General features: G+C 46.4%; 1 protein-coding gene across 1 annotated transcript; it reads right to left on the bottom strand.

The window, feature by feature from the left end:
- Nucleotides 1–2629: 2629 nt before the first annotated feature.
- On the bottom strand, nucleotides 2630–45742 carry TBX20 (T-box transcription factor 20). The gene is made up of 8 exons (XM_066353873.1): nucleotides 45147–45742; nucleotides 41606–41861; nucleotides 40502–40666; nucleotides 35679–35787; nucleotides 30893–31051; nucleotides 21904–21980; nucleotides 3888–3997; nucleotides 2630–3039 (listed from the first exon to the last, which is right to left on the bottom strand). Exons 1-8 carry the CDS (start codon nucleotides 45271–45273, stop codon nucleotides 2699–2701), a joined length of 1344 nt encoding a protein of 447 aa, XP_066209970.1. The 5' UTR covers nucleotides 45274–45742; the 3' UTR covers nucleotides 2630–2698.
- Nucleotides 45743–62616: the final 16874 nt, after the last annotated feature.

Genomic DNA, 62616 nt, shown 5'->3' with positions numbered 1-62616 from the left:
ATAGACTGAACAGTTTTAAATCTTAAATACCCAAGGACTTAATTAAGAAACAACCACCAGAATAGCTCAGAAGGACTCAGGTCGGGACACGGCTACCCCCGGTTCCCATGGCAACAAGGACTCTGAGCAGGCTGAGTTCCATTCTCTTGTGCTTTTTCTTTCTGGTCCAAATAAAACCAAACACTTTCAACTATATAAAATTTAGAATTGTAGGTGTGATTTCCCGCTAGCATGCTTTGCTACCTTAGTCTTTTCTGTCAAGCAATCTCCTTATGTTTAGTCTTATTGCTTAATTACAACACAAAGGTATGAAGTCAGGAAATAAAGGCGTAAAATCATGTTTAACCAAAAACACACACCTTACTTTGAGACACACCAATTGGGAAAAACATCAAAAGTGTGTCAAAAGGATCTCTTCGTTCTCATTGAAAAGAAAACGCAGCTACGATTTCCTTTCGTAGACCAGTCATCTGCCCGGATACTGAGCACTAAAAAGCATCTGCTTTTGTTGCTCCTGCTTTAAGCAGCCGCGCTCCATCTTTAAAAGGAGCCTTGGCAACAGGCCACCTATTAAATATTAAATCCCTATCCTAAGCTCCATGGATGTTTAAACATTACTCATAACTGCTTTTTAAAGGAAACGCACATCCGTGCTGTGTTTAAAAAATAATCTAGCTGTGCATACGATAGCACAACACAGCAGAGACTATAAATTAGCCCAACATGCCTGCCGCGGGGCTTTGAGCTGCTTGGTTCACACGGCACACGCTTCCTCCTATGCGAACGCAGGGGCGCAGCGGAGAACGGCGGTTGTACGGTCCCACGACAGCAACCCATCCACACGCTACACCGTTTTGGCTTGTTTCATAAGCTGGAAATGCCCAAGGAAGGCATCTGACAGGGGAGAGCCTGACATTTAAACAACTCAGTCCAAGCCAAGCGGAGTCTGATGTGATGAGTATATTGCTTTTACTCGGCCAGGCACGTCCACTCTCAGCAGCAGTACCGCCCCTCTCTCTGAACAGATTCCATACCTCTGCAGTCAGACACAGTGAAATGAATATTACACAGAACACATAAAGTAGACTGAACAGAGTTTGGGGGAGCTCTGTGAGGAGGACAGGTTATACCCTGTAGCTGGACTGCGTTATATCTAATGTTGAAGGAATATAAACTTACTAAATTTCTGTTATTAGGGTAATGAACTGTTGAAAAGTTATCAAATATACTACCCTGACTATAAATGTTCAGATATACTATGTTGCCCCAAAATAATAGAAATTCTATATAACTAAAATATAATTAATTACTATACAACATTAAAGGAAGGATTAAGAAGACAGTGAGAACTGAAAACGGAGCAGATACATGTCTGGATTGACTTATAAGCCATGTGTCAGCCAGGGAGTCGCTGGGTTCATGTGTCATTTCATAAAACAGGCTGGGAAGATGGTAAAGGTGTCACCAAGCGTAACAGTAAGAAAAAAAGGACGAATCAGATAGGTGGACACGTAACTCCTTCTGAGCACAGGTTAAGCGGAGGCATCTAGAAGGGACATTCACAAATCCTTGTCAATCAGCAGTAGCAGGGAATCTAACAATAAAGCAGATTTGCCGGAAGTGAGAATTGGGCCCCTGGGAATTTGGGCAATCCAGAGGGTCTCCCAGAGCTCAAGTGAAAACGAAGGGCCTCGGGCAGCGGCGGCAGAAAACGCCTGTCAGGCGAGGGCAGCCACCTGTCCGCTGCGCCCACAGGGGGCCTTCGCTTCGGCTGGGGAGCGTTCCTCCGTGGGAGAGTGGGAGGGGCGGGGGGGTAGAATGTGGCCGGGAAAAAGAAACCCTCCGTTTTACGACGCCACGCATCCAGTCTCGTGCTTCAAAACTGCGTTTAGGGGGTTGTTCTTACATAAAGGGCAAGTAATTTCAAGAAAGAGAATTAGGAGGAAAGAAGACAAGACCGTGAAAAAAAAAGAGTCTCTCGGGTACCGGCCCTTCAACGTTACAAAAAGAATCCTGTGTCGCCGTGACCAACTGTCCATCCACAACCCAAGACGCAGCCGCATTGTCTCAGCTCCTTCCTTCCCAGCAAACGAGCGAACGCGAAGGCAAACTGAGCATGCTCCAGCTACGGCTCTACAAACACGTCCCTACCGGCTCTCCTTCTCTACAGGGAGAAATGGGCTTTGCGTTAGTGACTGCGCGCCATGGGCGCTTTGCGGGACAGCATTGCCCCTCTGAAGATTCTCTGTAACCTGTGGAAGGCAGAAAGAAACCCTATACATGCCGATTTCATACTTGATGGCATCGTCACAGCCTTGTTAGCCACGAGGAATAATAATGCATGGTAAGATTCATCTGCCTTATAGGATGAAACTTTCCGAGTAAGTTGATACCCTCCTCGTTGCCGGATGTGGGCTGGCTGAGAGCTTTACGCTGATTCTTTCTCGAAACAACAGCCGCCCCACAGCTCCCGATGAGTCCGGGTGCGCAGTGCATTCCCTCAGCAGCAGGCGTCCTGGTGAGTCCAGCGCGCCTCGTTCCCAGAGCCCACGTCTCCTGGAGAGCCCACGTCTCCTGGAGAGCCCCGGCTCCGGCACCCCGCAGCCCGCCCACCCACCCGGCCCTGCCCTGTCCTGTCCTGTATATTTCCATACCCATTTGCACATTCTGGATTGGCGTTCTCCTGTTTTCAGCAGAGTCATACGAATGGCGTCATGACGGCGGAGGAATGGCGCAGTCCCTGGATAGCAGCATAGGGCCCCTGCTGGAAGTAGTGATGGTACCGGGGCATGTGGAAGGAGGGGAACGTCGGGCCGCTCCCCTGCATGGAGCTGGCGATGGCTGAGGGGGTCAGAGGCATCCCAAGCCGGCTGTACGGCGGCAGAGAACCCTGGATGGGGTGGGGAATGGGTGTTGCTATGGACGCTGTGCTGGTGCCAAGAGCGGTCAGGGACTGGGGGTGCTGAAACCCAGGAAAGCTGGACGAGGAGGATACCCAGGAGCTGAGGGACAGGTTATCGGATGTCGTGAAGGCTGACCCTGCAAGAAGAAACAGCGCATTAGGCTGGACACTCTATTGCACTGTGCAAATCGAGAAGTGTATTACCTGTGAGGATCAACTTATTTTAAGAAACACCTCAAGGCCCTGGCCAGTTGGCTCAGTGGTAGAGCATCAACCTGGTGTGTGGATGTCCCAGGTTCAAATCCCGGTCAGGGCACACAGGAAAAGCGACCATCTGCTTCTCCATCCTCCTCCTCCTCTCTCTGTCTCTCTCTCTTTTCCCCTCTAGCAACCATGGCTCAATTGGAGCAAGTTGGCCCTGGGTGCTGAGGATGGTTCCATGGCTTTGCCTCAGGTGGTAAAATAGCTCAGTTGCTGAGCAATGGAGCAGCAGCCCCAGATGGTCAGAGCATCACCTGGTAGGGGGCTTGCTGGGTAGACCCCAGTTGGGGCACATGCAGGAGACTGCCTGCCTCCCCACCTCTCACTTAATAAATGTGTGTGTGTGTGTGTGTGTGTGTGTGTGTGTGTGTGTGTGAGAGAGAGAGAGAGAGAGAGAGAGAGAAAGAGAGAGATCTACAATTCACAAAGACAAACATGTCAACCATGAGGCAGATCTACCTTTCCAGATAAGAAATTATTTACACCATAGAGGGAAGAAAGAATTTACTAACTAGAAATAGACTTAACTCATTAAATGACCTGCATAGTCCCAGAGATTGGCCAAAACACTAGTACCCTGAGGCCTCAGGGGCTGTCCCTTCCTGAAGAGGCTCCAGAAATACTCTGGGGGCCATGTGCACCCCGGGGTCAAGGTCTCATCCACCTGCCTTCATTCCCCTGGGCGCAGGGCCCCCAGCAGCCGCCCAGCCCGGTGGCGACTTACCTCGGTTCTGCGCCGTCTGCACCTCGTCCGCCAGCACGTCCTCGTCCCCGTATGTACGGATGGGTGAGCGGGCGTAGGAATGCTTTTGAATCAGGCTCTCCACACTCTCCCTGGTTAGAGTGCAACACATCCCGAGTAAACTACGAGTCGGGTACTCGGAGAGGGGGTCTTACAGGTAACTCACTCGTCAGGAAAAACAGTGTCTCAGCCAAAATAACACCCCTTCAGGGAAGGATGACATTCAAAACATTAACAATTCATCCACTGTAGACTTTTCAGAAACATGACTCCAGGCATGCAGATCCAAGCAAACCTAACTGGACTGAGCAGGTGGTGGTACAGTGGATAGAGCGTTGGACTGGGATGTGGAGGACCCAGGTTCGAGACCCCAAGGTCGCCAGCTTGAGCGCGGGCTCATCTGATTTGAGCAAAGCTCACCAGCTTGGACCTAAAGTCGCTGGCTTGAGCAAGGGGTTCCTCGGTCTGCTGTAGCCCCATGGTCAAGGCACATATGAGAAAGCAATCAATGAACAACTAAGGTGTCGCAATGGAAAACTAATGATTGATGCTTCTCATCTCTCTCCATTTCTGTCTGTCTGTCCTTATCTATCCCTCTCTCTGATTCTCTCTCTGTCTCTAAAAAAACAAACAAACAAAAAACAAAAAAAACAAAAAACCTAACTGGATAGGGAGGGACAATCCCCGAAACTCTACAAAATAAGGAACAATGAGGTGAACAGGGTACTATGAAACCTGGTCACAGGAAAATGGAGTTTAATTATGTGAAAAGCGAGTGAGTGAATTTACTATGAGGACCTACGAGGGCTCTTCTCACCGACCTCAGCTAATGAGTCTAAAACCAACACTGAACTGATGAGAACTGCACTGATTACACGGTGGATGAAATGTCAGCAAGTTCAAAATATCATTAGAAGACTCAGTGTTCAACTAAGAAAACGAGGAAGTCCATGGAGTTTATGACAATGCGGGTAGTCTGGGTAATGGACATTGAAATCCTTGTTGCTTTAAGACCGGAAATTACAGACAAGCTGTGAAGGACACATGTACAGCCATTAGTGAATTGAGCTCCCCAAATAAACTGGTCCATCATCTTCGGAGATGGTTTTTTTCTTTCAACATAAGTCTATAAACTAAAGAGTGCATTAACTTAAAAAAGAAAAAAAAAAGCCGGCATGAGTTTAGTTTAATGTCTTTGCCAAAACGTGCAAACAGGGAACAGGTTAGTTTTAGACAGTGTACATCTCTGGGCTAGCTGTGGCCTAGAGGCCGATTCCAAATTAGCTGCCAAACAACAAAGGAAACTCCCATGTGGGTCCAGAGAGCAGGTTAGTTCAGGAGCAAATGGAAAGGGGGTGACAGACACTTTTCACCATAGACTCCTCTATACCCTTTGAATGTCGGTCATATGCATTGCTTATTCAAAACCAATAAGTTGCCTGACCTGTGGTGGCGCAGTGGATAAAGCGTCGACCTGGAAATGCTGAGGTCGCCGGTTCAAAACCCTGGGCTTGCCTGGTCAAGGCACATATGGGAGTTGATGCTTCCAGCTCCTCCCCACCTTCTCTCTCTGTCTCTCTCTCCCTCTCTGTGTCTCTCTCTCCCTTTCTCTCTCCTCTCTAAAATGAATAAATAAAATTTAAAAAAAAAACCAATAAGTTATAAAGTACCATGAGAAATAATAACCCACCAATGAACAAAGAGAAAAAAGACACTTGGCTAAAAAACACACACACAAGAAAACAAAAGAAAACCTGCCTCACCAGGCCATTCATGCATCCAAAAAATTACATGAGTGAGCACCTGTTCTGCACTATTCTAGGAATCGTGGAGATAGCAGTAAACAAAACTTAATAATCTATGCCTAATGAGGGAGGAGGCTGGAGGGAAGAGAGCGACAAAAGAGTGGCATATTAGATGACGATGACAGCGCTATAGAAAAATAAACTAAAGCAGGAACAGGGACCCAGACTGTAACTGTGAGAATGAAACGAGATAAGGCACCTGCATTGCCCAGAATAGTGTCTAGCGCTTAAGAGAACACTCACTAAATACTAGGGACCTAGGAGAGTATATCTAAAGCAGGTAAAAATGTTTCATTGTCTTGGATTATATTTCCTCCAATTTAATGCTACCCATCTAAATAATCCTAATTCAGAATAATGTGATCCAAACAAGAGGACTGTTCTCAGTGATTTTGGAAGCTAAAGTCAGCATAAAACTTGATGAAATGTTATTTGCAGTTCTATCATAAAAGATAAAGTGTTAGGCTTCAGTGAGTTTGTATCATTTGTTTATAAGTGTAACTTATTTTTTTTTAATCCCTTAAACAGACTTGTTGAATCCCTTGAGTTAGGCTTGTTGAAACAAAAAATTGTTTTATCATTTACTAAGAGGCACCAGTAAATATATTAAATGGGATAATACACATTAGTAAATATATTAATGGAAAGGGTAATTTGGCATGACATGGACCCTAAGTAATCAGTTTCCAACAGCATATATTTTAATGTTTATATGCCCACACTCTGGTGATGTTGGACACTCTCAACTTTAACAGCTGATGTCACTTACCCAAGGACTTAATTTTCTACAACATTAGAGAGTGACTGTCTTTTTGGGTAGCCTGGGTCATTAAGAAAAAAATCAAGTGAGCTAAGCAACACTTAATAAAATGACAACCCTTAATAATGGGACATTCAAGCTGATGTCCTTTTAGTCTGAGCCACGTGTCATACTGTTAATATAGAAGATGGACTCAGAAAAGAACTCAGTGGTTATTGCCACATCAGAAAGGAACTTGCTTCAAATACCCTAGCAGGTATTTTCTCTTTGCAGAGTCATAAAGAAATGACCACCAATGGGCCCAAATTATGGATGAGTGAGTGTATCACTAAGGTGTTTACCTTTTCCCATCTTGGGCACATACATGCTCAATCCAAGCATCGAAGTTCAAAAGCAGAGTGTAATATCTGCTCTAAAAGTGCCCTTCTATAAAATCACTTAAACAGCTTTCACACACACACACACGAGAAGAATGATTTTCCAAACACCACAATGCATCACTGCCTTGTGGAAGATTTTGCTTTTCTGTAAGAAGTACATTACATTCTGTTTTGTTCTTGCTAGATCTCCGGTACCATTACTTACTCGTCTCTAGGAGGGAAGAAAAAAAAAAGGGATTTTATCGAAGTGATTTAGTTGTGTCAGGCCTGGGAGTGAGTGAACTGGAAGCAATGGCAGTTCTTATATAAAGGAGGGCGTAATTGAATTATTGCCTTTTAAGTGATTGAAAACAGTGGTGCATATCAGGGCCATCTCTGCGAAGATGCTACAAAGAGAAGACAGCCCTCACCATTTATGTCGAATCCGGGTTCCCAGCAAAATGAAAAGTGCAAAGAATTTGGTTAGCCTGGAAGCCTACTGGGAGGATTTCTAAAAGATTGTCCCCTGAAAAATAAGGGATGACTCCCCCCTAATGGGTTAAGTGATTTAGGAATTAGAACCTATTGCAGCGCCTTGTAACACTCGGTGCGGTTAGGTCCCAAAGCTAGAGGGAGTAGTTTTAGTAGACTTCCTTCGGCTTTCCTACTCAAAGGAAATGGGTGCTATTGGCGAAAGGCAGCCTTTCTAATATCTAAGAGTAAATTACGTTTGTAGGCAAGAAAATAAATGAATAATAATAAGGAAAAAGAATATCCTGCCTCGAGTATTTAAAAAAGGGTTCACTGACTACTTTGTAGCCATCAATGCCCATAATAACACACTTCCTGTGAGAGGCCCAACCACAGCTGACGGCGGGCACGGCAGAGCGAGCTACGTGCTTCTGTTGCTCCTGCCAAAATATTCAGAACCATTTGGAGTCATGTGAACTATTTGTTCAGACTCCAGATAAGCAGAACCAACAGACCCTATCAGTTCTGGCACCGGGGCTGCCCTCCCTCTCTCTCTGACACCAGAGCGCACACCTCCCGCTGCTCAGAGAGCAGAACCTTCCTTTCCCCTCACGTCTCCTTGGCAACGGCGCGGTACCCAATGCATTCTCTTTCCGGTGCCCGACTTGCCGGTTGATGGTGAAGGTGCGTGTCTGCGTGGCGGGCGCCTGTATTGCCACACTGCTGGCCTCTGGACCAGGCAGAGAACCACCGTTCTCTCTCTGGGCACTGGTCCTCACGCTTTACTGTGTGTCACAGACGGAATGTTTGTGCCCTCCCCCCAACTCAGTGCTGCCATCCCAACCCTTCGTGGGATGGAAGCAGGGGGTTGGCCTGGGGAGACAATTAGGTTTCAAGGGCAGAACACTCATAAAGGGGATGAATGGTCTCCTCAGAAGAGACAGGGGGGCTCAGCTTGGCTTCCTTCTTCCCGACCACGGGAGGACACAGCGCGAAGGTGGCTGTCCCTGAACCAGGAAGCAGGTCCTCACCAGACACGGAACCTGCTGGCACCTTGACTTGGGATTTCCCAGATTCCAGAGCTGTGAGAAATAAATGTCTGGGGTTTAGGCCACTCATACTATGGCGTACTATTTGTTACAGCAGCCCAAACGGACAAAGACAGTGTGCATTAGAATTGCCCGGAGGGCCTGTCCAAACCCAGGCTGTCCGCCCCCTAGAGTTTCTGACCGGTAGGTGTGAGGGTCGGCCTGAGAATGGGACTCCGGGTACATTTCCTGCTGACACTGCTGACCTAGAGGCCACACAGGGTACACCCTGCCCTCACTTAGCAGGGGGAAGCCCGTTTGCTGGAACCCACTTAGCTCAAACCCTTGCTCTGACACTTCCCACTGTGTGCCTGTGGGCAAATTACTTCACTTTTCTCATCTGTAAAATGGGGGCATTAATATGATTTACCTCTTAGGCATATTATTAAGATTTAATGACTCAATATACATAGAGAGCTTATATATTGGTACCTAGAATGGAATAAGTGCCCGGTAAGTGTTTATGGGTAACAAAATTAAGTTATATAATTGTTATTACTGGGTATCAAGATCATGTGTTTCTAAAGCTGGTCACACAACCATCGTCATTTTAGATGAAGTTGAGACTTCCAGTCGCTTTAAGTTCCCATGCTGAATGAATTCAAACCATCCTATAATATATACATGTCAGAGAGGAAATTAGATAAAAAGTAAATGTTAGTTCAATTTACATTTTAACTTTCTCTCCTAAATATAGACCTGGGGGGGGGGGGGCTATGCCCAGGGAGAAAATGTCAAATCCATTAAAATCAAATCTAACTTATAGGAAACAAAATATTTAAAGTTGTTTCTGCCCGTCAATCTGCTCATGTTTACATCACGTCTTGCTGGGCCTTTGTAAATAACTCCTTGTCACAATATTTTTTCTAAAGATTTATGCAGATAATTTTATAAATTACTGGAAGACAATATATCAATATTTATAGCTTCCACAAAAGTACTTAATAAATGAAAACTTTAGATAATACAATTTGAAATGTATTATAAACCATTAATTTTAATTTGAAAACTGAAATATATTATGCAATCCATTTTGGGAAAACAAAATAACTCTAAATTAATCTTTTAAAAAGCTTTTAGACTTTCGTTTATTTTCATTTATCTGACTTAGGCCTGCTGGTTCTTCTTTTTCAGTAGCAATAGACATTTCGGATTTTATATTATCATTAGCAACTTAAATAAATAAACTGTCCCACCGAATAAAGCAAAAGCTGTTAGGTTTAGTTTCCTAAGTCTCACGGCTGTGATGACGACAAGAAAGGGCTCATGCAAAGTCCAGGTTTCCTCAGCTTCTACATAAACTTTACTCAAGTGTGAGGCAGGGGACACATGCCCTTCAGACACAGAAAGACAGACCCAAGCACAGAAAAAAAAAAGGATAATTTACAATCCTAAGTTAATTGTGACTAACTCGGCTATTCTACCTGTCAGACTCACTGGCTTGATTGACACGTTTATAAACTAAGTGCTTCCTCTTAGAAACTGCCGATACATGACTAACATTTTAAGTGCAGAAATACAGCTTGCTGGTTAAAAGAATTTGGTAGTGAGTACTTCTGTAATTGGGGGGGAAGGAGGGAATTAGTTCTGTTAAAAGCTATCCTTTCCTTTTTGTGGTGCTTGTCAACAGATTATTTTAATTTAGTCCATTAATAGATTTTATTTAATTGGTTACCTAACAAAGCTGCTTTCATTTTGTGCGTGTAGGCTCTTATACTTAAAGTTTACCTTCATTGGAGATGATTTTTTTTTTAAGTTTCTTTCCTAAAAAACTGTGTGAGCAGAGTCCTTATCTGTGTCTGGGGTTTGGCTTTCTTCTCTCCAGTGAGGGTGCAGTGGGGGACTGGTGGGCTGCATTAGATGATCTCTAAGATTCGCTATGGCTCTAACAACTTATGAATCTACAAATACATAAACCAAAGTAAAAATTGTAAAGAGCTATATTGAAAAGAATTCAGTACCAGCTGCATAGAACCCTGCGTTGTAATTGCAAATCTGCTAACCAGTGGTGTCACTTGAGCAATTCACTTGCACTCTTTGGACTCTCATTGCCTCGTGGGTGTAAGGACAGAGATAAACTGGCAGGCTCCCCATATCATTTCAGCCTCCAAATAAATACTTCCTAGAAAGGCCCTGGCTGGTGGCTCAGTGGTGAGAGTGTCAGCCTGGTATATGGATGTCCTGGGTTCAATTTCCGGTCCGGGCACACAAGAGAAACGATGGCCTGCTTTTCTCCCTCTTCTCTTACTCCTCCCCACCCACAGCCAGTGGCTTGATTGGTTCAAGTGCTGGTCCAGGTGCTAAGGATAGCTCAGTTGGTCTGAGCGCCTGAGCCTCAGGTACTAAATATAGTTTGGTTGATTCAAGCATTGGCCCCAGATGGGGGTTGCTGGGTGGGTCCTAACTGGGGCTCATGCAGGAGTCTATCTCCCCTCCACTCACTTTAAAAAAATAAATAAATAAATATATATATATATATATATATATATATATATATATATATATGTGTGTGTGTGTGTGTGTGTGTGTGTGTAAAAACATGGTGAAATGTGTAGAGAATATTAAAGTTTAATAAAAAAGCAGAAGAAGATATAACATGTTTCTGCTTATATTAGAAAGCCCAGTGGAAGGATAAACAATACATTTTTTTAGTGGAGAAAGAAAAATAGGTAGAGGGAATGAGGTAGACTTTTATGCCTTTGAATAAGCCATATTTTGTAGATTTGTCTTGAAATCATGTAAATCACTCATTAAATTAATCATTTAAGAAAAAAACCCCAATATTTTTAAAATCTGAAACATAGAAACTACGATGAAACAAATGAATCTAAACAGGTGCCACTGGGTCAGTGGCATAAATCCACAGAGGCATGATTCCACGCGACTTTAAAACACTCTCGTACTAAAATAAGAAGGGGGAAATAAAAATAAACCCTCCAGCTGAATCTCGGGTGGCAGCTACACTGAAGATAAGAGGAACCACAGAAAGATTTCTAACTGTTCTCAGTGGCCAACTTTTCGGAGGTATGTCGACTATGCACATTCTGAGATCACTGTGCGCCTGCGCCCGTGAGATACGGCAACCCCGGAAGGACACCATGAGATACGGCAACCCCGGAAGGACACCACACCGTGAGATACGGCAACCCCGGAAGGACACCACATCGTGAGATACGGCAACTCCGGAAGGACACCACACCGTGAGATACGGCAACCCCGGAAGGACACCACACTGTGAGATACGGCAACCCCGGAAGGACGCAGTATTCTGTCATTTCCGGTGGTAGTGAGCACCAGGCTCCCAGCGTGAGAGGAAAGAGGCACAGGTGTGAGGTCAAAGAATTTAGGAGCACTCGCCTCTTACACATTTCAAACATCATACTATTTCGCCATTTTAAAATGCAAGTCTGGAGGACAGCCGAAAACAAGTATTTTCTAAGACCTGAACAATATGCCAGAGGACATTTGGGGGGCCCTGCTCACACCTACTTCCCCACACGCCCTTGACACTGCTCTCCAAAGGCCTGTGGGGTTTCCAGTGACCTCAGAGAGAAAACAGGTCCACACGGTTGTCTGCTACTTCATCATAGATTAGAATGACAAAAATAACATAGATCATTGAAATCTGCAGAGAACCTTTAAAAAGTGTGCCTCCCCAAGTTGTTACTTGTTATCCTATTCAGTCATCTTTTCTTCTGGCTGGAACTACAGGTGCTAAGATGACCCTGAGAGCATGTCTCAAGTCCCAATGCGAAGACAGGAAGGATCGAGTGTTGGCAGAGAGCCAATCCCGCAAACGTTGTCAAGGAGCATCGCCACGTGGCCTCAAAATGAAATTCTATGTCTCTTCACTGTAACCCGGGAGGAGGAAGAATCATGCTAAGCAGGTGAAATGTCCGGGCAGGAGTTCTCCTGGCAGCCAACATGCCCATCGCCCCCTAAAGCACTAAGCCAGCGATCAGTCAAGTTTTCCTGCAAAGGCCCAATAGTAACTATCCTAAGCTGATCTCCTGATCTCTGTCAGATCAGATCCACTGAGCTCCGTCTTTGTAGCAGGAAGGCAGCCACAGACAATAAAATATTACCTGACAATCGTAACTGTGCTTTAATAAAACGTTATTTATGGACAGTAACGTTTAATTTTATATTATTTTTGCATGTCACATAGTTTATAATACTTTTAATAAAAATTACTTTTATTGCCCTGGCCGGATAGCTCAGTTGGTTAGAGCATCATTCCGAAGTACAGAGGTTGCCGGTTCGATCCCCGGTCAGGGCACATACAGGAACAGATGTTCCTGTCTCTTTCCTGCTTTCTCCCTTCCCCTCTCCAAAATCAATAAAATAAACATTTTAAAAATAAATAAATACATACATACATACATAAAGATAAAAATCACTTTTACAATTTTTTCAGCCATTTATAAATGTAAAAACCATTCTTAGCTCACGGGAGGTACCAGATGGCAGACAGTGGTGCACTAACTCTAAGCCATTTCCCTTCTTAGAGATGGGCCCCACCGACCCCACCCTGCTCCTAAAACATTACTAAGGCCTCAGACACTCTGCAGGCCAGCTTAGAGCTGTGTCAGAACCAAACACTACTGTCTTTCTAGCACCCTAAGTCCTTACGGAAGAGCTAGGAATTATCCATAAACTGAACCTCTTGAGCGAATCTGCCGGAAGGCTCGCAGCTCCATAGTCGGCTGGATATAAAACGTCTATCATTTCCCAGACTTTTAGATTGGCAACTTTTGTTCTTGACGCTTCCTTCCTCATCTCAACTAAGAGAGGCGAGCTCTGAGCAAAAAGGCCCGGTTCCCACTGGGCGTGTGTCCAACTTTCACGTGTTTGGAAGTTTTATTTTAATGCCAGGGCGTTTTAAATATATTTTGTAAGGACTCCCAGTATGAATTCTGAACCGACATGGTGAGATAAGCCTATGAATTTAATTCTCTGCCCCACTGAGATGACTAAGAAAACAAGGGGGATTCAGGAAATCTGGGAGAGTGCCAACCACTTATTTGGATACTTTGGCCATAAGCAGGCACGGAGTGAGGGAAGCATCACCAGCATGCATCCATGGACGAGGAGGAGAGCTACCCCGAGGGACGCGATGAAAAGCAGCAGAGGTTACGACAAAGGCAGGTCCTGGAGCAGCTGATGGGAGCGGACTCACACCCTGCTGGAGGCCAGGGGGGAGGAACCCCACAGCAGTGCTTCCTGCGGGCACCTGGTATCTAGGCTGCACTGGACAGTGAGGGGCCAGGACTGGAACTGCCCCTGGAGGAGGGCCCTGGAGTTGCTTTGTTGGGTGTGGGGAGGGAGCAGCTCATTGCTAGCTGCTGAGGCAGTCAGGCAGGGTAGCCCAATCAATGCAAAGTCAGAACCTCTTTCCCAAGGTTATGTCCAGCCACCACCACGACTCCCTATACCAAACAGAACAACTCTATTTCCACACTGCAAAATTATAAATGATCAACAGAGATCCACATGCTTTTATTAAAAGTTCATCTCAGCTTGCCCTGGCAGGATAGCTCAGCTGGTTAGAGTATCGTCCCAAAGCACAGAGGATGCCGGTTCGATCCCCGGTCAGAGCACGTACAGGAACAGATCTACGTTCTTGTCTCTGTCTGTCTGTCTGTCTCTCTCTCTCTCCCCCTTCCTCTCTCTCAAAAACCAATAAACATTAGAGAAAAAGATTTTAAAAGTTAATCTCAGCTTCTAATACTACACAGACAGACATCTCATTCTACAGATGAGAAAAACAAAGAACAATAACTGGACATTACAAAACGTTCAGCAATGCAAAAGGAGAGAACTAATTTTAAACAGCAGAACAAGCACCCTTCTTTGAAACAGACTTATTGCAAGAAACAGGATGAAATATTAGAATTTCTATTTTCCAGTTTTCTGTGAGAATTAAGAAGGCCTTGTGTGGTGAAAGCAGGGATGAGCAGTCATGCACAGGAACCAGTGTGGAAACGGAGAAGTAGAGTTCGTGGTGACAAAATGGTAATGACTACGTGTAAGAGCACTCAGGAAAGGCAGTAAACAGTACGGGACGCTGCAGAGGACAAAATTAAAAAAACTAAAGAGATGAAAATTATTAAACAATAAGTTAGAAAAACAGAAAATAGATTCAAGAGATATAACACATTTATCATTGGAGTTTTAGAAGATCTAAGTAGAGAGGACCCATTAGAAGCAAGGAAAAAAAAGAAGAGAAAAAGAAAAATTTCCTGAGTTCAACAATGACTCTGAGTTTTCAATTCAAAGGGCTTGATCATATTGTAATTACTAAGGAAAAAAATTAAAAATGATGATGATACATAAATAAAAATCTAGATCGAAACTCCCAGATTATTTAAACCAAAACTATGGGTTCAGGAAGAGGTAGTGCAAGGGGGAATCATATACTAAATATCTCCTGTTTTACAAGAAAAGAAAATGTATACTTTTAGTCCTGACAGTAACAGAACCATCAATTTTACAATTATGGTCTTTTCGAATTTAAAAGCATAATTATTAAAAAGAAATATATAAACAAAACTGGGTGTGAGGCTCAGTTCTTACAAAACATGTGAATTTGAATAATGTATTCATCTCCCTACACTTCAGCTATCTCATCTAAATGGGGATGATAATGGTTATTTAGGATTATTTTGGAGAATAACTGAAATACAGCATGTTAAGTAAATAGTCCACTCCCTGACAAGAGTAACTGTGGAATGTTAGCCATAATAAAAAGGGGGAAGGGGACCCTGATAAATCTCACAAAAGACAGCAAGAGAAAATAAAAAGGCAAAACCAATCGCTGAATTAAACAGGAAGCAGAAACAAAAAGAACAATATCAAACATGTCAGTTCCCATAATATTTGGAGATGAATTAAATTTTTCTATTCAAACACAGAGAACTTCAGAAAAAGACTTTTTAAAATATTAAATAGTACCCCTGTCCAGTTGGCTCAGTGGTAGAGCATTGGCCCAGTGTGTGAGTGTCCTGGGTTTGATTCCCAGTCAGGGCACACAAGAGAAGTAACCATCTGCTTCCTTCTCCACTCCTGCCCTTCACCCTTTTCTCTCTGGTCCCCTTCTGTAGCCATGGCTCAATTGGTTCGAGTGTATCAGCCCTGGGCACTGAGGATGGCTCCATGGAGCCTCTGCCTCAGGCACTAAAAATAGCTGGGTTGTGAGCATGGCCCCAGATGGGCAGAACATTGGCCCTAGACAGGGGTTGCTGGGTGGATCCCAGTTGGGGCACATGCGGTAATCTGTTTCTCTATCTCCCCTCCTCTCACTTGGAAAAGAAATAAATATATTAAATAGTAAAACATTATAAATAATTCTGTAAATAAGGCACATAATTATTTACTCAATAAACACTTGAGAGTTTTCTGTGTTCCGGGCACTATTCTAGGTTCTGGGGATATAATAGGAAACAAAAGACAAAGCCTCGGACCATTCAGAGATGGGCCAGCACATACCAGGCAGAGGGCAAGTACGTGTAAAGGCATGAAAGCTGAGACTGGCTCAAAGAAAAATGAACAAGAGCATGGTAGACGAATTCAGAGAGATAACTGGGAGGGCTGAGGTCAGATTCTGTAGGACCATTTAGGCCTTGTCTGGCCTTTCCATCTTATTGTCAATTAAAAGGTGACTTATTGAAGAGTTCCAACTTCCTTACTCTGACAAGATCATTTTGATTGGTGTTCTAAAAATGGACTTAAGGCCTGACCAGGTGGTGGCACAGTGGATAGAGTGTCGGACTGGGATGCGGAGGACACAGGTTCGAGACCCTGAGGTCGCCAGCTTGAGCGCGGGCTCATCTGGCTTGAGCAAAAAGCTCACCAGCGTGGACCCAAGGTTGCTGGCTCAAGCAAGGGGTCACTCGGTCTGCTGAAGGCCTGCAGTCAAGGCACATATGAAAAAGCAATTAATCGAGAAACTAATGATTGATGCTTCTCATCTCTCTCTGTTCCTGTCTGTCCCTATCTATCTCTCTCTCTGTCCCTGTAAATAAATAAATAAATAAATAAAAATGGACTTAAGGGCAGAAAGAGTGAAGGTAGAAGGGTCAATTAGAAAACTGATGTCGGAATCTAGGAATGAGACGACAGTGTCCTAGAAAAGGGCGGTGGTGGCAGTGGGGATGGTAAGGGGCAATGGACTCTTCTGGATATAGTCTGAAGGATTAGCTGCCTGCTGGGATGGGGGCAGTGAGGGGAAAAGGGGACACGAAAATGACTCCCAGTCTCTGGGCCACCGCAATGGGAAGGTGCCGCTGTCAGCAGCTGCGATGGGAACCGTAGGGAAGACGGGTGTGGAAGCACGCAAGTGGGCATGTGTTAGGTGTGTGAGATCTGAGGCCCCTGTGCGGGGAGAGGGAGAAGCAAAGCAGCAGCCAGTCATACCTCTGACTCCGGTGAGGCCAGAGCAGAGGTGCAGACGCCACAGCAGTCGGCCTGGAATGGGAGTTAAAGGCCTGCGACTGGGTCAGATCGCCAAGAGGCCACGCAGGCTGAGAGGAGGAGTGGCCCAAGGACCGAGGTCTGGAACGCGTCCCTGTTAAAAGATGGAGAACGAGAGGAAGAGCGAACAAGGGGAAGAGAGAAAGAACGGCCAATGAGACAGAATCAAAACCAGAAGAGTGGGGGGGGGGGGTCTTGGAAGCCAAGAGAAAAGAGGGAGGGAATGAACAACTGTGTCAAACCCTGCTGATCGATCAAGAAAGATGAGGGGGAACTGACCGTCGGATTTCGCAATGGGGGAGCCATGGTGACCTGAACAAGGGTGACAAGGGTGGGTTGGTGGAGTAGTAGGGGTAAACATCTAAAAGACAGGGTGCAGGTAGAAGAGATAATGGGGAGAGAGGAATTGGGGAACACACAACTCTTTTTTAAGCAGTTTTACTATAATAAGGAGCAAACTCAGGAAGACACACGGGATCAAAAGAAGGTTGTTCTTTCTTTAATGAAAGAAATGTCAGGATAGTTGATGATGGAAGAAAGAAGGGAGCATAGACAAAAGGTATTAAGTAGGATAGGAGTTAGATAATATTTGATAAACTATGGAACAAACTAAAAAAGTAAAGAAGTATTCCTGAAAAGAAGACTGAACCCGGATGAATTTATAGGCAAGATTGTAAAATCTTCAGGTAAAGGGTCACGTCTTTGCTATTTAAGCTGATCCAGACGAGAAAAAGAAGGAAAATATTTCAGTTCATTTGAACAAATTAGCAGAAACCAGATACCAAAACAAACAGAGAAAGCAGGAAGAACCAAGTCAAATATCTGTTATGAAGATTGATGCACTGCCCTGGCCGGGTAGCTCGGTTGGTTAGAGTGTCATCCCAAAGCCCAGAGGTTGCCGGTTCAATCCCCAGTCAGTACCCGTATGGGAACAGACCGATGTTCCTCTCTCTGTCCCTCTCTTGCAAATCAATAAAATAAACATTAAAAAAATATATATTGATACAAAAAATTTTAAACAAATGAGTAAATTAAAGCTAGCAATGTATTACAAAGAAGAGCAGAAACAATCCAGACAAGATCTGTCCCAGGAATACAAGGATGGCTCAACCTAGACAACATGACTATAATTAATCATATTGTTATTTGAAAGTACAAACGTAATTAAAATTGTCTCATTGCATATTAAAGGGGCATTTTATCTAGATTCAAATAACATTCAGGATAACAAAAAGTTCTTAATTTAGGCACAGAAGGGTATTACCTCAATATAAAGATATTCATCTGAAACCATCAGCCAATGAAAGCCATATACTGGGATAAAACACATGAACTCTATTTGTTTAAAAAAAAAACAAAGCTAACGAAAGAAACTTAATTATTAAGAAAACATTTTAAAAACCTTCTTGTTGCCCTGGCCGGTTGGCTCAGCGGTAGAGCGTCGGCCTAGCGTGCGGAGGACCCGGGTTCGATTCCCGGCCAGGGCACACAGGAGAAGCACCCATTTGCTTCTCCACCCCTCCGCCACGCTTTCCTCTCTGTCTCTCTCTTCCCCTCCCGCAGCCAAGGCTCCATTGGAGCAAAGATGGCCCGGGCGCTGGGGATGGCTCTGTGGCCTCTGCCTCAGGCGCTAGAGTGGCTCTGGTCGCAACATGGCGACGCCAGGATGGGCAGAGCATCACCCCCTGGTGGGCAGAGCGTCGCCCCATGGTGGGCGTGCCGGGTGGATCCCGGTCGGGCGCATGCGGGAGTCTGTCTGACTGTCTCTCCCCGTTTCCAGCTTCAGAAAAATGAAAAAACAAACAAACAGACAAACAAACAAAAACCTTCTTGTTATTTTGCCTTTCTATTGAGTAACCGTCTGTCTTTGCTTATGGTACAAAGTGTCCTTTACCACCCTACTCCCTCACCCCCCCAAAAAGGAAAGAAAACGGAAATGCTGACAGACTGTCCATAGGTTATTTGTCATATGGGATCATCAAGTACTTCTTTCCCTTAACTAAATAACTTTAAATTAAATTATATTATAAAAATCTCTTTGGGCTTTTGGTTTCGTCTTAGCTGTCTATCTAAAACTTGTGCAGTTGGAGAGGGACTGGGCCCAGAGTGGAGAGTGTGGAGGGATGAGGCAAACAATCGCAAAGGCGTTCTGTCTGGGTCCCACCATCATTGTGAAAATCTAGAACAGTACACTTGACATCATTGGAGCCCCCTATTTATAGCATCGTATTCAATTAGGTAAGAAAAGTGCCAATTCTGTCATCATGTCATAAAAAAAGTGTGCTTCTTCTCTCAGATCCCTTCTAAAGAAAAGTTCCCTGTATTGTTACAGATAGGGCTGTTTTCAATCAATTACAAAGAGCAATTCAATTACCAGATGGTTTAGTGCAGTAACTGACTCCAGACTAATTTAATTTCTTTAGGTCTCTAAAGATCAATTGATCTGATTTGTCCCATCCCCAAAGGCTGTTTAGGAAGAATTCAGACTTAAATATCTGGAAATGAGATCCAAAACCTTGGCCGATTTCACACGACTTGGGTCATCTTGCAAACTTCCAGCTAAGTCACATACAATGCTCTCGTGGCCCTCAGACCACTGACAGCTATTTAGCAGCATGTGCGGGTGAGTGTCCTTGAAATCAGGGTGCTCATTCAAGTAAGTGGAAATGGTGTCGCACACATCGTCAAACCTGTCCCTCTGGAGGGCAGTCCATCTGAGCACTCCTACCTCGTGAGCACACGTGCAAGCCCGGGGGCTATTTTTACTCCAGGAGTCATTTATGAAGACTCTGGGAAGTAGACTTGGAGGGGGGCAAAAACTGCTTTTCTAACAAGCAAAGGCTCACCTACAATTATTTTACATGTGTAAGCTGCTTTCAGATATGACCTCGTCCTTGGTTCTCATTATAAACCTGCGAAGCGAGCAGGGGTATTGTCTCTATTTTCCAGATGAGGACAACAGACTCAGAGGTGAGGTGACTTCTCCTGGACCCCTTGGCCAGCAAAAGGCAGAGCTGCGATTCAAACCCATGACTTTGCCTCCCGATACAACACGTTCACCCTTGATCTGCGACAGAAGGCATGACGTACACTATGAAAACACACCATTACCACCACCGGCTTCACTCTTGTTTGATACCTACCACTGGGAAAGCTTCGCTGATTACCGTGTTTCCCCATGTATAAGAGGCTCCCGCGTATAAGACGCACCTTCATTTGGGGGCCAGGATTTTGAAAAAAAAAAAAATGAATTACATAAAGTTATTGAATTCAAGTTTTAGTCATCATAAAATTCATATCACTCCTCATCACTGTCAAAACTCCCATCCATTAGCTTGTCCTCATCTGTGTCTGATGATGAATCACTGTCTTCAACCACGAGTGCAGAAACAAGCACGAAAGAGTGGGAAATGCAAGTAAACAAATCTACAACCACTGTATAAGACACACCCAGTTTTTAGGCCCCAAATTTTTCAAAAAAGGATGCATCTTATACATGGGGAAATATGGTGTAATTCCACCTGCATAACCCAGTCTGAATCAGTGCCTGGGGCATGCTGGAAACACATAGAAGAGAAAGGGCATGCCTCTTGAAAGTAGCCACTGCACAGGGACTCATTTGTTAACCTGCACTACTGATATCGCCTTCACACCGAGTTGGGTCTCAAGGGCTGTTTGCCCGCACACGGCCCAGCTAACCAGAGAGCTACCCCATTTGCCTTTTCTGTTTTTGCAATGGATCCTCAACCCCAAGCTCGTGTTTCTTTCCCTGATCTCAACACCCCTAGCCGCTCATCAAGCTCTCCAACTAATGAATCCTTTTTTTTTCTACTCAAATCTCGTAATTCCCGCCCAACTTCCAGTCTCTCCTGCTGGCTTCATCGTATCTCCACCAAGCCTCTTTCTCTGTTCCCCCCAATTAAAACCACCCCTCTAAGCTCTACCATTTGGGGAGGCTTAGGAAAGGATCAGACAAGTGGCGCTAAAACAGGTAATTACCGCTTAATTACCCAAGACGGCTAGTGAAGAAGTGCTAAGATCAGGCGATGTGACCGCGTGGTAGGTGGTGGAGAGCGTGGCGAAGTGTAGCACTTGGTAGGAAAATCACACAAAGATTTGGAGGTAAGATAAAACAGAGGGCTGGTGCCAGGGGACCCCCATCTGTCACTAAAGACTTCAGGCCACATAAAAGAATAAGGACAGACGGTGAACAGGGTCTGAGGGTCAAAGGTCTAACACAGTAACTACTGGGTGACTGAGATTTGCTAATAGAGTCGAGTTTAAGTGTTCATACAGACATACAAAAATAAGTACGGAAAGTCACACAGTATGTGTAAGAGATCCAAATAAACAGGTTAAAAGATCTTCTTTCTGGAAAGCACATTTACTGACATTCCTGTTGGGCAGACCGTGGATCTCAACATAGTCATTATACAGATAGTCTCACACGGTGTGAACCAGTTCAACTAAACGGAAAGTGGGGTAAGTTCCAGGCCTATGGTTGGCACCTGTCTTCTTAAAGGTCCTGAGATCTGACATCTCTCCTATTAAATAGAAGCAGCCTAAACTATAGGTCAAATATGGGCCTGAAATTAAATCACATCTCCTTGTTTTCAACATTCCACACCACCCCTGAATTCTTCATGTGAGCAAATATATCCAGTTGAGAGGCCAAGGCTATTGAGATTCCATTTCTTTACAGATTGCCACTTGAAACATGGAGCTTAATATCACCAAGAGGACTGAGCCTTTGATAGCAAAGAAGCCCCCCCCCCTTTTTTTTTTACAGTTAAATACAGGCCCTGACCAAAGCAACCACTTCACTCAGAAATTGAGCCCAGAACAGATCGGCTGCAGCAGCGGTCAGAGCTTAAGCCCTGGCGTGCCCACAGGGTTCCGAACTGGACGAGAGGTGGGCGGAGGCGCGGAGATAACATGCAGGGAGGTCATGGCGCTTTGGCGTTGAAAGGAGTGTGTTCTTACAAACTCGCTCTCCTCTTTATCTTATCTGGACAAAGGAAGCAAACAGAAAATTCTCATTACCTCTCCATGTCGGTGAGCCTGGAGGAGTCCCGAAATCCTTTGGCAAAGGGGTTGCTGTCTATTTTCAGCTTGGTTATCTGTAAGGGGAAGAACGGGTGGCAAGAACAACATCATTTCTGAGGTCCGGGCAATCAAAGCAGAAGAAAAGAGCGCGTGCGTTTTCCCTCACGGCACCCCGGAAATTTCTAGTAGTCTCTCAGTATCGTGAGAAAGGTCGACATTGCTAGAGAAGGTCACAGGCGGGGTGGACGGGGCGGGACAGTTGGGGGAGCCTCAGAGAGGAGAAGGTATTGGAGAACAGGTCAGTGGACAGAGGCAATAGGGCAGGGACCCTCCATGCACAGGGTGACTGCAGAGCGATGTATCTGAGAGGGTCGTGACAGGCTAGGGCTCCACTGGGGTGGGGGGTGGGGGAGCTGTCCGGAAGGCCAGCATCGGTGGGGATATGGAGAAATAAAACAAGAACTTGCCTTGTGCTGACTTGGCAACATCAGCTGTTTATACCATGTGCACATATATGCACTATAATGGATAAAAAAAAAATTACGTGGCCAATTATTGCTTGATGTTCAAGACTATATTGAAATCCATGATATAAATACATGACATAAAGCTTTTGGAATATATATTGACTCCTAGATCCTCTTTCATCTTATTAAACTCACACGAGTTGGTCTTTTGTTATCCACCCGTGCGATGTTATTTATAGACTCTATGCCCATATGGAAAGAAAATCATTTGCTAATAAGAATCATGGTCTAAACTCTTTGTTTGTGCTGTGCTAGTCGTAATCCTTACAGTATTTAATATGAATGTGATAACATCCATGAAATCGTACGCACCGCATCTCCAAAAAAGAAAAAAAAAATAGGTTACAAAGCAAAAAAATAAAGAAATAAATAAAGGAAACGCCGATGAAAAGACACTTGGCTTGTACCCTTGCCGAGCATTAGAGCCAGAAGGAACTAGGAGAGCTGACGGGGCTGTTCGGTATGCGAAAAAGAGCCACAGGTCCCTTTAAAGAGTCGTGGCTCATTCCGGCCAATATGAGAACCCACATTAATCCTTAAAGAGACACACACAAAATAGTCTTCACCTGGGAAAAAGCAGTAGGGTGAGGCATGTCCCCCTCTTTCACAGTAAGGAGCACACACAGTGAAAAAGTCTGAAAGGCTGTTTTGCCAAAAGCAACTTTTCCTCTGATCAGAGTGTTATCTGCTGTCCCCTTTAAGCCATTACCACCCAAGGAATTGCTTTTATTTATTACAAAACACAGGTTTTTTTTCTTCTTTTCAAGTTTTCAAGTGAGCTAGTCAACGTACAAGCTGCAAAGACACTACATATTTACCTCGCTCAGGGTAGAAATTCCCACACTGCCCTCACCAGAGAGACGGTGTGTCTGTCACTCACGCCGGTGCGGATGCTTTGACGACATTCATTTGAAGGGCACGTGACAATGCCTGAGAAATGCTCGTCTCTTAGCCCATGAGCATTCACTCCACAGCAGCCCAAATAAAATTTGCTAATTTCCTTGCCAGCTTAGTAAATGGAAAATGGAAAACAGGGAGGAGGTAAGCTAGATAAGCAAGAAGTCTGTTCTTAATGGACAGGCAAGAGCCATTCAGAGGACGGGTATATAGACACACACACACAGGGACCCCCGAGGCTGCCCGAGGTGTGACCATTAAGGGTCAGCAGAGAACCTTCTCTCACACACACGCCACCGCCCCAACAGCCACGGGTCCGGGAAGATGGCAAAAGTCTCTGTGAGCCATTCTCTCGGAGTAGGATTTACTCTGAAGGTCAATTTTCAGGACAAAGGAAAATTCTTTTTTCTTTGAAATCAATTTAGAAACATCTAAAGCCCCAGCATTCAGTATGTTTGCAAGATTACAGACTAATCAACAAGATTTCAAATTCAACAACAGGAGCTGTGTCTCTTTCTCCTGGATAATCATGTCAAAAAATTCTTTATAGTTCTCAGTGCTTTATGAGTTCACGAAACATGAAACTGCTTTCATAGTAACTCACCCACAAATAGCTAACGAAGATGGATTACTTATCAAAACATGCAAAACACTGGATGGTGCAAACAATAAACGAACAGCTGGTCCCGGCTCTGACAGAACTTAAAAATTCCACGGAGCAGGCAGAGGGACCCACAGCTGGCCAGAACGGAGGGGACGTAAGTGCCAGTAAAGAGGGTGGCATGCCACCCACTGCGACGCTGGCGATGGCCTGGCTGAGCCGGACCCAGATGGAAATTTCAAACTGGAACCGTGCGATAGAGCAATTACGTTAGGGCTTCTTTGACTCACCACAAGCTCATTTTCAAAGTTAAAAAGGTAAATGGATTTACCAATGGATAAAATTTTCTGGAGACAATGGCAGATAATAGATCTGCTGGGAAAACGAAGGGCCCTGCAGTCAGAGAGAGACAAATACCATATGATTTCACCGACATGCGGAATCTAAAGAACAAAATCAACAAAACTGAAACGGACTCAGAGAGACAGAGAGAGAGAGAGAGAGAGATGCTGGTTGCAGGATGGGGCGGGGCTTGGGGGCGCTGGGTCAAAGATGAAAGGACTAGAAAGCACAAATTGGGAGTTACAGAATAGTCACAGGGAAGTAAGTACGCCATAGGGAATGTAGTGAATAATATTGTGATAGCCCCGTACGGTGCCCAGGTGGGTATGGAATGGATGGAGGGACCACTACGTACAGTATATGATTGTCTAACCGCTAAGCTGTTAGACACCCCGAACCAATACATAACAAAATTTTAAAATAAAATAAAGAGAAACTAAGGACTTTGAAAGAAGTCCTTGGGCACCATCCCTCTAAAATATGAACCATAGTAAGCTTCGTTTGAGTATTTACAAACGGAAAGGTTAGAATGGATTATCTATCTGTTATGGAAGGACTTGTGATCAACTCGGTCCCTGAAAAGAATTTTGAAAATTATCTTTGTTGGTCTTCATTCTTTCAAAAGGTCAAGACTACTAGCTCAGAGTGGGAGGCTCGTAGAGCTGTCATGGCGAATGAATCCTCTCAACACCTGTGCCGTTCATCGGCCGGGTCACCACATTTAGTGCCTTAACCTTAAATGTGGGAGGGAATTAAATTCAACAGCAGTTTTCAGATTTCCTTTCTTTATGAGAATTTTCTACTTTCAGTGTCTTTTAAATCCCTCCTTCCATCATAAGCCCCAGGGATATCAATAGTAACTTTTTTTCCTTACATTTTGATACAATTTCAAACTACAGGAACATTTAGAGCAGGGGTCCCCAAACTTTTTACACAGGAGGCCAGTTCACTGTCCCTCAGACCATTGGAGGGCCGGACTATAAAAAAAAAACTATGAACAAATCCCTATGCACACTGCACTTATCTTATTTTAAAGTAAAAAAAACAAAACGGGAACAAATACAATATTTAAAATAAAGAACAAGTAAATTTAAATCAACAAACTGACCAGTATTTCAATGGGAACTATGGGCCTGCTTTTGGCTAATGAGATGGTCAATGTGCTCCTCTCACTGACCACCAATGAAAGAAGTGCCCCTTCCTGAAGTGTGGTGGGGGCCGGATAAATGGCCTCAGGGGGCCACATGAGGCCCGCGGGCCGTAGTTTGGGGACCCCTGATTTAGAGAATACTGCAAGGTGCTCTCATGCCCCTGGACTTACCAGTGGGTTCCAGCAACGATTTCAGTTCAGTGCACTAAGTGGAGAAGGGGCTCAAGACGATAACCAGGTCTTTCTTTTCTCTATGGACCATTCTCTCTAATTCCAGGGACAACAATTGCTTTTGGAAGTTAGAGGAAAAAAGCTGAAGGGAGCGCTTATCACTAAAATCGTGTGGGGGCCCTGGACAAACACTACAATCTTAAACAGCTTTTATGGAGAAGTGATTAGCAGCAGAGGGACCAGGGGTTCAAGTTCTTAATGAATTTACTGGGATGTCAACAATAATCACACAGAAACGTGTTGAACTTGGCTTCCAGAGAAGGCAGTCATAGAGATGATTTCATCATTTTACCAGCTGTAGACTAAATGAAACTCTTCTTCAGTTTACATACAAAGCATTTTATTTGGTTTTCTAGCGTAAGGTAAAGTAATTTTTGATAGCAAAATTTTAACATTCTAGGTCATCATGCATTTTTAAAGGTCGTACCTAGGTTTTATTCCACGGATATATATTTACCTTGCTCAGGGTAGAAATTCCCACACTGCCCTCACCAGAGGGGCAGTTTATTTTATTTAAAAAATAAACATCAGTGGTTAGATAGAAATCCATTTCTGAAGATATAGTTGCACATCCCTTTATGAAATCTGGGCAAACTAAAGAAGAGGTATATTTGAGAACTGATGAGAGAAGAAACCTCAAGCCTAGACAGTGATTCTGTCGGACATCGTTTAGCTTGTCCCTTCTATAGAATCACCTGCAGCTTGTAACTGCTGAACAGTATCACCGTGTCCGAGGTGAGGATCCAAAAACAGTCAACCACCAAACACACTATGTAGAGTCCTGATCAGCCAAACCACAGGTATGGCATAGAGTTCAAAAACAAATTTTAAAAGCTGCAAAGTTTTTCACTAGGTCAGGAGAAAGCATTAGCAGGTGATGATACCACTGTGTGCTTAAGAAACCCTGTAGTTTATTCAGTGTCTATCATGTACATGCAAACCACTAAAACAGGCCAAAACATCCTCCTTTGTTCCTGTATCATCTTTCCACTGTGGAACACAATGCATGTCCTAACCAAAACCTCCCTTTTCAGCATCTCTTTTATCTATAGATAAAAGTGTGCATCTCTGAGGGGGGAGGGCAGAGTTTACCCAAAAAAGGAGGGGGGCTTCCCAGTGGTTGATGTGCTGTGACGTCACTGGTCTCTGGATACAGAGGAGGTTCCCAGCCGCAAGGTGAAACTGGTCCTCAGAGGCCATTTCTCCAGTTATCAGGAGCAGGTCTGTCCGAAGGCATTTAGAAATGAGAACTGACCTGCGCTTCAACTCTGCAGCAGGGGTCCGCTGGCCCGAAAACAACATATGACCTTTAAATCTTAAATTATAAAAGAGTTTGTTGAAAGTATAATGTCTTTAGCTTTTATCTAATAGTGTAGACAAATGCAATCATTTCCTCGCCAAAACCAGAGGGGGGAAAAATAGTAAAAAAAAAAAAAAGTTCCAATTTCATTATTTAAAATAAAACTATAAGACACACACTCACACACAGAGAGAAGCTGTTTTTCACAAATGCTACTGGAAACTCTGATTTGGCTTTTAATAGATAGAAGAGTACCAGTTGTATCTAAAGTTTAAGAGATACAAAGGTGATCTTGAATGTGAACTTCTAGATTTTCTTCCTCTCTCTTTTCTTTGTGTATAGAAAAATTCTAATATTTCTACTATGCTTAGTACATATATTATATATATATATATGTTATATATATATATATGGCATTGTGCTAGTTATTACGGTTTTAAAGGTAGATGCATAGAAATAAACTAGTTTTATTTGGCAACATTTTAAAATTCAGTTTCCAAACCTTGACACGGCCAGTGGTGACCTCCCTGGCCCCACGACCTAGCAGGATGCCACCAAAAGGGGGAATTAAGACCCAGAAGGTGGTTCTACCACTTAACCAGACTTGTGGCCTCGGACAAGTGTATTAACCACTGTTTCTTCATCTACAATCTAGGACTCGAGGGGGCCTCCTTCAGGGGATGAGCGTCAGAATTAAAGGAGATATTGAGGGAAAAAAAAATGTACACAGATTTTCTCATTTAAAAGTAAGAAATCCAAACCAGGAACTTTAGTTGGATCCTGGTTAAGAAAGGGGAACGAGGGTTATAAAAGACACTTATTGGTCCATCCTGAAAAATTTAATATTGACTGAATTTGAGATGATATTAAGAAATAATTATTATCAACTTTCTTAGCTGTGATTAAGATATTATAGTTACAAAAACAATATCCTTACTGTCACTCGATGCTTGTAGAAGTATTTATAGGTCAAGTATCAATCTGCATGCAGCTTAGTATCAAATGCTTAAAAGGAAGGGGAAGGTATAGGCCTACACAGATATAGCAATGAGACAGGGAAGGTTAAGTGACAAATGTTCATTTCTGAATCTGACTGGAGTACACGGGATTTATTTCACTATTCGTTTAGCTTTTACATATTTGAAATTTTTCTAAATAAAAAGTTGAGGAGGGGAAAAGAATTTAATGAGATAATGTCATTAAAACATATGGCTGCTAGGAGACATTCTGACCCCTGTTTAGGACAACTGCCATCTCGTTAGACCGGCAGGTAAGCAATGAGCACTTGTTGAAAAGAAAATAATGAACATAAAGAGTTGAAACCCTCTAAAAAGGATGTCTCGGAGTCCATCAGGGTCACAGGCCAAGAGGACACCAGGTACCCAACGCTTAGAGGTTAAGGACAATGACGGTTGATCCTAACCACCTGGATTCAAACCTGGATGAGTGCAGGAAGGTCACCTTGGGTGAGCTATTTAACGCCGTGCCTCCATTTTCCCAGCTGTAAAAGGGGACATAAAAATACTGGTGTTCCTATCACACAGAGTCATTGTGAAGGTGAACTAAAATAATGCCCTTTAAATGGTGCCTTGCACACAGTGAATATCCAAATATTAGCTATTATTATAATTACGTAGGTAGTAACCACTTGGTCCCATGAACTGTGATATGAGAGGTCCTGCCAACATTTATTCAGGATGGCTCCTTCACCTATTAAACCAAATCCAGGAAGTTATACTGTGAAACTTCCTTTAATTTTGCTTTTTCTACTTGAAGATGATTTGTGTGATAGCATTTGTGCATTCATCTACCTCAGTAAGAAAATATGCCACTAACAGGCCTTCTTTGGACATTCAGAGACAGCCTGATAATAACCACGTGCCTCACTTATAGAGTGCCTACGGTTTCTGAAGGCCGTTTACGCTCGCCCAGCACCTCGTTTGCTCCTCACAGGGTTCCCTAAGGCAGTCTGGGCCGTTCTGAGCCCCAGCGGACAGGTAAGGAAAACCGTAGCCACAGTGGTGAAGTGGAACTATCTGAGGTCGTCCAGGGATTACACGTGCTTTCACCACGCATCTCTCCTCCAGCCATCCGGCCACATCCCTGCTCCGGGCGACCTGGGCTTTCGGGCTCATCTTGTTGCTTTTCTGGAGTGACTCAACAGCCTCTCTCTCCTGACGGACCGCCCCACTCTGGCCCAGGCAGCACCTAACAATTATTCACTCAGAACCCAAAACATCGATGCAAGACAGGAGGACAGCGGTAATGCTGGCTACCCACAACTCATCGAATGAAAGCGAGGTACAGAGACCGGGAGAGGGTACGTCCAACCCAATCTGTCGGAGCAAGTGACAATGGCAGTTCCTCTCCCTGAAGCCTAGCAGAGGGACAGTGTCAGCTCCTCTCCCTGAAGCCCAGCAGAAGGGACAATGGCAGCTCCTCTCCCTGAAGCCTAGCAGAAGGGACAATGGCAGCTCCTCTCCCTGAAGCCTAGCAGAAGGGACAATGGCAGTTCCTCTCCCTGAAGCCTAGCAGAAGGGACAGTGTCAGCTCCTCTCCCTGAAGCCTAGCAGAGGGACAGTGTCAGCTCCTCTCCCTGAAGCCTAGCAGAGGGACAGTGTCAGCTCCTCTCCCTGAAGCCTAGCAGAAGGGACAATGGCAGTTCCTCTCCCTGAAGCCTAGCAGAGGGACAGTGTCAGCTCCTCTCCCTGAAGCCTAGCAGAAGGGACAATGGCAGTTCCTTTCCCTGAAGCCTAGCAGAAGGAATCCCACTTCCGGCCCCTCCTGAGTGTGGGAAGTGACTTATCCTCTCTCAGACTTAGCTTCCCCAATAGGGTGTCACTATTATCCCCGGCCTCTAAGGTTAGGCTGACTACAAAAGAAGAAAATATACAGGGGTGTATCTAACAGCTCCCAGTCTTTACTAAGACTTTGATGAATGTTTATTGAATTGAACGAAGCATTATGGATGGAAAAAAAATGCATAACTTTTAAATGTGATATACAACAGGGAGTAGGGCCTATATTTAACTCAATGTTATAAATTAAAGATCTTGATGTTAAATACACAATGCTTTACATTTTATTATCTAAAGCAGGGGTCCCCAAACTACGGGCCCGGGGGCTGCATGCGGCCCCCTGAGGCCATTTATCCGCCCCCCTCACTTCCGGAAGGGGCACCTCTTTCATTGGTGGTCAGTGAGAGGAGCATAGTTCCCATTGAAATACTGGTCAGTTTGTTGATTTAAATTTACTTGTTCTTTATTTTAAATATTGTATTTGTTCCCATTTTGTTTTTTTACTTTAAAATAAGATATGTGCAGTGTGCATAGAAATTTGTTCAAAGTTTTTTTTATAGTCCGGCCCTCCAACAGTCTGAGGGACAGTGAACTGGCCCCCTGTGTAAAAAGTTTGGGGACCCCTGATCTAAAGAGACATTTAAAATCATTCTACGACAATTATCACGCCCTAAATTACAGCTGAATAAGCCTCCCAAAATATCTGCAGTATCAGGAGGTGGGGCAGCAGGTTAGCATATGTGTGCTAACTTAGCAGAGAAACCGAACTTCTAAATTCTATGGAGCAATCAACACGTGTGTCGTTCTGTATGTTACGAGGCTCTGTCAGGAAGAGGAAAAGAAAGCAGGGGATTTTTCAAGAAGAAAATTTGACAAGCCAGCAGGTGTAGGTCTGTGAGTGGGCGGGGAACCACCTGACCAGAAGTATAAAGATTCCAGAAAAGATAGTGTAGGACAGACCTTCATAACCTTGAGCACGGTCACTCCATACACATAGAGGTCCTGGGGCTGATAGGCAACAGCTCTCTCCACAGCGAACTTCTATTTTAAGTACTGGGATAGTGGTTCCCTCCAAGAAAACGAAAGAACCTCCCCAATCCTTACCTCACGTAGGAAATAGATCGGGAGCGGTCCACTTACCAGCTGGTTCTGGTAGGCGGTGACGGCCGTGAACACTGTCTCCGGGAAGATGAATGTCCTGAACTCCTCCGACTTCAGGTTGAGCAGCGAGGCTGTGTGGTCTTTCTTCTTGATGATGTGCACCCGCGGCTGGTACTTATGCATGGAGTTCAAGATGATCTACGACAAAGAAATGGGACTCCTGAATTCTAGGTACTGATACTGTTGGACCAGCCGAACCACCGTGAGGCCAACAAAGAACCATCAGGGCTGAGCTTTCAAGTTCAGTTTCCAGGGGCTCCATTCTTTTTTCTTTTTTTCTTTTTCTTTTTTTTTTTTGTGGCAGAGACAGAGAGTCAGAGAGAGGGCTGTCCCCCTCTCTGGGGGTGGGAGGGACAGACAGACAGGAAAGGAGAGAGATGAAAAACATCAATTCTTCTTTGCAGTTCCTTAGTTGTTCATTGATTGCTCTCCTCATATGTGCCTTGAGTGGGGGGCTACAGCAGACTGAGTGACCCCTTGCTCAAGCCAGAGACCTTGGGCTCAAGCTGGTGAGCCTTGCTCAAACCAGATGAGCCTGCGCTCAAGCTGACAACCTCGGGGTCTCGAACCTGGGTCCTCCACGGCCCAGTCCGATGCTCTATCCACTGCACCACTGCCTGGTCAGGCCAAGGCGCTCCATTCTGGAAGCAAATCGTTTTCACAAGTTCTGCAGCATCACTCTTGTAAATCACACTTTACCAAAACAACTACAGGTAACACATGTTGTTCCAAGTATCTTTTCTACAATGATGGGGGGGGGGGGAGTCATCTGGAGGAGGAGTTTCTTTATTTTTAAATCAAGTCTTTAAAAAAATTTTTTGTTTGTTAGTCTGGTTGGACCAAAGGAGGTATGTCTATATTTTCTAAAGTAAGAAGTTACTTTTCTAAAGTAAGAAATGCTAGGAGGGCAGATAGTTATTTGTGGGGTGAGGGTCGGGGGTTGAACAATTTAGAAAGGCAGTGTGCTATTAGACAGACCTGAGGTAGAATACTGACTCTGCTACTTCCTAGCTCTTTAACCCTGGGGCAGGTGATTTCACCTCTCCAAACTCATTTTCCCAAATGCAAAACCAGTATTAACCTCACAGGGTGTGGAGAAGATTCGATGATGTAACCCTTCCAAGCCATACAGCAAATCGGAAGTGCTCAGTAAACACGACCTGTATTATTAGTGTTGTTGTTGTTATTCCTGGCAGCTTCATGGTTCCCTGACTTCCAGTTATAAATAATACATGAACAACAGCGATGGCCAGCTTCCATTCCATTCCATAGCTAATACAAGTTGCCCAGTACTTAGAAATCATAGCATAATACCCTGGTATTTTTTCATGTGTCTTTTAAGTAAAAACAGAATAATCCACCATTATGAAATCTGAGCAACAAAATTCATTTTCAGATATAAAATGTTTTCCACATCTTCCCCCAACCCCGCCCCATCACCCCGACAGTGACCCAAACCTGCAAAATCGGGCATGTCTTTCCCGGGATAACAGGCCTTACATTGTATGGCACTCGCCCCAAGGGCTTGCTTTATAAATACTGTGGCTGGACCAAGTTCAAGTGCATGCCACATTGTTGCGGCTAATGGCTCCCTTGTTCTCTTAGCTAACGTCAGTGCGGCGGATGCGTGCCCCTGTGGGCTGACTTTAGCGAGTCAAATGCTAGTTACTGTGGTGTAACTGATACAGAAGTGACCAATCTCTCTCTGTGCTGGGAGGCAAGCCAACTTAAAGTTTCAGGGCATTACTGGTACTGAATTTTGTACCTGTCACCTTTTTAGGATCCTAAACCTGAGTAGGAATGACTGAAACAAATGAGAGGTTCAAATGAATTGAAATAACCTTAAAAAAAAAAGTCATCTCTTTGTATAGTGCATGTATTCTAAGGAGTTCAGGATACCTGTGCTCAATCATAAAACTTAAACTCGAAATGACAAAATACTGATGTAAGAAAAGAGCCTGAGCAGTCATTAGATGCTCTACTAAGAAGACAGAATCTTCGAAACACACACACACACACACACACACACACACACACACACACACACACTCACGGAAAAGCCCTACGTTTTAAATACAGTCCCAGCTCCCCTACGTATGCCACCACCCCAAGGTCAATTTCCTTGGGAAAAGTAGCCAGACAGAGTCAAACCCCAGACTGAGCTCAGACTCCGGGGCTCCCTGACTCTCTGCTCAAGCCCTCGTGGGGCACTGCTTCTTCTTACTCCCAAATAAATTCCTGGAAGTCAGAGTTTTTCCTGCTAGAAAACTAAAAGTGCATCAGTAAGTGCACTAATTCAGAGAATGTGGCTACACACGGGACCTAAAACCCCTTCCTTGCCGTTTCCGGAATGCACTATGGCTGGTGGCAGAGGGTTACAGTAAACAATAAAATCTTAAAGCTGAAATGAGTATGAACAAGCATCTAAAACTGAACAATTTGTCAAGGTGTCATCTAGACTCGAATCCAGGGCTCCTACAGCACAGCCCGGTGCTCTGCCCATCCACGGAGCTGGTGCCCAAAGGAAAACCTATCCGGTTCTAGACTGCTGGTCTCAGAGTGACCGTCCAGAAGTCTTTCTGGGAAGACCAATTCCTCCAAAAGCTTCCCACAGAAGAATACTAGAACCGTTTAAAAACTTTATTTCCCCTGCAAAGATCTCTTGATCAGAGCCCAAGAAATGTTAATACAGATGATGCTCAGGATGATCACTGGCCTACAGGAAATGTCTTTCAGATATTGCATAAACTTTAACCTGAAAAAAAAAATTCAGGGGAGACATCTTTGAAAAAGAAAAAAGGGAGAATTATTCCAACATCCTTAAAGATACAGATCGATGATCTTTTCCAATGCATGAAGGAACAGAAAGCTGTTCATCTGTTTCCACCATCTGAACAGTGCCACCGGGCAGTGCCAGGCGGTCACCTGGTCATACTCTGCCTCGGCTGCGACAAGCAAGGTCTCCCGTGGGCGAATGGGTGTTGGCAACGCTTGCGGAGCTTTATGTAAACCTCGGGTTCAATCCAGCCATCTGAGCCAAGTCTAAGGCTCCCTAATTTATTGTCTACTCATCACCATCTCTTACGAAAAAGGTTCTGAAATTCTTCTTCTAAATGGCAGAGATCCAACAAAAAACTAAAACCTGAAGTAACAAGCGCCTAAATGTAACGGATAAGAGAGGCAATAATTGCATCAGAATATCTAAGCCCAAAAAGCAACTATGAAAATGCCATTGGGCTTTGTGGCAATTAAAGCAAAAGGAAGGAAGGAAGGAACAAAGGGAGGGAGGGGGGGAGAGGAGGGGAGGGAAGGAGGGAGGGAGGGGGGGAGGAGGGGAGGGAAGGAGTAAGGAAGGAGGAGAGAAGGGAGGGAGGGAAGAATTTTCATCAAGAAATATGCTAGTTTGCCCTGGCTGGTTGGCTCAGCGGTAGAGCGTCAGCCTGGCGTGCAGGGGACCTGGGTTCGATTCCCGGCCAGGGCACATAGGAGAAGCGCCCATTTGCTTCTCCGCCCCCCCCTCCTTCCTCTCTGTCTCTCTCTTCCCCTCCCGCAGCCAAGGCTCCATTGGAGCAAAGATGGCGCGGGCACTGGGGATGGCTCCTTGGCCTCTGCCCCAGGCGCTAGAGTGGCTCTGGTCGCGGCAGAGCGACGCCCCGGAGGGGCAGAGCGTCGCCCCTGGTGGGCGTGCCAGGTGGATCCCGGTCGGGCGCATGCGGGAGTCTGTCTGACTATCTCTCCCCGTTTCCAGCTTCAGAAAAATACAAAAAAACAAAAACAAAAACAAAGAAATATGCTAGTTTGTCTAAAGGTTCCTTAGCACAAAACCTAAGAGAATTGTTATGTAAGTCTTTAAGAGCACAGAATTCCATCACAGGTAGTTCTTTAAACACCAATCTTTTCGTATGTGTGTAGGCCTGCATCAGTGGCTATTTGTTTTATCAACTATTGATCAGAGTTCAGAATTCCATTTCTCCTTTTCCACATTTTGATGAACTCCTTTACTGACACAAAATCATCAGCTCGTTTTGCTTTTAATTCCATACTTCTCTGTGCTTTCACGTTCATAAAGACCCTCTACAAAGGGAGCAGGCGATGAGTAAAAGGCACTTTACCAAACCTATTTAGACAGGCTTTCAAATGGTTGGCTTGAACCTGAAACCACACAAATTGTTTCCGGTGTTGCCAACACCCATTTGCCCACGGGAGACCTTGCTTGTCACAACCGAGGCAGAGTAAACCCGGTTACCATGTGACTTTGCCAGTGGCACTGTTCAGACAGTGGAAGTTGGTGAACAAATTTCAAACTTATTTGGACATAAAACCCCTTTGTTGTCTTGCATGTCACGTGAGTGTGCTCCGTAGAACACGCTCTGGGTAACCCCCAGAGGGGGTATCTCAGCCCACTTCTTTTATGCTGTGTTATCTGATATACCACTGACAGAATTCAGATGTTTAACCCAAGCACGGGCAGTAGTAGCCTCCATAATTCTCTCTGTTTAGTTGGCACAGGTGGACCACCATTGCTGGAGTCTTAGGAAATCCATGTGCTGAAGGTGCCCTGACCCGCTGGCGTAGACATGGTACACAGCATCCCTGTAATCAGCCTCCGAAGAACATGGATACACAAAGGTTCTGACAGAATGACTGAGAGCTAGAGGGGGGTAGGGGCAGAGGAAGGGGAGGAAGAGACTTGGAAGGAGGAGGCTCTGTGCGATTTCTCCATTCCACCCCAGGAGATCCGCACAGTTCAAGGTACTGTACTTACGTGGCCATGTTGATCCAGCTCATTGTTGGTGAGTTTCACCTTTTCAAAAGACACCATCTGTTTGAGTAGCTGCTCCCCAGTAAAAGGAGAGTCTGGGTGTACATACAGCCTAAGAAAGTTACAAGAGAGTTCATTAAGGCATTTTTTTAAAAAAATATGTTCTCTGTGGGTTATAAAATATTCTGGTTCTAAAGGAATACAAACCCCCCCATATAAACGGTAAATTTTATTTTACCCATACAATCTCAAGCTTAATAATATAGCAGTAGCAAAATAACTCTAAAACCTCTAAATGTGTCCCTTCGTATACCAATGATGGAAAAGGGGTAATACCTAATATATTTTCTATTATCTGTTGAGTAAGCCATTTTTAAAGATTTCCCCCCCCCTATCTTGATGGCTACTGGGTTACTTCTATAAAATATAAAATCCTATTGGTATAGGTATTTTCAAAAGAAAGATTAGGTTATACTAATTGCCTAAGTCCCTAGGATAAGCGTTGCTAAAAAGCAATGAAGATATAAAGAATGTAGAGAGAAGCCTGACCAGGAGGTGGTGCAGTGGATAGAGCATCGGCCCGGGACACAGAGGACCCAGATTCGTAAACCCCGAGGTTGGCGGCTTGAGTGTGGGCTCATCCAGCTTGGGCATGGGCTCACCAGCTTAAGTGTGGGGTCACTGGCGTGAGCGTAGGATCATAGATATGACCCCATGGTTGCTGGCTTGAGCCCAAGGTCGCTGGCTTGAGCAAGGGGTCACTTGCTGTGCTGGAGCCCCCTGGTCAAGGCACATATGAGAAAGCAATCAATGAATAACTAAGGTGCTGTAACAAAGAATTGATGCTTCTCATCTTTCTCCTTTCCTGTCTGTCTGTCCCTCTCTCTGACTCTCTCTGTCTCTAAAAAAAATTTAAAAAAAAAATGAAGACTGTAGAGAGGAAACAATTCTAGAGAATCCATTCATTTAAAAATTGAAATTGACTTCCCTGACCAGGTAGTTCAGTTGGTTGGAGCATTGTCCAGATACACCAAGGTTGTGTGTTCAATTCCAGGTCAGGGCACATGCAAAAGTCAACCAGTGAATGCATAAAAAAGTGGAAGGGCAAATTGATGTTTCTCTCTCTCTCCCTCCTCCCCTTCCTCTCTCTCTCTCTAATCAATAAAATAAGCCTTAAAAAAATAAAATAAAATTGAAGGTGACAGAGTTTAAAGTTTATGTTGTTTATAAATCCAAGACAGAATAACTTTAATACGGTGGCCTGGTGATCTGCTGCTCCTCCCGTTAAACGCCATTACTTTCCCCATCATCTTATTAAATGATGAGAAAGAAAACAGACTGAGTAAGCTTCAGATTATTCAGTGTATTTATTTGCAAACAGTCTAAGTGGGGGAAAAAATGTATTTATCAAGCATTTATCATCTATCGATCAGCTGCTACGTGCAAAGCAATCTTTGACAGTTAAACGCGAGCCATTTGTTCTACCTGCGAGTATCCCCCTGAGCCCAGCTCTTTCTGAATCCCAGTCCTGTTACCACTTGACATAAGCTTTTCTGAAGTCGGAGGAGATTACAGACAGAACCAATAAAAAGGGAAGGGAACACGCTTGATTCTTTCATCGAGGTATCAGGTTATTTAGATCTCAACTGTGTATGGGATTCTTGTAACTGTAATTAAACATAAATATTACGGGTGGGGCAAAGGCAAGGGAAAAAGTCCCATAACCTTTCCTTGTGATGCTGACGTGAAGAACAAGAAGTCTGTGCCATGGGTTGTCATGCAGAGGACCAGAGGACGAAGAATAGAAGACATGAGTGCTCGTGCAGCCTGCCTGGAGCACGGAAAGGCTCACAGCAGTAAAGACACTTCCTAGAGCCATGCAAGAACTGACGAGACTTTCCGTGTCTGTTTGCCTGCAGCTGGCTTTATTTATGTATGTATTTATTTACTTACTTATTTTAGGAGAAGAGCTCAAAATTGCCTTTCAGTGGAAGTATTCCTTGATGACACAACCATAATGGCTTTTCTTTTTTTATAAGTTTTTTTTAAATATTTTATTTATTGATTTTTAGAGAGAGAAGAGAGAGAGAGAGAGAGAGAGAGAGATTGAGAGAGAGAGAAAGAGAAGGGGGAGGAGCAGGAAGCATCAACTCCCATATGTGCCTTGACCAGGCAAGCCCAAGGTTTCGAACCGGCAACCTCAGTGTTCCAGGTTGACACTTTATCCCACTGTGCCACCACAGGTCAGGCCCATGATGGCTTTTCAAACGTCACTCCTCCAAGGCTGTAACGTCATTAGGTGCCGTCGTTCTACTGATCAAGCACCACGTCCTTCCCTCCCTGCCCAAAATGTTTCGAGACTATTCAAAGTCCCAGAAGCTGCTGAAATGTGCTCTCTTTAAGTATCAATTCACCAGCCATAATCGCATTAATCAAGATTAACTTACCTAAATAAATATCAATTCCTTTGAAGAAAAGGAAATGTCCTATGTGAAAATGGAGCATTATTTTAGATCATGGGTAATGGCTTGCCCATTAGTATGATCAAATGATATTGTCAAGCTTTATTTTTTCTGATTAGGAACAACTGACGGATGAAGTTCGGTTTGAAACAAAATGTGTCAAAGAACTAGAACCACAAGGAATTTCTGCCATCCATACAAAAATGATCACCCTACCAAGGCCCCCATCTTTTCCTTTATGGAGCTAGAAAATATAGCACCATTTCTTTTTCTGCCTGTTTTTTTTTTTTTTTTTTTTTTTTTTTTTTACCAAGTTCCCCAACTTTTCCTTTATGGAGCTAGAAACTGGAGCTTGCTTTCTTTCTTTCTTTCTTTCTTTCTTTCTTTCTTTCTTTCTTTCTTTTTTCATTGATTTTAAAAAGAGAAGGAAAGGAGAGAGAGAGAGAAACATGGATTTGTTGTTCCACTTATTTATTCATTCTTTGCATGATTCTTGCCTGAGCCCTCACTGGGGATCAAAACCTTCCACCTCGGCGTACAGGACGATGCTCTGATCGACTGAACTACCTGGCCGGGGCACTAATTTTTTTTTTTTAATAATAATAATAAAGAATAGTTGCTAAAATTATCTCGACTATTTCTATTCTATAATACACTAAACACTTCTATCTAATGTCAATGTAAATAAGCTGGAAAAGCATACAGGAAGCCCCTCCTTTCTCAAGGTCCCTGGGACTTAAAATTCCAGCAATAGCTTACACATGCTTCAGTTAAGATAGTGCATGGCTACGTGCTTCCCAGATTTCCACAACCAGAACAGATTAGTAACATAAACAAGGCATGTCATATTTCCAGAGTCCTGCCGGCCTGCCCAGTTCCCATACCTTCAGATAGGAAGAAATGCATGCTAAGTAAGAGTGATTAACTTCTTAGAGGACAGATCTTAAAGGAGGGAAAAAAAAGGAGGGTGTGTTTGTAGAAATGGTTAGGAATCTGCTAATCTCTCTCTCTCTCTCTCTCTCCTCTTCTTCCTCCTTTAAGAGCTGGAGAGTGATGTGAATCAGCTGCTTAGTAAAGAATAGTAGGGCACCTTAATTATATTCATTTTATATCTATTGTAAACTGGTGAATCTTGCTGAATAAAAAAATGAGTGACATTTTTTAAATGTCTGAGACGTTTAAGATGTTTTTAGCACACTAATTTGGAACGGCTGGGAAGAGGTCCTTCCTGGTCTCTGGTGGGAACAGAAACTCCGGGAGGCTTCTTTAATCTCTTCCCGAATGTATCCAGCGTTCTGTGAGCGCATCAGTGTGATCAGCTGCTAAGGAAGCTTACTAGCCCATCCACACTGTACGTGCAAATTGTGCTGATTCTGTGCCCTGACCAAGGCTCCAGATGACACTCCTACAAAGAACCAGCTGCAACTTCAAAGTTCCTAAATCTTTACGTTTAAATAAGTGTTTATCTCTGATAGAAGTTTCAATCGATTACAAAAATTAGTCATAAAACAACTTAAGACCTGTCAGACTGGGTTTTAGAACCCTAAATGTATAGAAAGTCAGCTAAGACTCTTTGCATTAAAGTATGCAGTCGGAGTCCTGTAACTACAGCTGTTACTGTGCGCATAAGCAAATACGTGCTTCCCCGCCAGCCGTCCCAGGGTTCCCCTGGGCAAAGCAGCAATAATAAAGGTTTATATGTGTGATTTTTTAAAACAGGGCTTTACTGGGAAAACATTATTACCAATGATTGGCACAAAAATAAACATATACAGTCCCTAATATATTAATTGAATAATGTTTCATGCAAAAAAAATTTTTTAACGCTAACCTGATGTTGAATTACATTCATCCACTTAAACTTGAAATTTAAAATCTGAGCCCTTCCCAGCCCCCAAACAATCACATTTTATCAAAATGATATTTCTTATGTGCAGATAATAACCACCTTGTTAACAAATATTTATACAAGCAACCATTCGACCAAAATGTACTTTTTAAAAAAAAAAGGGGGGGAAGGGGATTTCAGGGCAATCGCTTCATCAGGCTGGTGTTAAGAAGCCAACTAGAAATGGGTCCAGATTTCTAATGAATATTCCCATTGTAATTTAAGGAAAACTCTGAAATGAATTAAGAAGAAAGATAAAATCAAAGGCAACGTCCTGTCGATGCACAAACCCTGCCTTTCTCAGAGACTGGCTCCTGTTTTGTATCCTCAACCCCGGAGTGTCTGGGCCTGGAATCCTACCAGAGCTCAGGGCTTTAAAAACAGACCTGCTGCAAAGTCAAACTACCAGGCCAGGAGCCATCCTACCAGCAGGGTTAGCACGCGGGTCGGGCAGGCAAAGATCTGGACGCACAAACCTGGCCGGCAGCGGTGGGTCTGCCTTGCCAGCCACCAGCCAGGACGACCGGTGGTAAGCGTAGCGGTATCTCTTGTTGTCCACGGGGACGATGTCCATCAGGACTATGTACTTGGCCTCGGGATCCACGCCGGAAAATGACACCCGGATGGTAGGAAACATCCTCCTGACACAGGGAGAGAAAGAATCGGCCTGAGCTCGCCGGGCCTGACAAGCTGCCCCGGATCAGAGGGAAGAAAGGGCTGGACTCCCTTCCCTCGAGGCCCCTAAACCGTAAAGCCACAGAGATGTGAATTTAGAGACGGACCTTCCAGATCATTTTAAGTGTCACCTTTACAAGAGTCCTCCTGGCTAGGGGGTCAAGTTGCGCTCCGTTTCGTTTTGGAGCCCCGAAGGGCTGCGATTACGGAAGAGCCTCTGCTGAGTGCGCAAGGCCACGAGGCTCCCGCCCCAGCGTCTCGGAGCCGCCCAGCCCCGCAACCCCCGCAACCCCCCGCGTTGCGAGGAGAAACCTCGCTCCCACCATAGAGTGGGAGCGGTCTCCGGCTGCGTTTGGGGGGGCCCGGGGGTATTTCCCACAGTCCTGAGAGCTGGAGCGCCGAGGTGCCTAGGGCCACCGACCTGCGGAGGCTCTGCCCCAGGCCCGGGAGCCCCAGCACCCTGACTCCCTGCCCGGCTGTGGCGCGCAGGGGCTGGGGCCGCGTCCCCTCCTACCCAGAGTGTGGTCCTTACAAATTTCACTCTGCCGCCCACGCTTTACTTTTCGTTTTAACGGGAGCTGGAGGCTTCTGCAGATTGAGGCTCATGTTAAGGAAACGACCTGCCTCGCTCACAGCGCACAGTGGCTGCCCCGCACCCTGGGCTTGGGCCCCTCCTACCTGCCAGAGGCGAGCCTGAACCCCGGCCCCACCCCCACCCCCGCCTGGGAAAAAATCTCTCTGAGCAGCATTTTCCCAAGCAAGTCGGTGAGAAGCAGCCCTCCCTGAGCGCAGCTTCCTCCCCACGCTCAGGACCAGTGGGGAGCCCCCCAATTCCTGGAAGCGCCCCCAAGCTACCCAGAGCGCGTTCCCATCACCCGCTCCTCCCCCACCACGGCCCCCACTACCTGCCAGACTTGGTGATGATCATCTCTGTGCCCAGCTCGTGAAATTTGTCCCAGAGCTCCTTGGTCTCCAGGCTGCAGGCGATTTTGGCCATTTCCTCGCTGGGGATGATGGGGGTGGTGGGGATCAGCGGCTCGGTGCACAGCGAGGAGGAAGGAGGGCTGCTGCCGCCTCCATTGCCACCGAACTCGCCATGAGCATCCAGGCTGGTCAGCTCGCCGAGCGGCTGGGCGCAGGATGACTTCTCCACAAATTGTTCTGCAACGGAAGGGACAGGAACAGCTAACGCCATCCAGCAAAGACACAGGAAGGAGAACGGCCGCAACTAGAATAGGTACCTGGATGTGACCTTGACGAAGTGACGCTGGGACATGCCAGGAAGGCAGCTGAGACCTCGTCATTATATAAAAAAAAAAAAAGCATGTGAGTCCCATAGTGAAACGCCCAGTGCTTGCTTACTGACCGAAAGGAGTGAGTTCTAGGGCCATGGTTCACTACCACCATTACAGAAGCCCACACTGCAGAGGACTGGAAAGGCGGTGATTGTGATGGAAGAAGTTTTCCTGTTTTTATTCCTCCCCAAGTTCCAGACTTCACAGCTTGCAGGGTGCCAGCCCTTCCCCTTTGACAACCAAGAGAGACTCTTCTCCAGGGAGCGCAGAGATGAGCCCCTTCCTCACAATGAGGGGAACTTTCCCTTCCCTCATAGAGCCCTCTCTCCATAGGAAAAGAGAGAGAGAGAGAGAGAGAGAGAGAGAGAGAAATAAATATGGGGGGAGTGGAGAGGTGGTTAAGAAAAATGAAGTCACTTCACTTCTCTGCCTGGCTCTCAGTTTCCCACGCTTTAAGACATTCGACGAGAGCATTTGTACAATGTACCTCCCAGCCTGAGATCTCATGCAAGACTAGCATTTAGCTTATTAAATTACAGGAGTGTGTGCTCTGGAAGTAAAAAGGTCCTAGCACTGTGGGGAAACAACCCGAAACCCAGGCTAAAGCTAGCAGGCATATTCAAGTAGGAAGAAGGCTTTGCAGTCCACCAGGAGGCTGAAATACCATTGCCTATGAACGAAACATTTTCCTCCACAGCTGATAAGGGCCTGGGACTACACCAGTCACTTTGATGGAATACAGGGGGACTTTTGTAATTATCTCAATTATCCTGCATCCCTTAAAAAAGAAACTACTTGAATCTGCAATGTGAAACTGACTTCCAAACAACTCTATTCTGATTGCCCTCAAGGAACTGAAATAAGTTCTAAAGGTAGGTATGGACACATAGATACATTTAAAACGTTTTATTTTCTGTATCGCTCCTTGACTTAGGGAAGGAAAGAGAATTTTTACCTTTTCTCCTTCTACAATAACAATCCAAATTCTGGAAATGTTTCAAATTAAGATTATCACATTTGTCTTTGTATTTTCAAATTCGAAGCAAGAGGCCCATGCAATGGCAAAAATCTTATCTCCTGCTAATATTCTCAGCACATTCACATGGCGTCTTAACAGGGAATTAGCAAGTTAGCCTTAGACGTTTTCTTATTTTTCTGACCACTGAAAAAGTGCAAACTCTCTAAGCCCCCCGACTAAGCATTGCGTCAGGGCTGGGAAGTGGAGGAAAAAGAAAAGGTTGCGGAAATACTCTGACACATGTTAAATGTCAACGGCAGCTCAAAAATCTTTTGAAAAGAAATGTTCGAGTGTTCTGAGGCCGCTCTTCTAAATAGGCTCCATGTGTTTACACGGGCAATCACGAGACACTTTTGACACATTTGATTTGGTCGGATTTCATACCGCCCATGCTCTCTTAACAGAGCCTTTAGGTGTTCCTCTTGCCAGAGTCCTTTTGCTTATAGTCCCTAATTGTGCTCTGCTGAACCGACCCCTCCAAGGGACAAGAATGCCTTCTGGTTCTTCCAGAGGGATGCTTATTTACTGACTGTGTGTGTGTGGGGGGGGGGGGGCGAGGAAGGGAGGGCTGTTTCTGTGAGCGGTGAACAGCTCCAGAGTTTAGAATTTAGATAGGTTTTTTCCCCCCCACTCAGGAAAAAGAAATAGACATGGAAGCAACGTTGCAATGACAGTAGCGCTGAAGCTGGCTTGTTCTCCAGTCCCCTGCGTGTACTTCGGTCGGGAATATTAACCTGAAACCGTCTTTTCCTGCTGGCTACCTAACTGCCATGAGGGCATATCTGTAAGGAATTCAGAAGCCTCCTAAACAGGAGTGGACAATGTTGGGAAGTCCCACAAACATAACTTTGAAACTGGTGGTTATTTTTATTTTTGTTCTGAACAGTTGGTGTTCGATTGGTCGTTTCCGTTTCTTTGGCAGGTTTAGATTTAGAGGGGAGGGTGGGTGGGGGGAAATGGAACAGGGAAAGGGAGAGAAAGCCCAGGGGGGAGAGACTTCCTGACACTCTTCTACTAGAGACCTTCCAGTTTCTTCCTCCTACAAGGATTTCCATTCTCTCTTCTCTCTCTGCCCAGGCTCCTTAGTTTTCATCTCTAGGGCTTCCCCCTTTCATATTACTGTTGTTGTTTTGGATGTGAGGTGTTAAGTTGTTTCTCTCTGTTAAGACAGAGAGAAAAAAGGAAAAAAAAATTGGGGAGAATTAAAAAGAAAATATCACTCAGTTCACTATTTGATGTTTTTAACTGTTTTTGGGTTCCTGGCTCCGGGGGATGTGAAATAATTATTTCCTGAGGCCTTAAGAAGGGGATAGTGAGAACAGCCCTTTCTCAGTTGTGAAGGGATGTTGAAACACATCTCGGGCCGTTTCTTTCCCACATAATTAATTTACTCGTGCTGAGGGGAACATAAGGCCTCCCCTCCTTTTGCTCTGAGCCTAGAGTCTTCTATAAATGGTAAAGGTTGTTAGATAAACAGTATAGCTAAAAGTTGAGGAATCTGGGAAATGGTTGCTGGTTTATGTTTTTGCCAACCTCTACTGAAAATGACTGCGGTTATCAAGTGATGTCTTATTGATAAGTCTAGAGCTTCTGCAAAGAACACGGTTGACGCTAGAGAACTGGCTTTTTCTACAGCACTTGACAGTGGTTTTTAAAAAGCTGCCCCTGTTTAGTCTATTAAGTCCGAGTTGCCGGGTGGGGAGGGGGCAAAACTGAACTAGTTTGTTGTTAGGTCGCTTAGTCTCCCTGGTTTCGACTGCACAAACAAGGGTTACATGCATCGTAAGTCTTACTGAGTCTTTTATTTTTATCTTTGAATGTTTTTATCCCAACAAAGTTACACACCCACACCCCCTGGGACTCGAGACAAATAGGGAGAGCGCCTACCGCTTATAAGAGATGCGCAACCAGTTGCACTGAACAGACTGTGAAGCTCTCAAAGAAAACGTGGGCCTTAAAGGAAAAACCTCCCACCCCGACGTACGGCCTATGGCCGGAGGGACAGAAGCTGCCTGCCGCGCGCGAGCCGGGAAGAGCCGCCACCCTCACGAGCCTCCTGCAGCCCGGGGCCAGCGGGGCGGGCGGAGGCGCAGCACAGCGCCTCTGCGCACTGCGACCAGGCAGCCGACTTACCCAGGGGTTTGATGGTGTTCTCCGCGGCCTCCTTCTCCTTGGAGCCGCCGCTCGACATGAGCGCGGCGATGGAGAAGGCGTTGGCCCGGGAGGAGAGCTGGGGCTTGGGCGACGCCGTGAACTCCATGCCCCCCGGTGCACGGTCCTGGCCGGAGACGGTGCCCGCCGAAGTGCCGTCCAGCTTCCCCAAGGGAGGCCAAGATCAAAACAGCGCCAAGTTTCCGAGTGCAATCACAGCGCAGACGGGGACTCCGGATGAGTCAGCCCCCACCTCCTAGGAGCGCCACACTGGCCTCTCCACTCTCGCACCGCCAAGCCCTGGAGCCGGAGACTTCGAAGTAGCGGGAGAGGACGGGAGAAGACCAGCCGCGGGCTCACCCGGATGCGCCAGCCCCAGGGCGCTCCGCAGGACCACAGGCTGCGCCGGCAGCTGGGGACAAGCATGAGCCGCGCACAGCCCAGGGGTTGCACAGCACCCCGCCGCGTCCTTCCTCCCTTTCCCGGCTGGAGACGGCCGGCGCGGCCTAGGCGGCAGGGAGTGGGGACCTGCGGAGCGCCACGCAGAGGCGCGGACAGCAGGGAGCCCGGTCGCGGCGCGGCGCGGCGGACACTGCGCCCGGTGCTCGCAGCCCTGCGCCTTAATTTGCTGGCGGCGCTGGTCCCGGCGGCCACCAGCCAGTCAGCGCCGCCTCACGTCACCGCTTCCTGATTCCGCCGCCGGGGGCGGGGCCGCGGGGCTGGGCGGGGAGGGCGCGCCGCTGGCACCGCGTCCGTGCGGCCGCGCGCGGCCGCGGGCGGCAGACTTGGCGCCCGGTGGGGAAAGGGGTGCCACCACCATGCTTGCGCAGCCACCGCAGCCACCCCTCACTCCTCCCACCCCCGACCCCCGGTCCTACAGTCCCGGGACGGGAGGGAGGTGCGCACTGTCGGGAGGGGACATTTTTGTCGCAACTTAAAACCCAGGATCCTGGGAGTGGAGTAGTGTGTGAAGCTAAACCAGAGGAAGACTCGAAGGGCTATTGCTCCGACCAGTGTTTTTTTCTTACGGGTGCTTCAAGTTCCAAAAGAAAGTTAGGAAGCGCTCAGTAGAGAGAGAGAGAGGGGATAGCGGCGCCGCAGAGCTGGTGCCCATGGGCCAGGTCCCATTCTTGGGGCAGCTCCCAGGGCTGGGTCCCCGTACGGGCTGGACTCATCTCCAGCTTGACAGTGGGGCTGAGAGGCGCGGCCCTGCCAACGGTGCGCTAAGGGGGGTGCTGCGAGCATCGGGCCAAGGATGCTGCGCTCGCAACAACTGTTTCTGCGGCGCCCCCGTGTGCCTCTCACCTGCGGTCCCTGTTCCCGATTCCCGAGAGGGACTCGGGAAGATGGGGCTTCGACTAAAAGGCAGGCCAGGGGCGGACGCTGTGGCGGGGGGTGGAGGGAGAGGGGGCGAGGGGGCGGCACCCTGCGAGGACACGCGGCGCGCAGTGGGAGAGCGCGAGCGGTACCGCGCCCAGGCTTGGCGGATGCGGAACCTTCCGCCCTCGAAGACTCGGCGGCGACCCGGACTTCCCACGGCCTTGTGGGGGTCGTCGGGTTGGCCTTGTTCGGCTCGAATAACTCAAATTCTCCAAATTCGCAGGGTAATCCGTTTCACTCGGAGCCCTGTAAACTCAGGCTGACACACACACTCCAGCTGCACATGTAAATATTTGCGCTCCTTTTCAGCCAGTCGGCCTGGCGATTAGGAGCCTCTTGGTGGGTCTTAAAGGGAAAAAAAAGAAAGAAAGAAAAGAAAACAGCCCCTATTTCCCGCCAGCCGTTCACTTCCTTCACTGCGCCTCCCTCCCTCCACCCCTACTCCGCGCTCCAGAAATAAAGTCATGGGGAAAAAAACTAAAAGTCAAAAACTGAGAACATTCATGTGAGTAAAAACGATGTCATCTGGGAGAGTTGTGCTTTAAGCCTGTCTTGTCATCGCATGTCAATTGTTTCTAACAAGGTGCTGCGAGGCGGTGACGAAGAAACCTTTTCCGTAGTCAGTCTCGATGTACAAAGTGTACAAGTGTGTAAACGTTTGGGGAGATTTATGAAATCATAGGCTTTTGTCCTGGAAGGGGTTCACGCGGCCGTCGCCCATCTCTGTTTTCTTTTAAGAGAGAAAAACCGGGTCTGGCGCGGCGGAGGGCGCATCTCGCCTGCGGTGCGCGCAGTCCGTTGAAGGCGGCCTGGAGCGCGGGAGCCGCACTCGGGCCACCGTCCTGATCCCGCCCCCGCACAGTCCTGGTCCCCGCCCCCGCACGGGCCCGCAGCTGCTCTGGGCTGTTCCGGCGAGATCCATAGTAGAGCTAACGCAGGCTGAGAACAGAAGGCTTTCCGAGTAAACTGCGGGAAGAACTGAAACGGACTAACCCACCGGGGCTCCTAAGGATGATTCCCTTCTTGAGTCTTTCATACTTTGCTCTTTTTGGACTTACAGACCCAACCCAGACCCTTCAGTTACTAACCTCTCCCACCTTCCCCATCGCCAGACCCACCTCAATACAACAATGACATTGTCATCGTTCGAATGTAAGGCGCACCCTGGTTCCTCTCCCGTCTCAAATACTTAAGAGTTTGGCCAAGAAGAAACATTTATGTCAAGAGTTTTGGTGTGTGTGTTTGGGGTTTGTTTTTTTTTAGGGGGGCGGGGGTGTGTGGAAGGAATGATGTTATGGTTAGTCGAGAATTTAATATATGCTTCCACTGGGTGTGAAGATCTTGTCTGCTGGTTTTAGTTTTCAAAAACTTATTGTGGAGTTATACCTACACAATAAGTTAAAAATAATATATATATATTTAAAACCTTGCCAGTGCGTTTTTTACACAAGGGAACACCGTATCTTTTCTTAATTGTCTTAATGGTTCAGACTGGAATTTGAATAATACCGCGACCGGGACGTTTGTAGGAAAATGGTTGGAGCAGCGGGAAAGCTGACTGCCCGTCAACTGCTCGCCCACCAGGCCTTACTGGGTCTCTGCCGAGCAGGGAACTCCGGCTGTTCATCCGACTACAGGTAAAGAAGAAGAAAAAAAGAAAGCAAAAAATAAAATAATAAAATAAAATAAAATACGAAGCGAGCACGCGGCAAACCAGAGGAATTGGAAAGGCCGGGCGCGAGCCGTTTGGAGAGGCCTGGCCAGTCATGTATCTTGTTGGTGTTGAAATCGCGGCAGTAAAATGTATACTACAATATAATTACCGGGGGGCAGTGTTCCTTCTCTTAGATTTATTACTTTTGCAAATCAATATAGTGCTATAAAATAAATAAATAAAAAAACAAACAGGGGACCGGTGTGGCGCAAAGAGATGCTGTCAGAAGGCGATTCTGAGACGTCCCGAAGCGGAGAGGGCCCAACTCTGAGGTCCCTTCAACCCCCTGCTTTAGGACGGGGACACAGGTAAAGCCACCGTTGAGGCCGGAACAAAGCCACCCCATTAACACTTCCCTCCAGCCCCTGCTCAGGCGGACGGCGGTGGCGGTCGGGCCGGGGCTGCTTTCTGGCACCAGAAGTGTTTTGGACTCCAGAAGACGTTGAATCGTGACTTTTTGTGTGTGTTCCCTAAACCTCCCAAAGCCTCAGTTTCGTCATCTACATTAAAATAGAGCCAATACTTTATGTATTCCTACCTAGAAAATGGCTCTCTGGATGCATGAGGTCAGGAGCATAAAGCGCCTAAACTAGAAGCAACCTTAACAGTAACCCCAATGTCAGTAAAACACCAAGTAGGGAACTTTGTTGTATCTACTATTGGAACTGCACTTTCGCGATCTCAGAGCTGGAGACGGTTTGGGGGTGTGCGCGGGGAACTGGAGTCCCGGGGTGGTAAAGGAGCGCTATTGAACTCCTGGTGAATTTCGGGGCCTAAGAATTCCCTTTTTCGGTTATACGGCTGAGTTTGATTGCACGAGCTTGGATGGTATGGAGGAGCGGAGGATGTCGTATACACACCACCCTTTCAAATTCTCTCTTGTAGCATCCGGAACTCAAAAGTCAGCCGACCCCGGTTGCTGTCCTGGAAATAATAGGTTTCCCGCTTTGGGCCAATGGTCCCTCGCTTAAGTAGAGCTGAAGCAAAACCCTTCGTGGACAGCGGCAGGGACGGCAGGGACGAGTCCCGGGCTAGTGTCGCCGATGCCCCCGCTGAGGCTGGGAGCGAGAGCGGCGGGGGGACGGTAGGACCCGGTGCGGGACCCGGTGCGGGACCCGGTGCGCCATCCCGCACTCGAGGGCGAACTCCCGGCAGAAGGTGGGAAAGGAGCCCGGCTTCTCAGCACCCGGGCAGCTGCTCCCGAACACTGCGGACGTCCCGTCCCCATCCTTCCTTCCGCGCTTTCTGGGAAACGCTCGAAAAGGCACCGTAAATGGGCCTCGAAGACTTTGGATTTCTAAAGTCGGTTTGCCGCACAGAAAACACCCGTGGAGTTGCGTGGGGCGGGAGGCCGCAGCCTTTTGCAGGCTTCTGCCGAGTGGCCCGGCCTGGGGCTGCGGGCGGCGCGCGTTCCCGCGCGGGGCAGGCAGCGCGCGGCGCAGCCCGGGGGTTCGCGGCGCACGGAGAGGGCGGGTCCCGGCCCGTCCTCGGAGGCGCCGGGCGGAGGAGGCTCACCCGCAAACCCTAGCGGGGTTAAGATTACACGACCTAAAGTGGTCCCCGACATGCGGCCCTTCGGGCCCCAGGCAGCAAGCACGGCCCATTCGTCCTCGCCCAACGCCGGCTGGAAGGACGAAGCGAAGACCAGCGCCTCGCTTTGTCATCTGACCGTCCCGGGTGCTGAGTGTGCACGTGCCGCGCCCAGCGGTGCGACCAAGGAAAAGAACGCTGTGTGGGCCAGGGCAGGCAGCACCCATTTTCGGGGCCCTGACCCGTCCTGGGCCTTCTCGGGTTCCCGCCGTGTGGCAGTCCTTGGTCTGGGGGCAGAGGTCAGGCTTGGACCCCCAGAGCCTCCTCCCAGGCTGCTCCCTCTGGGCTGCGACCCTCCAGCTCCCACCCCCTCCGCCAGCCCTCGCTTCCCGGGCCTTCCCCCACGAGCTCAAGCCAGCAGGGACCGGCCGTGGGCGCCCTAGGCCTTCTAGCTGTGGAAGAACCACGACAGCCGCGTGCATAACTCGCAGGACAGCAAGGAAAGATGTCCTCTGACCCCGTGAGCCAGAGACGCAGACCCCTCGTCCTCCTCCCTCCTCCTGGCTCCTGCCTTCCTTCTCTAACCCTCCTCTTGGGACGCTGCTGCCTCCCCACTCCCAACGCCAGGCTGCCCACAGAGCCTGTCTCTATTTGAAGCTTAGATGTTTTTCAAATGACTATCGTGAATTTGTTGCATGAATTTTGCTTTTTAAAATTATTGCATTAAAATATTATTTCTTGGTTACTGAGGATTTTTTTGGGGGGGAGGGGTTGGTGCCCCCTTATATTTTGGGCTCTCATCTTAGTCCTGGACCCGTCAGGAAGGTTAAAAATTTGATAGAAATTATGTTGATGATAAGCAGCAGAGCGGGGATTCTAACCTGTTTTTCTGGCTTGGAAAGCATGGCTCCTGCGGGTACCTCACTGATGCAGCAGGAACTCTCCCTGGGAGGAAGAAAGCGGAAAGAGAACGGTCCCCAGCTTGGGGATGAATGCCCTGTTGGCGAGTGCCCAGCCCTCTGGTGCAGACTCCTGGGGCCTGTGTGGGTAAGGCACGCTGCAGCCAGACAGGCAACCCAAGCACGCTTCCTGAGATGCAGTTTCTTAGGTGCTTAAAAAGCAAACTCTACACTCCACGAGACAACTCCCAGAAGAGCAACCACAGCTGCTGGCTGGGAACGCCCTTCCTCCCGCAAAGTAGTGCCTGTCTTGGAGATGGCACCTAATTCAACTTAACAGCACTTGCCGCATTTGGGAAGACATCCAGCCTTCCACCACCAACTGTGCCCTGGAGCCTGAAGTGGAGCTGTTTGGTTACAACCTATCCGTGTCCTACCAGGAGGTTTGGAAGGTCAAGGTGAGGAAGACACAAGCAGGAAGTAGCCTCCCCCACACCAAGGTCTCTGCTACCAGCTCCCAATGTGAGTCATCCCAGAAGCCATCCATAGAAGCTCATCCTACCCTCTGCTAAGGGCAAACCAGTAAGGGCTTGGGTGCCTAGTCCCAAATGCCAGCGTGCTCCCGGCAACTCGAAGCATGTCCTGCACAACAGGACAAAGATATATAATACAAAGTGAAGAGTGAAGAGAATGTGTTCATTCATCCAGTATTATCTGCTACTTACTCTGGGCTGGGTACTGTCTGTGCTAGGTTTCAGAAATAGGCCAGCAATCAGAACCCTAAAATTCCTGTCTCCTGCAACTCACATTCTGGTGAGAGACACTAATAAACATGTAAAGGTCACAATAAATAGAAATTGAGACAAAGACTTGAGAAAATGAGCAGCAGAGATAGCAAACTCAACCTATGTGGGACATTCATTCTTTCTGGAGCAGGCGCTGGCTTATTGGTGTGGAGATGTGGTTGATGATTTGCATATGATCCCTGCCCAAGGAGGATTCAAATCCCAGGTGGAAATGTATGAAAGACCAGGGGTATGAAAAATACACATTCATTTTCCTGAATATTGAGCTAAAAGGACTGGAGCGTAATGGTTTAATGTTCAATACAAGTAAAACAGAAAAAATAACTAATAGAAACCCTTCTAAAGGAAGGTGTTGGGGATCAGAAACAACAGTTTGGAGCAAGCTATGCTGCCTCAGTTTCCACATCTGTAAAATAAGTTACTGATGAAGACACCTACAACTAGAGTTCGATGTGAAGCTTAAAGGGAGTAATGTCCCTGAAAGGGCAAAGGACTTCATAGGCATTACTATTTCCTGACTCTGGAACTTGGGAGAAAGCCTCCTTTTCCATGTAGGAATGATACAAATGAGATCTCATCAAGAGCTGTGTCCAAGAGCCCTAATTTCCACACTCGAGGGATGTAAGGAAAAGCTTTCTCTCTGGGGTCTGTGGGATGCTCTGCGTCTCACTCAGGGGCTCACGAGCCCCCGTGAGGAGGGGACCAGGTTCCCCCAGATGCTCCAACACACAGCTCCTCGGCTGAAAACACCTTGCTGGAAAGGCTGGAGGCTCACAGACGGTCTCCCCGCTGCATTTTCTCTTATTAACCCACGCAGTTTGAAGGCTCTTTGAGTGTATTTCACGTTCTGGATGCTAGTGTTTCAATGCATTACAAAGAGTAATGTATTAGGCACTTAATATGTGCCAGGCGCTGCACTTATATTCCAAGAAATATATAATGCTTATCATCTCAGTTGGGAAGCATTCTCACAGGCACTTTAAAGTTGAGGAAAAGGAGGCTCGGAAGGCTCACTCACTGGCTCAGAGGCACACGGGTAGTTTCATGGTGTAGATAGAGGGAGGCGACCCTGGGCGGTGTAACCCAAGTTTTTTCGCTCTTCAGCCTTAACCTCCACCCCATATCGAAGTCTTGCACTAACTTGGTTGGTTTCCTGTTCTGCAAGCAGAGGCAGTTCACAGAGGGCTGAATTTTCTTGGCTTGTTTGTAAATCGCAGCCCTAGAGCCCGGAAACAGGTTCAAGTCTTTGTTGTCGGCCCCCTGAGACCAGGGACTAGATTCCTCCAAAGGCGGGCAGATGTGACTCGCAAGCACACAGTCCACCCTCCTGGCCCACAAAGCAGAAAGGCCAGCCACGTAAATGTCTTTGGGTGTTGCCTGTGGGCCACGGGCACCGGCAGCCTTTATAATTCTGGGGGTTTTGTTTGTTTGTTTGTTTTTGAAATACCCAGTAATCTGCAGCTCTAGTAGGCAAAGCAGTTGGGGACAGGGTAGGCCTATCACCCACCGCTTGGCGGGAGTCTGTGCGGCTCAGTGCCAACGTACCCGCAAGTTTTGGAGGCAGACTTACAGACTGCCAAGTTTTAAAGATTCGACGTCACGTTTGTCCTTTGCTGTCTGTGTGACTCTGAGCTGTCTGGGCTGCTCTGAGCCTTAGTTTCCCTGGCTGTGAAGAGGGAGGCTCCCACGGGGCCCTGGCGCCCGCGGAGTGCCCTGGGAGCCGCCACCGTGGCTGGGCCGATGGCAGGGCGGCGGGAAGCGGATTCTTCCCGCAACCAGGCGGCGCAGATGCCTCGAGCCCGCGGGCTTGCAAGGTGCCCTCACGCCTGTCCCGTCTGGGATCCGCTGGTTCTCTTGCGCCAACCCACCCATCCTTAGCAGCCATCGTCGGTCCCAGACTGTCACCTTGGAGAGGCCAAGGGGACAACGGCCCCGTGTGCCCGGCTCCACTTAGTCCCCACGCACGGTGACTCGAGCGGGGATTCGGATCCTAGAGACTGTCCCCAGGGCGATGCTGTCGGGGTCCCCAAGAAAGATTGCACTTTTGGGGAGGCAGACCCAAGCCCGTTACTCGGCTCGCGACGCTGGGTGGGGGTGGGGGTGGGGGTGGGGGGGTGGCTTCGGACACACGCGGCTCGTACCCAGGCCCGGAGGCCAGAGACGGGGCGCCGTCCCTGGAGCCGGGACGCAGATGTCCAAGTTAAAGCCCCCGCCACTGCCGGTCCCGGCTTAGTCGGCGCGGGGACCGTGGCGCTGGCGGCGGCGGGGCCTTCTCTTGGCTGTCCTGCCATTTAATCAGGGCTATTATCAGACTCGGCTTGCAGGATGGCGCCGTCCGAGCTTTACCCCCATTAGCGCAGGGCAGGGTGGGGGCTGGGTCGCAGCCCGCCGGCCGCCGCGGCCGCAGCTGCCGCGCTCCTGGGCGGCTCTGAGCAAGGCCCCGGCGCGGGGTCTGGCGGCGGCGCGGGCCGTTTCAACCCAGCCTTTCTCAGGCCGACGGTTTATTAGACTTTTATTTCCTGGCTCCCAGTTCGATCCTTACTAGCTCAGTGGCGTTGGGGGCAAATCCCCGAAACTCCCCGATTTGTAAAATGGGTACTTAACTCAAGATTGCCCTGAAAATTCACTAAAAGGATGCACCAGGTTAGGCAGATGACTTAACACACACAAGTGGTGTTACTACCGTCATTACACTAAACTTGTATCTACTTTTTTAAAGTTTTTTTTGTTTGTTTGTTTTAATTAAAAAGGAGGCGAAGAGAGGGACCAACGTTGAATAGTTCAAAGAAGTGAAGAGATTACTTAGGGACCTGCTGGTTTTATTCAGGACTAACTGGGTTAGTGTTTCACCTCTGCCACTTGCTTCCTGCGTGACCCTGGGCGCTCCACTTCATCTCTGTGCCTCACTTGCCTGAGCTGTGAAATGGGCAGAAGGCTGACACCTGCATGAACGGACTCCTGTGCACGTTACCGAGCTGAGCGGACTCATATAGAGGCTGGGCACAGGGCACGCTCTCCTTCCGCACAGTTTAATCGTTATCGTTTACTAGCAAAATATTTTTACGAACCACAGACTGTATATTTAATATATATATATATATATATATATATATATATATATATATATATATATATATATATACCAGCAGACTACTGTCTCCTGGCCCTAAGGGATATTCACCGGGTGAGAGGCTCAGGCTTGGAGCTGAGTGCCAGGCCTGGGAACACCAGGAAAAGGGAGTGAGCATCACCCAACAGCGTCTTCTGGACTCTGGGTTTACTCTTCCTATTCCCCTCACAATGTCCTATTGACACAGTCTATTTAAAGATAAAAGCTCAACAAGCAAAATCAGTCACCATGATTTTCTGATGGCTGCTAAGAGATTAGCACTCACAGGAACCCCAGCATTGTCAGCGGTTAGCTTCTAATCAGTCAAGTGTAATTAGCAAAGCAAGACTAATTATTAAAGTGACCTTCTAAGTCGTGAATGTTCGTGAATGGTCCTTAACCGAGACGTGCTGGGCGCACAGCCCAATCCTGAAGGGCTATGCTCAACTTCAGCCGACACTGGCCTCAGCTCTGCGGTTTCCCCCAAAAGCCTAGTCGGACTTTTATAGAACGACTTTCTTCCTCTGACACGCAAAGCAAATGTCCCATAATTAAGGTTATTATGATTTCCAGTGTTTGTATCTGCCCGGTAATAATAGCCTAAGCACCCTACCTGTATGATCTTCTTTCATTCTCCCCATTTTACAGATGAGGAAATAAGGCACAGAGAGGTGGTGTAACTTACTGTCAATCACACAGCTAGTAGGTGGTGGACAGGTTTGGACCCTCGTCTGCCTTTCTGCAAGGCTCCGATGCCCCCGTCTCCCAGATTTTAGCCCTTACCTTTCTGCTACCCTAAAAACATTTAGAAACCGATGGTAACTAAGTCAGTGAGTCTAGAGAACAACAGAAAACTTCAGGAAGGTATCCGCTTCTAGCAGGAGAGGCTACACATGCAGTAGGGGTCTGAGGGCCCTGACTCCTCAGGATGGCTTCTTTCAGTCACTTCTCCTTCTGCCGCAATTTACTCTTTGTAAAATGATTGCACGCCTCTTATATTGGATAACTCTTAGTTATACGTATTGTAGTCCTAATATCTATCAAAGCCTGTGTGGTAGGTGTTTGTATATACACCATTTAACTGTAAAATAAACTTGATAGATTTTATTTTATAACAAATACTTCCTACTTCACAAGGCTTTTATGATGATCCAATGAACCCAATTATTTGGAAGTAGTCAAGAAATAATACTTTATTAAAAAATGACTATTATTGACCCTGGCCGGTTGGCTCAGCGGTAGAGCGTCGGCCTGGCGTGCGGGGGACCCGGGTTCAATTCCCGGCCAAGGCACATAGGAGAAGCGCCCATTTGCTTCTCCACCCCGCCCCCCCTCCTTCCTCTCTGTCTCTCTCTTCCCCTCCTGCAGCCAAGGCTCCACTGGAGCAAAGATGGCCCGGGTGCTGGGGATGGCTCCTTGGCCTCTGCCCCAGGCGCTAGAGTGGCTCTGGTCGAGGCAGAGTGATGCCCCGGAGGGGCAGAGCATCGCCCCCTGGTGGGCAGAGCGTCGCCCCTGGTGGGCGTGCCAGGTGGATCCCGGTCGGGTGCATGCGGGAGTCTGTCTGACTGTCTCTTCCCGTTTCCAGCTTCAGAAAAATACAAAAAAAAAATAAAAAAATAAAAAAATAAAAATGACTATTATTTATTTTAAATATTCTGAAAAAAAATACATCTTTGGACAGTCTTTTTTCAATACATGGTTCAAAGTCCACCTGCTTCCAAAGCATGGAGGAATTCTGCATATTTCTTGGCTCCGCCCAGAGTGACTGGACTCAGGGTCCCTGGTAGGGGACAGCAGTGGTCGTGTTGGGGAGGAATGTGACCCTGTACCAAGCGACTCGTGAACTCCTAGCCCTCATGGTGCCGCAGCCTTCATATTGCCCACATTTAGCTTTGGACTTGACCGGAGCAAAGAGAAACAAGAACTTCCCATGTCTTCTGAGACACCATCTGTGATTAATCAGCAAGTCCCATACTGACACCTACAACTTTCATAATTCCCCCTGGTCCCCTTAATCAGAAAGGGTGGCTTCTGGATCTGATATGTCTGTTTCTTTCGAGGGTGAAGACTCTGTGTGACTTGCGGAGAGAAAAGCCACCAGCCAGTCCCTCCCACCTCAGCCCACCACACCCAAACGCATTACATAGTGGGCACTGTGAGAGGTGAGGTCCTTAGCTTGGACCCACAGCAGGGACCAAGGCAGTTCAGAATGTTTGAAAAGACCAGCAGGGTCACTAAAATTCACCCCATCCCCGTCTGACAGATGAGGAGCTTGAAAATATAAGCTTGGATCCGGAAGTGACGTACACACACTCATGCTGCTGGTCACGTCTTTGAACCCAGTTTGCCTGACTTCGAATTAATGCCTTGACAGGAGCTCTCCTTCAGAGTAGGAAAAGCTTCTTTCTAGCTAACATTGGTGACCTAATTTATGCAAAAGCACTCTTCACGTCATGGTCCCCATGACTTTTGGGGGTCTTTTTGGTGATGATCATGAAGGCTACACAACTGCTCTGAGAATTAAACCTGAATTCTGCAGCATAGCTTGATTCAGCCATGAGCAGGGGACAGGACTTAGCATCCTGTCCTTGGCACCCAGGAGTTGATGTCAGAGGAGTTTCTTATCATCTGAGTTACATAACAGTTATCTTTGGATCTGAAAGTTCACCGACCTGCAGAACTGATGTGCTGATAAAATGCAAGTATTTGAAATAAAATCTTAAGGTAGAAGAATTGACCTAATGCATGTATCAATTAAGATTTTATGTTGCAGATAATGGGAAATTCTTTTCAATCTAGTTTAAACAATAAAAGGTATTTGTTGGCCCACCCATTTAACTAGTTTAGGTATCATTTCAGGTGATGCGTGATCCAAGATGCAAAGGCAATATTTATTTCTTATCTCTGGCTTCTTGGTGTTGTTCTTATTTTTAGGCAGCATTTCCTCTGGGGTCACAGAGGGCTGCCAGTAGGTCTCATGGCTACATCCTTCTGTGTTTGCCCCTTTTATAAAATGGTCCCTCTCCTTCAGTTGCGCCTGCAGAGAAAGGAGCCCAGGAAATGTCTTTAACGTCTCATTAGCCTTGGTTTAGGACCATGTGTCTTGAACCCAAAGTCATGATCAAAGGATTAAGGTACACCAACTGATTGGCTCAACCAACTCAGGACTCTCCCCTTGGAGTCTGGGGCTAGCGGAAGTCCTCCTAAGACATGGGACTGAGACCAGGAAAGAAGTGACTTCATTAAGGAAAAATGAGAGTACTATTGGCCATACTTGAGCTTGGGAAACCTTATTTGAGGAGATTTTTTTTTTTTTTTCTTTTCAGGAAACCTGGATTATGTTTCCCAAATGAAAGCTTTGCAGAATGCAGTTGGCTACAGATATTGTGTGTTTCTGTACATTCTGAGAGCTAAGAATTATTTTTACATTTTCAAATGGTTGGGGGGGGGAAACACACCAGAAGAATGGCATTTTGTAACATGAAAATGATTTGAAATTCTAATTCCAGTGTCCACAGAGTTTTATTGCAGGGGTTGGCAAATGTTTTCTGTGAAAGGTCAGACAGTAAATATTTAGGCTTCTAGGCCATATGGTCTCTGTCACAATTATTCAGCTCCGCCATTGTAACATCATAACAGCCACCGACAATATGTAAACAAGCGAATGTGGCTGGTTTCTGATAAAATTTTATGTATGCATAGTGAAATTTGAATTTCATATCATTTTCACATGTCACAAAATAATATGCTTCGATGTTTTGTTTTGTTTTGTTTTGTTTTTGAACCATTTAAAAATGTAAAGGCCATTCTTGGTTAGTGGGTTGTGTAAACATAGGTGACTGGCCAGAGTTGGTCCATGGACCATCCTTTGCAGACCCCGGTTTTATTGGCTGCTTTTACAGTACGGAGCTGAGCAGCTGTGACAGAGACCACGTTGGCCTGCAGAGCCTAAAATATTTACTGGTTTGTTCCCTACAGAAAAGGTTTGCTGCCCCTGACTCTGGAATGGCACTGCTCTAGCTTTAATCTGCATATAGAGCACCTGGATTCTTGCTAAAATGCAGAATCCGATTCTATAAGTCTGAGTCAGTCAGAGAGTCTGCATGTCAACAGTTTCAGAGGTGGGTCACATTTGGAGGATTTTTCAGTCATCTTTCTCTGGATATTTTATAATATTTTATATGAGAAACATCAGAGGGACTCCTTTCTCATCCTACCCCCACTTGAATTATAATTATTTATGCGGGGGGGGGGGATGGGAATCTCCATATTAAATAAACAGAGTATTACTCTGATTTTTTTTTTTTTTTTGAGAACCCTTGACAATGGTACTTTAACAGAGATTCAGTGACAAATTCATTGAGGACCATATAATGAGCCAAACAACTGACCTCAGAGCTGGTGGGATGTGGTGATTTTTGGTTCACCAAAGGATGAATACTATATTTTTCATTTAATTATTACAACTGTGTTTTGTTGGCTAATCTCCAGGGAGTGACTGCTGTTACTAGCCTCTTGATTTCACATGCAGTCAGTGTTTAGGTATATTGATTGCTAGAGAACTGGTACCGCCGTCAACTCCCTCCACTTCAGCTATGTATTTAGAGCCTGCAGGGTCTGTGTATGCACTGATGGGTTTAAAGAGCAGGGTTGGCTTTTTATCCATTCTGCATATAGTGGCAGGGCAAACTTTCTAGAAAACTCTATTAAGGTCTTTCTCGGTCGACTCTCTCTTTTCTTCTTCCCTTTATTCTCTCCTTGATGGTCATCCATCTTGATTTTTTTTTTTTATCTTTGTTTCTTACTTCAATAAACTTCCAAAGAATGAAATTTACCAAAACACGCAGGTTTTATATGAGTGCCAAGAAAGAAAAAAGACACGGGCTTTGGGGCTCACCAAACTGTGACTCAAAACTCAGGTAGTGGACGGCAAGGACAGCCCGCCCGAGCCCCCAGAAAGGTGGGGCTTGGGCAGCTGTGGGACTAGGACAGTCCAACTGTTCCCAGGCTGAGTGGGGAGCTGCCCTGTGACGTGCAACTTGTCACGTGCAACCCTTCAGGAAGCATTCACAACATCGTGGCTCCCCTGAATGGAAAAGCACCACTTGATTTCTTATCCTTTTTTTTTTTTTTTTTTTTTTTTTTGTTGTTGTTGTTGTTGTATTTTTCTGAAGCTGGAAACAGGGAGAGACAGTCAGACTCCCGCATGCACCCGACCGGGATCCACCCGGCACGCCCACCAGGGGCGACGCTCTGCCCACCAGGGGGTGATGCTCTGCTCCTCTGAGGCGTCACTCTGCTGAGACCAGAGCCACTCTAGCGCCTGGGGCAGAGGCCAAGGAGCCATCCCCAGCGCCTGGGCCATCTTTGCTCCAATGGAGCCTTGGCTGCGGGAGGGGAAGAAAGAGACAGAGAGGAAGGGGGGGGTGGAGAAGCAAATGGGCGCTTCTCCTATGTGCCCTGGCCGGGAATCGAACCTGGGTCCCACGCATGCCAGGCTGACGCTCTACCGCTGAGCCAACCGGCCAGGGCCGATTTCTTCTTTTTTGTACGTGCTCATGACCAAAGCCGGCTTCAGGATGCAGTCTGCGCACTTGGTCACATGATCTGGGCCCGTCAGTGCCGTCTGTGTCTGGGAGAGGAATTGGGCACTGGGAACGAACAAGCGGGTGGAAGTGAACAACCCATTCAAAGGCTGCAGAGAAGTCCAGGGCTGCCTGGGGCGCTACTGATCTACCACTAAGTTTCAGCTGCTTCACATGGGGTCCTAGTGGGTCCTTTTGTTTTCATTAAAACTATCAGAATTCTTAGGCAAAGAGTAAATCTTTGTGTAAGCTTAGAAGCAGGTCCCCCAATCCAAGTCAAGCTTCTAGATGACTTCAATCTTGACCAACTATTGCTGTGATTTTTGATGATGATTATTTTGAAGGGCTATCTCAATGTCCTTACATAGTTACGCTCTTATTTAACCAAGTCATGGTGATAGAGAAAAGCAATATTTTCCTTAAAAAAAACAACAACACCCATAACCACCATCCTAAATATCTAACTTGTCCGGGTTGGGGGCGGTGGACACAGACGGCCCTCTGTCCTCCACTCAGGCCCACCATAATGCAGAGTGATTAGCCTTCTAGCTTAACAGGCTCCAGAGTAAGAGAGACCTGAAATCGAAAACCCCCTTAGACCTCTTAGAATAAATTACGTGGATTTGCTAAGTACACAGATGGGCCCTCGAAGGGAGATAACCACTTAACTATTGCTTTAGAAAGAGAGTCAATGAGGCCAATTACAAGTCTTATTTTACATTAGTGATTTTACACAGGTAAGAATAGCCACCTTGGGCCCTTCACAAGGTGTTGTTTTAAAACAAAAATCAAACGGATTTGGGACCTGTTTACATTTCAAAGATAGAGCAGCAGAGTGTGGTGAGGAGCCCGCCGGGCCAGGAGTCAGAAGGCCCGATTCTCCCGGCTCCTTCTGAGTCGGTCGGCAGGTCTGGGCGTCCCAGAACCGGTCATCTTCGAAAGGCAGAGGAAGATATCCATCCTGCATTCTTCCTGGTACTTTTTTCCTTCTAGTTCAATGTGGTTTTTTTGTTTGTTTGTTTGTTTGTTTGTTTTTTGAGTTCCAAGTGCAATAGAGGATATAAAATCCCCCTTTGAAAATGATAAATTCTAACAAAAAAAGTATTTTGGAAGGTTTACGTAGGTTTATTGAGTCTATAACATTTAGGTGACCATTTTGACATTGAATCATGTCTCATGTTCCTCTTTCCCCTCCTCATCTCAGCTTTCCTGAGGTGTAAAGTATATATAATATATCAGAAAGGGAAGGAAACGGACCTTCCTTGGTGACTGGCGGTAGATGCTGTGGGAGCCACCTTCCAGGACGGCTCCCGGGGAACCTCCTCCTGCTCTCACACTCTCGGTGGTTCCCTCCCGTACTGTGTCGTGGTTGGTCTCTGTGACCAACAGGACACAACCGAGGCGATGGTGTCACTCCCAAGATTCGGTTATAAAACACTGAAGCTTTCTTGTCTCTGTGTCTCTGTCTCTCTCTCTTGCTGCTCTCACTACCCCTCCTTCTCTGGAAGAAGCAAGCTGCCGTGTCGTAGGCAGACTCACACAGAAGTCCATGCGGCGAGGAACTGAAGTCTCCTGCCAACCGCTCAGCTTAGAGGCAGAGCTTCCAACCCACGTCCAGCTTCGAGATGCTCTCAGTCATGACCAACGAGACCTGTTCTCCAGGCCGCCCGTGGACAGAGTGCAGATTTGGTCCCAGACCACCACCATACAGCAAATATCGCAATGAACTGATTCACATGGCTGTTTTTTGGTTTCCCAGAATATATAAAAAAGTTATGTTTACACTATACTGTAGTCTGTTAAGTGTGCAATAGCATTATGTCTGAAAAAAAAAAGTATATATCTTCATTAACAAATATTTTATTGCTTAAAAAGATGCTAACCATTGGCTGACCCTTCAGAGAGTTGTAAACTTTTTGCTGCTGGAGGATCTTACCTTCAATTTGTGAAAAGCACAGTAAGGCAAAGCACAGTACAATGAGGTTTGCCTGTACATACTGATCTGGGTAGCGCTTACATGGGTGTGTAACCATGTAAAATTACTTGAGGAATACGCATATGATTTATGCACTGTACTATATGTGTATTATACTTCTAAAAACAGTTTTAAGACATCATTTAAAGGCAGGTTTTGCTAATACAGTGAGTCTACCAACTGGGATCCAGAGTTCTCTTCTATAACCAACAGCAGGTATTAAGAAATTGAAAAAGAGATATAAGTTTATGTGAAATGATAATATAATTTATTTATATGAATCAATCTTATGGATTAATAGAGCAATAAATACTCCAGCTAGACCACATTCACATTCTATATGCCCTCATATTATAACATAAAAATATAATAATTAACAACGATAAACAATGCATAAACAAGAACATGAAGTTAGATACCATGGATATTGAAACCTGGCTGTCTGTCTTGCCAG

The sequence above is a fragment of the Saccopteryx leptura genome, chromosome 12, assembly GCF_036850995.1.
Source record: "Saccopteryx leptura isolate mSacLep1 chromosome 12, mSacLep1_pri_phased_curated, whole genome shotgun sequence".
In the NCBI taxonomy this organism is placed as follows: Eukaryota; Metazoa; Chordata; class Mammalia; order Chiroptera; family Emballonuridae; genus Saccopteryx; species Saccopteryx leptura.
Note: the sequence above shows the minus strand (reverse complement) of the source record. Positions and strands in the feature narration are given on the sequence as shown.

Bases quoted from the DNA above. Each gene is read 5' to 3' on its own strand.
- TBX20 (XM_066353873.1), bottom strand. From the start codon at position 45,273: ATGGAGTTCACGGCGTCGCCCAAGCCCCAGCTCTCCTCCCGGGCCAAC. The intron at 35,788-40,501 runs GTTTGTGCGTCC...TAACTTTCTTAG, and splicing joins GACCCACCGCTGCCGGCCAG to GCTGTATGTACACCCAGACT. The intron at 21,981-30,892 runs GTAAGTGGACCG...TTCCCCTTACAG, and splicing joins CCGCCTACCAGAACCAGCTG to ATAACCAAGCTGAAAATAGA.